Consider the following 72,089-nt stretch of genomic DNA (forward strand, 5'->3'; position numbering starts at 1 on the left):
TATTTCAAATGATTGCCTACGGGTGCTTAAATGACAAAAGAGAAGATCGACCGAAAGCAAACGAAGTCTTGGAACAACTTATGAAAGCAATGGAATTACAAGTAAGTTACCATAATATGAGTGTTCTGACTTTCTTTTTCCTTTTTACTCAAAAGCTATTTCATAATCTAGCTTTTTATTTGAAAGCTAAATTCCTTTTTATCAAATTACATTAGTTTATAATCTACCTCTTTAATGTGTCTGAGAAGTGTTCAATCAACTGATATATCTAATTTACTTGTAGATGTCGAGAGGTGATGGAGCTTCTTCTTCCACAACTGTTATATCTAATAATTTACTTGCAAGATTGAAAGTTAAATGGTATATTCGTGAGTGGAAAAAGTATTTCTACAAGGTTGTATGTGTTACCTTGTGTCTAAGCTTCATTATTTATATGTTGTGGATTTTATTGTCCAGTGAATGGATGGAGGTTATTGTGTCAAAATTCAACGTGAATCATGTGTTTACTTAAAAATAGTTGTGTTTTGTTAATTTTGAAATTATTAAGTTACACCATCAAGGTTATGTATGTTCTTTCCAATCTGAACTGGAATCAGCGTAGATATTCAGAGGTGGGATATGTAAATGTCAATTTCATTATTTTGTAATGTTATACGGTGAATGTACTACATTTTATGTAAATTTCATTATTTTAATGACATATTATATTGAAATGCTTCATATTGACCCCATGTCAGTTTATTAAGGTACTGCTAGATAGTCTTTAGTGGTTCTTTCTTGGTGGTTGAGTTTGAGTCTACTGATAATTCTTAGCGTCTTGCTAGTTTACAATTCATGCATTCAAAATTGGCCATCTTACTTAATTTGGACCTTTTTATATACTGAACCAGAGGTTAGAGGTACCCTCTGCAAAATACAACCTTCAACGTATAAGAAAAATGATACTAGTAAAATAAGCATTCATATTCAAAAAAACTACAACCATAAGATCAGCATGAAAACTAACAAACTATACATCATAGTAGAGACAAGATCCGTTGAACTTTCCGAACAATGCTCGGCCAACAAGTGAACTTCCCGTTAAAAATGAAATCGTTTCTAGCGATCCAAATGGTCCAACGTGTAGCCGGACCAATCAAACACCAAAACTTCTTGTCGTTAACCCCCATGCCAAAGTACCAATCATTCGAAAATTCGACAATCAAAGACAAAAACACCCATATAATATTCTACCAACGACAAAGAGCCGACTAAATTTTGAACGTCCAAGAACAATGCAATAATAAGAGCTCAATAGACTCAACCTTGCTATCGCACCAAACACATAAAGGCGAATGATCTTGAGGCAAGATATGACAATGAATTAAGATTTCTCTAACCGGAATGTTATCTTTGATCGCGAGCCAATGAAAAAACATAATTTTGGAGGGAACACAATTGTTCCATATTAATTGGTACCAAAGAGAAGGTTGTAAGTTCGAACATCGTCATCTACATTATAAACAACGCAATCCTTTGAAGGGATCCACTGAATTTGATCGGCTTCGTGATTTATCAACTTAAAATTGGCCAAAATAAATTGTGGTTCACTAGCTTTAATAGAATCAAACAATGACAGTGGAAGGTTCAAATGCAAATACCAACCTTACTAAGGGGGTGTTTGGATTTGCGTTTTGAAAATTGATTATGCGTTTTAGATAATTGATTTTAGATAATTGGCTGTAGCAAAACGTGGTTTTGATAAATGGTGTTTGGATTTGATTATGCTGTTTGATATCGTAATAATCAGATAATCAGTTTTTTGAGTGTTTGGGAAAGTCAGATTATCTGATAGCTTACGATGTAAAATTACCAAAAAGGACATTAGTTAAAAGTAATAAAAGTTGTACTAAATTATACCATGTAAAGTCAGATTATTTAATTATACCTTTTTAAAAGTTGAATTAAATTATGATCAAATATAAATATATATATACATATAGCGTGAGAACAATATTATTATTGCTAACTAATAAACTAAACGTAAATTCATTAGTTCTATGGAATTTCAAACATACAATCACAAAATGTCGGAAACAATAAGATAAGTCAAGAAAAAGAATAGGTGTAGCTTACCTAGAATATAACAGGTTGAAGATAGCCCCAGCGCTTTAAGAATAAAGTAGGATTTTTCTTGTAAAGAATTAAATTATTACGGAGTATTTATAAGGGTATAGCGGTAAAAAAGAATTAGCGGGAGATTTATAAAGAACCGCGTTTTCTCCACAGTGACCCCTGACCCACTTTTTGGAAAACGCATTTTTGAGCCAAGAAAACGTGAAAAATCAATTTTGCAAAATATTTGTCAAACACTAGAATATTGATTTTTTATGATTTGTAAACGTGATAATTAAAAAATCAAGCTTAAATCGCAAACACAAACACAAACACCAACCTTGCTACGTAACATCAGAAAAGTGGATATCTAAACATATTAAAATAGGCCTCTTGGACCCAGCCATTCGGCCTTTTGTTTTGTTTTCGAGGTTGTGGGTGTTTCATGAGGCTGACCTCATGGTTAAGATTTTTTTTTCGGGCAGCTCCTCGGCTGCCATGTCCACCATCAACGCATCGAAAACACGCGTTGAAAACGCATGTCGAAAACGCATGTCGAAAACGCATGTCGGAATCACGTGTTGAAAACGTGCGTCGAAATCGCGAGTTGAAAATGTTGGTCGATAAAGGACTTGACATGTTATACGAAGTTGACACTTAACTGAACTGAGAAAGTTAACAAAAGTTGTGATGACCCGGAAATTTCTGACCAAATTTAACTTAATCTTTGTATGATTAACATTTCCGACACGATAAGCAAAGTCTGTAAAACTGAATCTCAAAATTTTTGAACTACTTTTATATATTTAAATACCCTTCGGTTGTTTTCGACGGTTCGCGAACAATTATATGTAAATAGATACATATATACTATAACTTGAAAAGGTAACAATGTATTAATTGTTTGATACCGTACATTAAACTTATTGGTTTAAATATCTATTTGAATATATATGATAAGTTGAAATATTTATTATTAAAATTTATTTATAAATAACTTTCAATGTGTATTTAAAAACTGATCTATGTATATTAAAAAGATATATACATATATATAATTTCAAGTTATTTAGTAAACGATAGTAACATTCTGTCGTGGCCCGTCCTAATCCACCTGGACAAAGTCAACAACATCTGGTCCCAGTGCGAGGTACTGACGAACGACTCCAAGTAATATCTTTAAAATGAGCAAATGCACAGCGGAAGGTTTCTTTAATACCTGAGAATAAACATGCTTAAAAGTGTCAACCAAAAGGTTGGTGAGTTCATAGTTTTAATGTTTCACATTATCTGTATATAAAAGTAAACCACAAGGTTTCAGTTGTTTCATCCGAAACATTTATCAGGTTATAAAAGTGGACCACAAGATTTCAGTTGTTTCATCTGAAACGTTTATCAATCGGTTCTACATAACAGAGCACCCTGATAACTAAACTTAACGTATATATAGTAAGTACCCCTGTTTTAACATACATGCAACCAACATGTACAATACACGCAAAACAACGTATACTAAACTCAAATATCATACGTCCGCTTTTATAGTTCAGGCTAGGGTCTCTATACCTGAAATGGACGGGGATGTCAAGCCCTATGGATCCATATACAACTATTCGCGCCCACCAGTTCTTATAACCGGCAGTTACTAGTTACCAAAGCTAAGGGATTTTCGGTTCAAACTCAGTGTAGAATTTAGAATGTACTTGTGTCCATTGCGTTTAAAATAAAGTGCATGTATTCTCAGCCCAAAAATATAGAGAAAAAGGGATCTATGAAAACTCACCTTAGTACGAGTGATGAGAGTTAACGGGTAAATGAGATATCGATCCAAAATCAGTATGCCCTAAATTATTTTGATAGATTAATAACAAGACAATAAAATAAAAAAATTGGTTCACATATAATAATTTTTAAATTATAACCTTGATTTCTATGTACTAATTTTTGTTCTTTTATTTTAAAAAAAATTTTAACTAAGAGTTGGGACATGTTTTGAATAATTATGTATTTTATATCTGTTTAGTTAAAAATTGTGAAAATAATCATACTTCGAGAACTGAAAGGGTAAATCACAAAATCATATTATATTATACACAAAATATAAATATTCTGATTATGTGTTCGAATACAAAGATTGAATTAACTTAACGTTGTAGGTTACAAATTTTAATTATGACTATTTAACAAACAATTTTAAAATCTATTTTGAGTTGGATTGTAACAATATACATACTATAGGGGGTAAAAAGTATCAAATTTAGTTTTGCTTAACAAGTTTGTAGGTTTATTGAAAACTTAAGGACTGGAAGTGTAACTTGAAATGTGAATTCATGTCTCCAACTTCCCCATTTACGTAAACAAACGGAAGCAATTATTTACAGTGCTTAATTCTTTTTAATTATTAATTTGTCATTTGATTTGATTAAAGACATTACACAAAACTGATCATGACATAATATTGTGGTAGTGTATAGTATTATGTATTACTCCGTATTATTATTATTATTTAAAAAAAAAAAAAAAAAACTATCATATGCTTTGTTCTACGACTAAACTGAAAGTTGGTTATATTAAAATTGATGGAGTCATCTTCTTTATAGTAGTTACTCCATGAACAACCAAAATAGCGATTCAAAATTTCATATTATTAAACGAGTACACTAAGTTTTAAATCCCAAATTGTTAATAAGCTTTACATATTAGGATTCAAGTTAGGATAAGTTTTACCTTCAATGAAACCGAGTTAAAATTGAACAAATACGAAAGCTATCGTTCCCAATCTCCGGTGCATCTTCCAAAGGGATCCGTTCATCTTATTTTTGATCCTACTTGATTATTGAGATTGTGAAGTTTTTATATTTGTTAAAAATAAAATATGGTGAGAGACTATTTATAATCACACGATCGATCAATCCCACAAATCACGGTAAAATAAAGTTGGAAAGTCGCATAAATACAAAATGTGGGTCCGACCAACTCCATTTAGTAACGTCAATTCCTTTTTAATATTTGATGATGATGGTCTTGTTTATTATTTATTTATTTTGAACCAATAATTTACTCCGTATAATATTACTTTATTATTACCATTATTATTAGTTTATCTCATTGATAAAAGTTAACTATTAACTATAATAGTTATATATTGTAACCAAATACTGCATGTCAATAATTAATTAATCAACTTACATACTTAAAACATTATTAATTTGTACATAATTTTAATTTGGGTTATTATAACATATCATACTTAAAATGATTTCGTCCCCGAAATCAGGAAAAATAGTATTTACTATGTGTATATTTATTTTCGGTTATTACAATATATCCCTCTAAAATGGTTTCTTAAATTGAGGTGGTGACCAAAATTAAAATGCTGAGACTCGAACGATAAACGATCTCTATCCGATAAATAAGACATTACGCGATTTATAATACGGGAGAAAAATAATAATTCATGAATAAAATATAGGAATATTTTATTATTTCTAATGACATAGGAATGTCATATAAAAGAATTCGGATTTGAAAATCACGAATATATAATCGTTGGTTTGAAAACCGAGACAATTCATCGAATAAAAACGTTCTACTTAGGAACGTACTAACACATTTTGATCTAATAAATAATATAGGAATATTATTTAATTTATATAGAATATAATCTAGTCACATAAATCGACATGGCAAAGATACCAGTTAACGAAAGTTAAATACTTAACAGGAAACTAAAAAAAATAACGGAAAAAGTAGGGTCGTGACAGTACCTACCCGTTAAAGGAAATTTCGTCCCGAAATTTGGCTGATGGCCTTTATTTTTGAAAACAAGAATATTTTCGTGAAGAATACAAATGAAATAAACGTAGAGTTTCTCATCATTGAGTAATATGAATAATTTAATTTGGTTACGCGGAAAGTATGAGTGAAGCTGTCGCAAAAGAGTGAAATGGAGTCATAAATGTTCGCCTTAACTTGTCGACGTAGTCACGGTCGATTTCCGGATTTCAAGGGATTTAAAGGAAAATCTTTGAAATCTATATAAGATTTGATTCGCCGAGATTTAAGAAAATTAGGATCCTCTTTAATTAAAATGCGGTAACCTGCCCCGGTTACTTTGTCCGGTATTTCCATTATAAATTGTCTTCTTCCGTTTCATAATTTTCACCACCCCTAAAACTTTCTTCCTCATTTCTTATTCCAAAGTTTGTGAAATGCTCAATCCGGTTCTAGTTTTGAACATCATTCTGGTTATTACAACCATCATTTTCCTTTTTCAATTGCCACCAGAAGAATCTGTTTACTTCTATTATGCCCTAGGGGTTATTGTATTCATCATTCTCCCGTGTCTCTATATTGCTATTCGCATAGACATACATGGTTTATGATTTTTCTTGTTTGCTGCGATTTATACTCCTTTTTCTATTTTCGGGCTTCATGCGTTTGTTTTCTCTGCTTGCTATTAAGCACATCAAGTACAGGTCCAGAATTCGTAGGTTTGGATCTCAGGATGAACATAACTAATGTTCTAAGAAAGAAGTGGTAATAGCACAATCTGATTTGTCAAATTACCAGAAGTTACAGAAAAGACCGAATCATCAAAAAAAATTATTTTCTTGATATGTTTATAGATTAGATAGAATGTAAGAGTCGTGTAACATGACACATGATGATGGTATGGCCTGTGAATCATCACGTTCCATTAGAAACTCAGCATGACTTACTGTAATATAACCACGTTGATCAGGCGTCATTATATTATACTAACTCATGCATTAGTTTCCAACATTACTTCAAAATCATTCGTAATTCAAACTTGAATTTTCAAAAATATCGAGGATATTTATAATGAAAGATACGATGATATCTTAGAATTTCTAAAATACCTGAAATCAGAGGATGATGAAGAATATGTTCTGCAAGAATTTGAAATAAGTAAGGAGCAAGATATTTGCTAATTATTTCATCAGAAACAGAATCATCTAGATTCTTTATGTACAAGTTTAGTCCTTATGACTTGTTCACAGTCTCCTTCATGGTTTGCTCAATGTGTTTTTCAGTTCCAAATCTGAACTTTTTCATTATTATCATACTTTTGACTGTTAACGTTGTCTTCAGTTTTCGCTGCTTCATCAGCTTTTTCAAACTCGAAGAACAGATTCGTAGGTTAGGGTGCTTTTCAGAAGTTCCGGATTAATCTCATAAGTCCAGAAGATAGACGTTATATATATATAGATAATTGTTGGCGTAGAAACGCTGCGAAATTCGAGAATAATGATTGGTGCTTTCTGGTATGTGGTATAACAATTATCATTTCAAGACGATAATGAGTACATGATCAGATTTCAAGATATAAATGGTGATTTCCGGAGAGACTCAAATTGCAGAGTAACGGAGTTGCTGGTATATTTACTGTTAATCTGGTGGGATATAAAAGGTTCCCCGGTAACAACAATAGAATGGGCAATCGTATATGTCAAGGTTTAATTAAGGCTTATCCAAATGAAAAGTCGAAGTTGACTTACTGAAGTTAAAAACTGAATACTTGAAAAGGAATTGTAAGGTTATTTTCAGTAATAATAATGCCGAAGGATTTATCACAGATACGTGTTGAAGTTTTACTTAGGTTTAGAGAGCTTTCCATATGTAAGATTATAAGTATAAATCTTTCTTCTCGTAGATATCGTATAGTTGGTTCGTCTTCTCGTTTGTTCATTAGTTGAGGTGTTTTCAAGAATTTCAATGGGTTTGAATGCAAAGTGTAATCATATGATGTTATAGTATAGTTTTGAATTCAAAGCATGGTTTTCAAAGCATGGTTTTGAAAGATGTAAGAATCTAAGAGTAATGTTTTCTATTCAATCTTGACTTGGATTCTGATCTATCGAAATCAGAATATATAATCGAATTTGTATGGAAACGGTTGTTCTTGGGTGAATGGATACGTATATTTGTAGGTTTGAGCAGTATAGTTAATGATTGCTGAAGAGTGTACAGTGTAACACATTAATGTGACATTTATATATTTCTAGGGTATTACCTACCCGTTAAAATATTCTCGTCATTAATAGTTTGTACAAAAGGATTTTTAATTACAATCTTTATGAAAATATATGTATTTATATTTCCTTCAGATGTAATATAGATTTAATGAGTTATTAAACTCATTTGATTTTCGATTGAAACTTAGAAATGAATAATCTCTTCTATATTAGAGATTACATAATCGCCGCAGGATATTTCTTCAATGAAATGATGATTCGATACTTCATCGTTTATTGTTGTTGGTATTCCTTGGTATCTACGGTGCGTATGACGTCGATGCTTGTGGAACAGATTGTGAAGTTGATGTTTGCGGTGCGGATGTTGTTGTTGTTGTTGGTGGTATTGGTACTGTTGTTGGTTGTGCTGCTGGTACTGGTGGTGCCGGTGATGCCTGTAAATTTTGCATCATATTCTCCAGAGCCACTACTCGGGCGCGGAGCTCGTTAACTTCTTCTATTACTCCAGGATGATTGGCGGTTGGAACAAGAGGATGAATAAAGTTTAAAATTCTGGATATCATATAATCGTTGCGAGATATCCTGGAAATGAGGGTGAATATGGTGTTTCGGACCGGTTCACCGGTAAGTGCTTCAGGTTCTTCACCAAGAGGTGAATTCGGTTGGTGAAAAGGATCGCCTTCCTCTTGTCTCCACTGATTAAGTCGACTACGAACCCATCCCCAATTCATCCAGAATTGGTGATGACTGATTGGTTGATTCATTCCGGTTACACTCTTTCGAAACTCAGGTGGAAATCCATATCGGAATCCGAGGAACTCGAATTACTTGCGGAATTCATCTTACACGGTTAGATAAAGAATTTTCGATGTGAATTGATTTTTGGATATCGGATGATATTCTAATTACATAGAATACATATATATAGTACAAAGGTTCCGCAAATTACGGAGGGATTTTCGGAAACTGTCAAGTAAAGGTAACAGTAACAGATATGCTAAGATATGTATTTTGTCTATACACTAGTCATGCAATCCATGCAATAAGGTGTGTCTAGACCAAAAATGATAAGCATGTAATTTTCCACACAAGGAATGCTAAGCAGGTAATTTCTAACAAGAAATTATAAGCAACAACTTTTATCATGCAGACATGGTCGAAGTCCAGACTCACTAATGTATCCTAACAATAACCGGTTAGACACACTAATGCAAATTCTGGTTCGCTAAGACCAACGCTCTGATACCAACTGTCGTGGCCCGTCCTAATCCACCTGGACGAAGTCAACAACATCTGGTCCCAGTGCGAGGTACTGACGAACGACTCCAAGTAATATCTTTAAAATGAGCAAATGCACAGCGGAAGGTTTCTTTAATACCTGAGAATAAACATGCTTAAAAGTGTCAACCAAAAGGTTGGTGAGTTCATAGTTTTAATATTTCACATTATCTGTATATAAAAGTAAACCACAAGGTTTCAGTTGTTTCATCCGAAACATTTATCAGGTTATAAAAGTGGACCACAAGATTTCAGCTGTTTCATCTGAAACGTTTATCAATCGGTTCTACATAACAGAGCACCCTGATAACTAAACTTAACGTATATATAGTAAGTACCCCTGTTTTAACATACATGCAACCAACATGTACAATACACGCAAAACAACGTATACTAAACTCAAATATCATACGTCCGCTTTTATAGTTCAGGCTAGGGTCTCTATACCTGAAACGGACGGGGATGTCAAGCCCTATGGATCCATATACAACTATTCGCGCCCACCAGTTCTTATAACCGGCAGTTACTAGTTACCAAAGCTAAGGGATTTTCGGTTCAAACTCAGTGTAGAATTTAGAATGTACTTGTGTCCATTGCGTTTAAAATAAAGTGCATGTATTCTCAGCCCAAAAATATAGAGAAAAAGGGATCTATGAAAACTCACCTTAGTACGAGTGATGAGAGTTAACGGGTAAATGAGATATCGATCCAAAATCAGTATGCCCTAAATTATTTTGATAGATTAATAACAAGACAATAAAATAAAAAAATTGGTTCACATATAATAATTTTTAAATTATAACCTTGATTTCTATGTACTAATTTTTGTTCTTTTATTTTAAAAAAAATTTTAACTAAGAGTTGGGACATGTTTTGAATAATTATGTATTTTATATCTGTTTAGTTAAAAATTGTGAAAATAATCATACTTCGAGAACTGAAAGGGTAAATCACAAAATCATATTATATTATACACAAAATATAAATATTCTGATTATGTGTTCGAATACAAAGATTGAATTAACTTAACGTTGTAGGTTACAAATTTTAATTATGACTATTTAACAAACAATTTTAAAATCTATTTTGAGTTGGATTGTAACAATATACATACTATAGGGGGTAAAAAGTATCAAATTTAGTTTTGCTTAACAAGTTTGTAGGTTTATTGAAAACTTAAGGACTGGAAGTGTAACTTGAAATGTGAATTCATGTCTCCAACTTCCCCATTTACGTAAACAAACGGAAGCAATTATTTACAGTGCTTAATTCTTTTTAATTATTAATTTGTCATTTGATTTGATTAAAGACATTACACAAAACTGATCATGACATAATATTGTGGTAGTGTATAGTATTATGTATTACTCCGTATTATTATTATTATTTAAAAAAAAAAAAAAAAAACTATCATATGCTTTGTTCTACGACTAAACTGAAAGTTGGTTATATTAAAATTGATGGAGTCATCTTCTTTATAGTAGTTACTCCATGAACAACCAAAATAGCGATTCAAAATTTCATATTATTAAACGAGTACACTAAGTTTTAAATCCCAAATTGTTAATAAGCTTTACATATTAGGATTCAAGTTAGGATAAGTTTTACCTTCAATGAAACCGAGTTAAAATTGAACAAATACGAAAGCTATCGTTCCCAATCTCCGGTGCATCTTCCAAAGGGATCCGTTCATCTTATTTTTGATCCTACTTGATTATTGAGATTGTGAAGTTTTTATATTTGTTAAAAATAAAATATGGTGAGAGACTATTTATAATCACACGATCGATCAATCCCACAAATCACGGTAAAATAAAGTTGGAAAGTCGCATAAATACAAAATGTGGGTCCGACCAACTCCATTTAGTAACGTCAATTCCTTTTTAATATTTGATGATGATGGTCTTGTTTATTATTTATTTATTTTGAACCAATAATTTACTCCGTATAATATTACTTTATTATTACCATTATTATTAGTTTATCTCATTGATAAAAGTTAACTATTAACTATAATAGTTATATATTGTAACCAAATACTGCATGTCAATAATTAATTAATCAACTTACATACTTAAAACATTATTAATTTGTACATAATTTTAATTTGGGTTATTATAACATATCATACTTAAAATGATTTCGTCCCCGAAATCAGGAAAAATAGTATTTACTATGTGTATATTTATTTTCGGTTATTACAATATATCCCTCTAAAATGGTTTCTTAAATTGAGGTGGTGACCAAAATTGAAATGCTGAGACTCGAACGATAAACGATCTCTATCCGATAAATAAGACATTACGCGATTTATAATACGGGAGAAAAATAATAATTCATGAATAAAATATAGGAATATTTTATTATTTCTAATGACATAGGAATGTCATATAAAAGAATTCGGATTTGAAAATCACGAATATATAATCGTTGGTTTGAAAACCGAGACAATTCATCGAATAAAAACGTTCTACTTAGGAACGTACTAACACATTTTGATCTAATAAATAATATAGGAATATTATTTAATTTATATAGAATATAATCTAGTCACATAAATCGACATGGCAAAGATACCAGTTAACGAAAGTTAAATACTTAACAGGAAACTAAAAAAAATAACGGAAAAAGTAGGGTCGTGACACATTCGTTTATTGATTCGATTGATATTTAGATAAGTTAACTAAAGCGTTTAAGATGAACCAGTAAAACACTAATTTGCTACAGTATTTTCAAATTGCTACAGTACCCAAAATGCTACAGTGTTTTCGAAAATCACTATTTGCTACAGTGAAATTGACTTTGCTACATTAAAAATTGACTTTGCTACAGTGAATTGCTACAGTAAAATGTATGTATTATATATATATATATATATATATATATATATATATATATATATATATATATATATATATATATTAACAAATAGCGAGACGATGATTTATAGAAGTAAATGACCAAAACACTCAAATGTATAAGTTATACCTCGAGTGGTATAGTTTATGGATGATTTAAGACTATATTTTAACAAATGTACGATTCACGAAACGTAAAGTACAAGTTTTCTCAGTATACGATAGGACGTTCGAAAAACCGGAACCGGGACATAAGTCGAGTGACGACGTACGACTTATCGGAACGAAAATTACAAGTCAACTATGCATGTGAATTTAATATAATATATAATTAATTATATAAATTAAATATATTATATATATATTAAATAAATATGTCGACAAGCTAGATTACAAAAACAATATGAGCTGGAAACCCACCCCATGCGATCGCATGGAAAATGGGCTAGGAAGTCATGAGATCGCATGGCAGTCCTGGACAGGCCACACCTATAAAAGCTCGAGATATCTGCCTCTGTTTTGATTTAAATTACTCCGTAAGTAATTATTTATTTATTTAATTATTATTATTATTGTTATTATTATTATTATTATTATTATTATTATTATTATTATTATTATTATTATTATTATTATTAAGATTAATATTATTATTAATCTTAATATTATTAGTAGTAATATTATTAATTAGTATTATACATAAAATACTACGACGAGGTCATGAGCGTATCACTTTCAAAATGGTTTTATGAGCGGGATAAAATTAAGGAAATTATAGGTTATAACTATGGAAGTTATGGGTAATATTCATGGGTATTATTTGCAAGTCAAACCTAGTGTTATCATCTCCGTTACGTCTACGTACTTTTCTACAATATTGAATCTCAATATTGATATGTTGAGATCTACGGTTATTTGGTAATCCGAGTTTCGATCACATTTTGGTGAACGACTTTATATGCTGCTAAGGTGAGTTTCATTTGCTCCCTTTTTAATTGCTTTTGCAATCTATATTTTTGGGCTGAGAATACATGCACTTTATTTTAAACGCAATGGATACAAGTACATACTAAATTCTACACCGAGTTTGAACCGAAAATCCCTTAGCTTTGGTAACTAGTAACTGTCGGTTATAAGAACTGGTGGGCGCGAGTAGTTATATATGGATCCATAGGGCTTGATATCCCCGTCCGAGCTAGAGCACTAGCCTTTTAATGGACGTATGTTATTTGAGAAGCGTACACGTTGGTTTGCGTGTATTATTAAGATGATTATACAAAGGGTACAAATTATATATACGTTAAGTTTAGATACCAGGGTGCTCAATTTCGTAGAATATTTTGATAAACGTTTATGGATTGAACAACTGAAATCTTGTGATCCACCTTTATATACAGATTATGCGCAACATTAAAACTATGAACTCACCAACCTTTGTGTTGACACTTGTTATCATGTTTATTCTCAGGTTCCCTAGAAGTCTTCCGCTGTTTGCTTATATGTTAGACAAGCTATGTGCATGGAGTCATAGATGGCATATTTTTCAAGGAAACGTTGCATTCACCAAATCATCACCATGTATCTTATATTGACTGCATTGTCAACGGAAGTATTATTGTAAATTATTATATTACGGTGATTGTCTATATGTAGAAATCATCAGATGTCGAAAACCTTTGATTTAAATATTCATTTATGGTGTGCCTTTTCAAAAGAATGCAATGTTTACAAAACGTATCATATAGAGGTCAAATACCTCGCAATGAAATCGATGAATGACGTGTTCATCCAAGTGGATTTAGAGCGATCGTCACAAAAGTTAACGACACTCCTCTTTTTAATTAACTTTTGAAAAAAGACTTCTTTTATATATCTGAATAAAATAGATTACCTGGAACAGTGACGGAGCCACTTAGTTGTTTTTGGGTGTACATGCTCCCACTCAAATTAGTCTATGTAATGTAAATTGTTGGAGTTTTTAAATGAGTATATCATATAATTACGGTTGTGACACCAGCCATCATTTAAGCCTTGGTTAAATTTGTAAATAGGGACCCAACAACATACAAATAGAATAGCAATTTTATTTTGACTTAATCACAATCTACTATAGCTTTCGAGATACAATTTATATTAGGTGTTATGTGACTATTTTTTTTTCTATCAGTTTCGTTACAATTACAATTTCAATGTATAATCAACTGTTATTCACTCAAAGTAATTGTGGATCTTTATTTATAAAATTTTGTAGTCACCAATTTTAATTATCTAGTATCACAGTTTATAATAATGAATTTGAGGTATGATGCTTTATTTTTAAGTATTATACAACCACAACGATCGAGGGCAGTTTTTCGACGATAAAGCTTGTCAAATCATTTTGCATAATAAACGATTATCTTTTCGGTATCGTATAAATAGAAGAACTTACTATTGTTACGAATTAAGCAATTGTGGATTATTTCCAACGATAGAAAGATTATCATAGACATTTGTTTTAGAATGTTTACGCTTCTAGTGAATAATAACTTTCAAATTAAATTTGTGCTACTCGATATTTCGGTTTACTTTGTGCCACCAGTGATCTCAAAGTCTAGCTTCGCCCCTGACCTAGAAGACCTTCTCTAACCATGGCGTGTTGGCCTTGTGTGCTCGCAACACCCCTTCAGCACGCCTCTAACGCGGCGTGTTGAAGGCCTTCAAGCTAGGTGTGTGCTACCCCCATTGTTTCCCAGTTTACTAGTGAAATGTCCCGTTCATATTGATTATAAACGTTCCATATTAATTGATTTCGTTGCGAGGTTTTGACCTCTATATGAGACGTTTTTCAAAGACTGCATTCATTTTTAAAATAAACCATAACCTTTATTTCATAAATAAAGGTTTAAAAAGCTTTACGTAGATTATCAAATAATGATAATCTAAAATATCCTGTTTACACACGACCATTACATAATGGTTTACAATACAAATATGTTACATCGAAATCAGTTTCTTGAATGCAGTTTTTACACAATATCATACAAACATGGACTCCAAATCTTGTCCTTATTTTAGTATGCAACAACGGAAGCTCTTAGTATTCACCTGAGAATAAACATGCTTTAAACGTCAACAAAAATGTTGGTGAGTTATAGGTTTAACCTATATATATATATATATATATATATATATATATATATATATATATATATATATATATATATATATATATATATATATATATATATATCAAATCGTAACAATAGACCACAAGATTTCATATTTCAATACGCATCACATACATAGAGATAAAAATCATTCATATGGTGAACACCTGGTAACCGACATTAACAAGATGCATATATAAGAATATCCCCATCATTCCGGGACACCCTTCGGATATGATATAAATTTCGAAGTACTAAAGCATCCGGTACTTTAGATGGGGCTTGTTAGGCCCAATAGATCTATCTTTAGAATTCGCGTCAATTAGGGTGTCTGTTCCCTAATTCTTAGATTACCAGACTTAATAAAAAGGGGCATATTCGATTTCGATAATTCAACCATAGAATGTAGTTTCACGTACTTGTGTCTATTTTGTAAATCATTTATAAAACCTGCATGTATTCTCATCCCAAAAATATTAGATTTTAAAAGTGGGACTACAACTCACTTTCACAGATTTTTACTTCGTCGGAAAGTAAGACTTGGCCACTGGTCGATTCATGAACCTATAACAAATATGTACATATATATCAAAGTATATTCAGAATATATTTACAACACTTTTAATACATTTTGATGTTTTAAGTTTATTAAGTCAGCTGTCCTCGTTAGTAACCTACAACTAGTTGTCCAACGTTAGATGTACAGAAAAAAAAATTGATATATATTATCTTGAATCAATCCACGACCCAGTGTATACACGTCTCAGGCTAGATCACAACTCAAAGTATATATATTTTTGGAATCAACCTCAACCCTGTATAGCTAACTCCCTCATTACTGCATATAGAGTGTTTATGGTTGTTCCAAATAATATATACACATGGGTCGATATGATACGTCAAAACATTTGCATACGTGTCTATGGTATCTCAAGATTACATAATATATTAGAATACATGTATAATACAATATAAATTAGCTAGGATATGATTAATAAAGATTTGTTACCAATTTTCACGTTGCTACAACAAGAAAAATTATCCAATCTTGTTTTACCCATAACTTCTTCATTTTAAATCCGTTTTGAGTGAATCAAATTGCTATGGTTTCATATTGAACTCTATTTTATGAATCTAAACAGAAAAAGTATATGTTTATAGTCATAAATATAAGTTACAAGTTGTTTTTGTAAAGGTAGTCATTTCAGTCGAAAGAACGACGTCTAGATGACCATTTTAGAAAACATACTTCCACTTTGAGTTTAACCATGATTTTTGGATATAGTTTCATGTTCATAAGAAAAATCATTTTACCAGAAGAACAACTTTTAAATCAAAGTTTATCATAGTTTTTAATTAACTAATCCAAAACAGCCCGCGGTGTTACTACGACGGCGTTTGTTCGGTTTTACAGTGTTCTTCGTGTTTCCAGGTTTTAAATCATTAAGTTAGCATATCATATAGATATAGAACATGTGTTTAGTTGATTTTAAAAGTCAAGTTAGAAGGATTAACTTTTATTTGCGAACAAGTTTAGAATTAACTAAACTATGTTCTAGTGATTACAAGTTTAAACCTTCGAATAAGATAGCTTTATATGTATGAATCGAATGATGTTATGAACATCATTACTACCTCAAATTTTCTGGATAAAGCTACTGGAAATGACAAAAATGGATCTAGCTTCAAAGGATTCTTGGATGGCTTGAAAGTTCTTGAAGCAGAATCATGACACGAAAAACAAGTTCAAGTAAGATTTCCACTCGAAATAAGATTGTTATAGTTATAGAAATTGAATCAAAGTTTGAATATGAGTATTACCTTGTATTAGAAAGATATCTTACTGTAAATAAGAAAGATTTCTTGAGGTTGGATGATCACTCTACAAGATTGGAAGTAAGCTAGCAAACTTGAAAGTATTCTTGATTTTATGAAACTAGAACTTGTAGAATTTATGAAGAACACTTAGAACTTGAAGATAGAACTTGAGAGAGATCAATTAGATGAAGAAAATTGAAGAATGAAAGTGTTTGTAGGTGTTTTTGGTCGTTGGTGTATGGATTAGATATAAAGGATATGTAATTTTGTTTTCATGTAAATAAGTCATGAATGATTACTCATATTTTTGTAATTTTATGAGATATTTCATGCTAGTTGCCAAATGATGGTTCCCACATGTGTTAGGTGACTCACATGGGCTGCTAAGAGCTGATCATTGGAGTGTACATACCAATAGTACATACATCTAAAAGCTGTGTATTGTACGAGTACGAATACGGGTGCATACGAGTAGAATTGTTGATGAAACTGAACGAGGATGTAATTGTAAGCATTTTTGTTAAGTAGAAGTATTTTGATAAGTGTCTTGAAGTCTTTCAAAAGTGTATGAATACATATTAAAACACTACATGTATATACATTTTAACTGAGTCGTTAAGTCATCGTTAGTCGTTACATGTAAGTGTTGTTTTGAAATCTTTAGGTTAACGATCTTGTTAAATGTTGTTAACCCAATGTTTATAATATCAAATGAGATTTTAAATTATTATATTATCATGATAATATGATGTATGAATATCTCTTAATATGATATATATACATTAAATGTCGTTACAACGATAATCGTTACATATATGTCTCGTTTCAAAATCATTAAGTTAGTAGTCTTGCTTTTACCTATGTAGTTCATTGTTAATATACTTAATGATATGTTTACTTATCATAATATCATGTTAACTATATATATATATCCATATATATGTCATCATATAGTTTTTACAAGTTTTAACGTTCGTGAATCACCGGTCAACTTGGGTGGTCAATTGTCTATATGAAACCTATTTCAATTAATCAAGTCTTAACAAGTTTGATTGCTTAACATGTTGAAAACACTTAATCATGTAAATAACAATTTCATTTAATATAAATATAAACATGGAAAAGTTCGGGTCATTACAACTAGCACACCTCTCAAGCATCCCACCCATACCCATACCCATACGCTTTTAGGGTTAAAGATGGTCGAATAGTAAAATATGAAAATTTGCCTTGTAAAAACTATCCGGGTAAAAAAGCAGACACTCAACTTGCAAGTTACTAATACGGAGTACTACATTTTACTTTCACAAAGAACACAACCGGATAGGGCCTCAAAACAAAGAAGATAACACACACTCATCCACTCTGTTCACACACACAAACCCAACAACAATGGCGTCTTTCCTAAAATCCTCCTTCCTTTCATCCTCCATTTTCTCAAATCAATCCCCATCCACTTCCCTTTTCATCAAACCCCCAAACCCTACCCGTTTCCCAAAATCCACCGTCGCCGTAACCCGTTCCGAGCTGGCAACACTCCCAATTCTTTCATTCGACGGAACAAAAATCGGCGAAACAACTCTCAATCTCAAATCAGCCCACCCAGACACCGCACGTGCCGTTGTCCACCGTGGCATCACTACCGACTTAAACAACAAACGTAGAGGTACAGCTTCAACTCTCACTCGTGCTGAAGTTCGTGGTGGTGGTAAAAAACCATTCCCACAAAAGAAACTCGGCCGGGCCCGCCGCGGATCCCAACGGACCCCACTGAGGCCCGGCGGAGGAGTTGTGTTCGGACCAAAACCGCGGGATTGGTCCGTGAAAATTAATAAAAAGGAAAAAAGATTAGCTATTTCGACCGCGCTAGCCAGCGCGGCGGTTAATGGAATTGTGGTGGAGGAATTTGGGGAGAAATTTGAGAAACCGAAAACTAAGGAGTTTATTGAGGTGTTGAAAAGATGGGGGATTGATCCGAAGGAGAAATCGATGTTTTTTATGTTGGATGTTAATGATAATGTGGCACTTTCGAGTAGGAATATTGGTACTTTGAGAATGTTGACACCTAGGACTTTGAATTTGTTTGATATTTTGAATGCGGATAAGTTGGTGTTTACTCAAGATGGGTTGGATTATCTGAATGATGTTTATGGGGATGATGATGGCGAGGGCGAATTCGAAGATGGTGAAGAAGAAAATGAAGGTTAGTTAACTATAATTGAATGAAAGTATCTTTAGTTGATTGTTTGATTTGCATTGTATTTTAGTTGCAAATTTTGATATCTAAGTTGGAAAGTTTAAATTTTTAAGGGAATTTGTATTAAATATGATGGTATAATACACTAATAATTGGATAGTTGTTAAAAATGAGGCGATTGTGAAATGTTTTTAGTTATATAGATTGAAATTTTGGCATCTAGATTTTGAAATTAAGTTCACTAGGTGCTTGAGTAAGCTCATTTTCATGGTTTATGGTCTTTATTGGAATTTTGATAAGTCGATAATCTCAATTTTTAGGGCTTTTGCGCTGCGCTCACCATCTTGAGCTTATTGATTTTATATATGCCATAAGTTGAAGTTAGTAAGCCTTAAAAACTAAACTTTATTGATTTTCTAGTTAGTTAAGCCCATAAGCCATGAAAATAAGCTTATCCAATCACCCGAACCTAATGTGTGGCGGTTTATTGTCTAGGTTAGGGAAGCACATAAGAACATAAGGAATGACAAGCTTGCTTTGTGTATTATCGAGCTACATGTTATTTGTGTATAAATTTAAGAGATTGTGATACTGTTATTTCATTATACAAGTAATGAGGATAGATTGAGGTTTGTTGCAAATACTTTTCACCAGTCTTTATGCAAGCAAATTACATGTTGTTAATATATTATCTTTATGATGTCAGCGATTAATGTAGATTTGGACTTAAATTATTGATTTTATAAAACATGGATTCTAAATTGTTGATTGTAAATGGATGAATCATAAACTAGAAATTGGCTGAAAAGTAAGTACCGTTTTTATGTATCCTACCATTTATGAATGTTTTTTTTGGCAAAAAAATGCAAGAGAAAGGTTACATAATTGATTCTTGTTTGATCTCCATGTTTTATCATAAAACTATAAAGAATTAATCTTGTATGCACATTATTTCATTGCCGCGTGAGATCTGGCTTTAACACGACAAGTTAATGACTAATTGCTTCTTGTTTAAACGTGAAAAACAGGAACTGAGACAGAGGAGATTGTGTTGCCACCCAGTGATGCATGAAGCACATGACATTAGTCAACTTCTTTGAGTCGTTAAACATCGATCTGTTCCAATTTGAGTTCGACATCCTCCCCGTAGTTTCATCATATTTCAGTTCTGTAAATTTAATTTTTTGTAGCTACTATCAGATTGAAGTAGATCTTGATATGAGGCAATGAGGTGTTGTACTTGTGTTTTATTACCATCATTTGTACTAATAGTACAAACGTTCACTCCTTTAAGAATGCTTGCCAAAACAGCTTGTATCATTGAGTTGCAATGCTAACCCAAGAACTAATGAAACAAGCAGATCATGTGAGTAGAGAAACATTAAGTTCAGATATAAAATACTGGTTCTTTTGTACAGGTCAAATGGGTCGTGTTGGTTGGATTGATCAACTAACTACAGGGGGTTTGCAGACACTTAAGAGGAAGAACACACAACTTTTAATCTCAATTGCGCTTAATATGAGTTAGAAACTTTTGGACTCCTGAATTTTAAGAGTATCAAACAAACCTCACAACCGAAGAAAATTTTGCCCCACATTAACTATCACAGCATAAAATCTGACAGTTTACAATCAGACAATCCTTGCTCTCATGAGTCAATCCTAAGTAGATGTAGAAGTATCATACATTAATCCTTTGTTGTTTGTCTAGATCCCTTGAAGGGTTTGCTTCATTTTTTCAAATTCTTTAACTAATTTTATTCATTATAATGATTTTACTTAAAATCCGAATAAATAGACATGTAAGAATTCGTATGGTCGTTAATGAGACCTGAAATTTTGAGAGCAAATATGTGAAAATGTTGGGTCCAAATTCTCTATGTTAGAGAGAGAGGTGATAGATAAATTCACTTGCATTTTTTATTGGGAAAAGCATGTGGCGGTTAAGGATGAAAACCGCTCCCTACAATCGAAACTTCGGTTAATCAATATTTTAACCGTTCCGATTTCTGACCGAAAGCATGTGGGTTTCTCCCCCTTAGTGATTTCAAATACCCGTCTATCAAAAAAAAAAAATTTTAACTATTCAGTTAAGCTAGTAAACGAACTGGTAAATCGGTTAATTTGATTAATGTATAAATGTAAAGTTGTTAATTTGATTAACTTTTTGCGATAAAAAGAAGTTTTTTTCATTAATATGTCAATATGTTTTCAATACATTACATACTAATATTTAAATATATTTGAGTAGGTACTACATAAAAGTGTATCGTCGATAAAGTAGAATAAGTAATTATGTTAAAGTTTATGTTTATGTTTATGATTTTCTTCTATATTTATACATGTAATATTTGAAATTTAATATTTAAATGTATAAAGTATAATTCGATTAATCCTTGATTAATCATCGAATTTCCGATTCCTCCTTCCAAAGTCTCAGCCGATAAACCCCGAATAGCGAATTTCACAACGTTGCTTATAGTCTTGTACCGTCTATGGCAGAGTAAAACTAACATGACTCAGATAAACACTAAATTTAGTCAACTAGTCTTCCATATTTATTGAAACAAGAATATCTTTGGACACCTCACACATCAAAATATAAGATCCATAAACCTTAATGTTACAAAGTCCTAACCTTGTAAAAACTCTACCAAGTCCATAACTTCTCAGCATTTGATGAAATACCATCACCGTGACATACAAGATCACTTGAACCAGGCCTTGTATTTGCTTCTTCCAATTGGTTGACATCAAGAGCAAGTTGGCTTTTCGACGAATCGTCTTCAGGGTAATAGTTCAGGTACATATTCGAGTTCACATTATCATGATCATGATCAAGAAGACATGAAGAAAATAAAGAAAACCCCGAAGGATGTTTGATACTTGGAGATTTCGGCTCTATATGTGACTCATTTGAAATGGTTGTATTGTTGGTGGTTTTGAAGAAAGTTTCCATAAAATTTAACTCTTCGTCGCACGACTGAGTGATCTCTAGAGATGGATCAGAATCAGTGTTAAAATTTGCCAGCTCAGCGACAATATTGGCGGACTTTGAGGCTGTTGTTGTGGTTGAGGTTGTTTTTGTGGTGGTTGATGAGGAGGAAGATGAGGCAAGATTTTGGTGATCATTAGTTTTGCTTCTAATATAGTCTTGTAAAAGAGTACAAGATTGAGACTTTTTATTTTTGGTATCATTTTTCTTGTTCTTTCTACTAGAATTTTGCTTTCTTTTTGTAGCATTCCATTGATTTTTGACAGAATTTTCTGTTCTTCCGGGGATTAATTTCGCAATTTCAGCCCATTTGTTGCCTACTTTTTGATGAGCTTCAATTAGCATTCTCAATTCTTGTTCACTCCATGAATCTTTCTGAAAACAAATAACAAAAAATGTACTTTAAACACTTTTTGTCACATTATGATCATTTGATGCAAAAAACTTTCTAAAAATCACATGAAAATAACATTAAAGCATATTACACATATATAATCAAGCACATTTTATATGTGTCCGGTTCACAATATGAACATATATATTGTGTCGCCGAAAAAGGAACAACCGTTACATTACCTGCTACTTTCAAGCATACAAAGATCATGTATTGAGTGGCAAGGTTTAATTTGCCATAACGTATGTTGATGACGTGTTGATAAATGAAACTAAAAAACGCGACATGTAAACAGACATACAAATTATATCATGAAAATCGATCAAATCGAATTCATAAATTTATGAGTATCATTATTCAGGATCTATAGAATTTTTTGCTTTCACATGGAAAAAAATGTATAATATCATAGAAAGATTATGAATATAGTTCTTTCATTTGGATAAATTATCTTAAAAAGTTAAAATAGTTTGACTAAATGGACACAAAATTTATGTTACTAGATCTCATATTAATCAAAAAGTTACATCTTTAATCAGAAAAAAATGAGATCATTGTTGTGTATGTATTTTAGATAGAATTAAAGCATAATAACAGAAACAAAACCTTAATATCAGGCCTTAAATGATTGCGCCAACGTTCACGACACTGTTTCCCTGACCTTCGAATCATCTTCTCCGCAATCAAAGCCCATTTCTGCTCTCCATATTTGTTCACCAGCCTAATCAGCTTGCTAAAAATAAATAAAAGAATATATAAAAATTATTCATTGATATATAGTAACATTTATGATAACATATATGCGTGGAATTCAAGAACAATTAAATTACAAAAACATAAAAAAATATTATATTATATATTATATTATATATAATTATAATATATATATAAATCGAATAACAAAAAAAAAAAAAAAGTTATTAAAAGTTACCTGTCTTCTTCATCTGCCCATTGTCCCTTAATAAAAACCTTAGAGGTTTTATTACCACCTTTTGTTTTCCTCCCAAAACCACTTGAGATAACATTTTCGGGCTTATTTTCTTGAATTTGATCGTGTTTTGGGTAACTTTTTAGTTCATCCCAACTAACACATTCACCACTTTCATTACTAAACATATCTATAATATTATCAACACCCGTTGATAAATATGGCATTTGATTTTCATTATTAATCCCACTATTTAAAAAAGAAACATTTGGAGATATAAATGATTGATTAATCATCATGATCTCATGGTTTTGAGTTTGATATTCTGTTTGAGTTTTACCCCATAAGAATCTATTAATGGCTGTTAATGGTGGTGGTGCTGGCTTATACAAAGAAGGATGATTTTGATATTTATTTAAATAATTACTAAAAAATGAATAATTAGTAACACCGCCGTGGTTAGCACCATAACCATCATTGCCACCGGTATAACCACCGTGATCACCACCGTCCATTTGTTGAAGAAAAGTAGAGGATGATTAGTGAAATGGGGGTTACTCTTTTGGTGTATTTATTCTCTTTAACTAGTGAAATAAAAATTAGCAATGAGTTGAGCAACTAAATGTGATAACAGCCGTTGGATGATCAGGTTGATCTAACGGTAGTAGTAAATCTTGTTTAACAATGGCCTTTGGAATTCATTTCTTACACAAAAATATTTGGTAAAATTATTTGATAGCTATTAACCGATAGATAGTTACATGCTACAACATAATTGATAGTTGATAGTTATTAGCTTTTAGATTTAGTTATCAGCTTTTTAAATGAGTAAACTAACAAAAAAATATAAGTGCTTTTTAAAATGTTAATTCAGTAACTTTTAGCTTATCATTTATTCTCTTCGTCTAATTGAGTATGTTTAAACTTTTTTAATCAAACGAAGCTTTATATTAAATAAAAGTTCTTTCATAAAAAATAAATGTTAGAAGCTCCTAAAACCCAAAAAAAAAAAACTTTACCATAGATAGCAAAAGTATTACTTGTCGAGATACGCTTTCTTTTATATTCAATTACTCCGTACTAGGTTTCTGAGTCCATGCGATGCACGGGTATGTAAAAAAATCGTGCAAAAAATGTAATTTACAGTTCATATTAGTATGTAAATAACGATACTAAAAAATACGTAGTATGAAGAATTATATAAGAGCTCGTGGTGTTGACAATTGTTTTCTTAAGGGATTATAGCCAAAATGCCCATTCCCAGCAAGTTTCTTGCGCTGGAGCCCAATAAAAAAAAAATTTGTCAGGTTGCCCTCGCAAGACGCAAGGTGCCTTGCGAGTTGCCCTCGCAAGGCGCAAGCTTGCGTCCGCAAGCTTGCGTCCTTGCGTCTTGCGATCTTGCGACCTTATCTGATCAGATGTTGGATTTTCAGATAAGATTTAGTAAGATTTCTTAGATTTTTGTCGGATAAGATTTTACCCTATTTATAGGATGACCCTGGAACTTTGATTTCACAGTCTCATAAAAATTTCATTCTTGTGCAATTCATTGATTAAAGGTACTTTAAGGTACTAATTTAAGCATTTTTCTTCACTAATTATAGTATTTATTATTTGTTTGTATGATGATTATTTTTAATTAGTTTGTTATTTACAGTTAATCTCAGTTAATATCCATGGACAGAAGAGCTAGAGCTTCACACCGACCATCACAAGGAGAGTCATCACAACAAGTTGCTGAAAGACGACGACTATTAGCCGACCGTCCCATTCTTCCTGGTATTAAAGTTGTTGCTCAAGGTGGTTTTTCCGCGTACTGGCGGGGAATAGATGCTGGAGCTTTTCTATATCGTCAAGTTAATGAGTACTATCCCAGACTTGTTAGGAAATTCTATGCTAACTATGTCTTTGATCCACGTAAACTGAAATGTGTTCACGTGAACATGTTTGGTTATTCCTACGATTGGACGTTGGAGGAGTTTGGTGAGATTCTGGATATTCCAGATGGAGATTTCAAGTTTTTCAGTCTTAGCAAGGATGTGAAAAAGGCCCCGAGGAGGTCAGCTACAGGAAATTCATTCTCAGCTTCTGGGTTTGTTTCGGGACTATGTAAACCTAGTTTTTACATGCCAAACAATGGTCCTGTCATTATCAGGGAGGAAGATATTCAGGACCAGTATCAACAGATGATGAATGTCATCAAGAAGAATGTCATGTTTCGAGATGATGCTGATGTGGAGCTATCTGTAACTGAAGTTTTGATTTTGATGTGTTTGCTACAAATCCCAATTAATCTGGCATATGTGGTTGCTAATCGGATGGCAGGATTGCCTGCAACTGGTGGGAGTGGATTGCCGTATGGCATGTTGTTGAACAACTTCTTTGCTGATGAAGACGAGTTGGTGTATCCTTCTGATCGAGAGGTGTTGAATGCTCAGATTATGTATGCTGCTCCAATTTAATTAATCTTGGTTGATCATGTAATAAAGTAGGTCGTAGGGCCTTTTGTACTACTTAGTTTGTGTGTTTGTAGTATGTCATTCTGGTTAATGAAATGGTATTTTAATTTTAGCCTATCTGTTTTATTGGTCATTTTAATTTCAGTACAAGTTCAAGGATGACGGGAGTAATTTGGTCAATAACTTTTATAAACTTACATTTAAGCAGTAACAAATAAAAAAAACTCAAATTTAATTGAGTACCAAAAACTTTTATAGATGGACATATACATTAACAGAAGTTAAACAAATAAAAAAACTCAAACAGCAGCAACAAAAAAATATTAAGCATACCATACGCAAAGACGCAAATCAAACCTTGCGACTGGACGCAAGACGCAAATTTTATGGCTCTTGCGTTCTTGCGTCTTTGCGTCTTGCGTTTGTTATTATTAGGTTATAAACCTGATAATAACATTCACTTGACACACACACACTTACCCAGACGCAGAGAAGCAAATTACGTGAAACCTAGCCAAACGCAAATACGCAAACCTCCATCATCTCCTCTCTCGTTCGAACAGTAGATCGTAACCACCATCACCACCTGCACTACCACCAGTTCATCCATCGTATTCACCACAACCACCACGTACCAGCGCCTACATCACCAACTACGTCACCATCGTCTTCGTCTGCTTCATTTTAACTACGAAAGAAATCAAGAAATCAACCTAATAACAATGGCAAATCCTCAGGTTAGTTCTTCTTTCACTATATATGTTAGTTATATGGGAGTTGTATATCAATTTCATATGTTCATATATAAATGTGAAAATGTGCACACCAACTGTTCGATGAAATGTCTCTATGATAATCATCATTATTTAACCGTATTCTTGCTTTTTTTTTTTTTTAAATAATGGGGTATATTATCTCTTGTTTTGTATAGTTTTTTGGTGAAACAACAATTTGTTGCTGGTCAAAATAACTTGACTGTCCATGACGCAAGGGTAATTTTGCGTCCTTGCGTTCCGGTTTATATATGGTCGCAAGAACAAATTTGCGACCTTGCGTACCTGTAGTTTAGGACGCAAGACCAATCTTGCGTATTTGCGTATATTATGCTGATGTTGTTATTGTTAATTTTACAGGGGTGGGTTGAAGGTAAACTGACGATGAAGAATAAAATAAGTATTATAGGTGATGTGAAGAAAGTAATGACCGAAAATCAAATAAAAATATTTAAAGAAACGTGTTTTGGTGTATGGTTAGATCTTGAATACATGGAAAATGATCCCGGACTTGTACATGCAATGCTCCAACGTAAAACTGTACGGCCGGAAAGAATTGATGATGATAAGTACCCAGAGGAGCAAGATGACATATGGTTTAGATTCAAGCCTAATTTTTCTATTAGATTTGGTCGCCGTGAATTTTGTCTAGTAACGGGGTTTTTGTTTGGTACCCGTACGGATATGGCACATTACATCCCTAAAAATTATGAAAAGGAGACGGCTCCAATTAGACAACTTGTATTTCCGTCCATTAAAGAGAGCACAAACATTTTGATTGGTGATATTGAAAAGAAGCTACTAAAAAGTAGTCGGGTTGGTGTTTCGGACGATGATGTGGTTCGACTAGCAATCATATTAGTTGTAGAGAGAGCTTTTATGGGTAAACAATCTGCCCATGTGGTGAACAAGAAGTTCTTATATTTAGTTGAAGATTTTTCAAGTGTTAATAAGTACCCATGGGGGTCTCGTATATGGGAACCGACTTTCGAAGCGGTTAGTGAAGGGTTTGTTGTTCGGGAAAGCCAATTAGAGAGCGGCAAGGCGTACACTTTGGCGGGATTTATGTGGGCATTTAAGGTAACGACATGTTTGATTTCAAATAGTTTTATTATTTAAAGATAATATATATATTGATATTGTTTAAACAAAAATGATTTGTAGATTTGGATCCTCGAGGCTTACCGTCGTACCATTAAATCCTTTGCTACAAAAACGGACAAGAATGGAGTACCGAGGGCTCTTTTTTGGAAGCGTACAACAGCGGAGACTTTTGGAATATCTGATTACATTAAACTCTTAGATATTCAGGTCAGTGGGCTTTAATATTTGGAATTTGAAAGGACCCGTTCATATACATTATAAACGATTCACAATAGTTGATTACATTGCGAGGTATTTGACCTCTATATGATACATTTTACAAACATTGCATTCGTTTTTAAAAGACAAACTTTCTTTACATTGAAAATTGACAGGCATGCATACCATTTCATAATATCCACTATCCAACTATAAATTGATTTAATAATAATCTTTGATGAACTCAATGACTCGAATGCAACGTTCTTCGAAATATGATATGAAAGACTCCAAGTAATATCTTTAAAATGAGCAAATGCGCAGCGGAAGATTTCTTTAACACCTGAGAATAAACATGCTTTAAAGTGTCAACCAAAAGGTTGGTGAGTTCATTAGTTTATCATAATCATTTATTTTCATCATTTTAATAGACCACAAGAATTTCATTTCCAGTTCTCATAAATATACGTCCCATGCATAGAGACAAAAATAATCATTTATATGGTGAACACCTGGTAACCGACATTAACTAGATACAATTAAGAATATCCCCTATCATTCCGGGATCCTCCTTCGGACATGATATAAATTTCGAAGTACTAAAGCATCCGATACTTTGGATGGGGTTTGTTAGGCCCAATAGATCTATCTTTAGGATTCGCGTCAATTAGGGTGTCTGTTCCCAAATTCTTAGATTACCAGACTTTAATAATGTAACGACCCGACCAAAACCGTTATTGACGGCGTCGTTAACTTAGGTCCCGTTGCGTGGTCGTAGTCCCTATATGAGACTCGTTTGACCAAAATTATGTCGCGTTCATTTGAAAGGTACAAAGTTTAGTTTAACAAACGGATCGACAATAAGTTTAAGTTTACAAAGTTATAAAGTATGAATGAAATAACTTGCGACATAATTAGTTTGAAACCACAGTTGCTATAAATAGCGTAAGTAAGTAGATAAAAGTTTGAATCCAAAAATGCTATCCCTAGCGTATGCATGCATGGTAGACTCCAATCAAGTAATCAAAGAGTGCAGAAGCGTGTAACAAATAGCCATGTGAAAACCTGAGAAAACATAGAAGAATCTGTCAACGCAAAAACGTTGGTGAAATCATAGGTTTGAGTAAGTGAGTAAAAGTAAAGTAAGTCGAACCACAAGATTTGCAAAGTTGAAATAATAGTAGTACATTCTAAAAGTTAATATTCACGAGCACCCAATTATCAAAGCTTAACGTTCCGTCCGTTGAATACCCCATCAATTAGTGCTAGAACAACACTGTTTCCGAAAATATATTTCATTCGTAAACGGTAGCGAACCGTTTGAATGAGGGTTTGTCAAACCCATATGGCCATATAACATAAGTTCTCGCTTACACCATCTGATGTAACTAATGATAATCGGATTGAGGATTTTCGTTCTAAACTCGTATGTAGAATGTTTGTTTTCCCGTTCTTGTGTTCACTTAGTTCAAAAGAATCGTTTATGTTTTCTCATCCCAAAAGTAAGTTCAAAAGAGTAAAAAGTGGGACTATGATCTCACCTCGAGTGCACGAGTATAAAAGTACTTCACAAAGTAAACGTGTGCATGAAAGTTGCTTAGCCTTGACCTAAACAAGTAAGTTGTATCAATTAACCGGTTACGACACAAGGTCGGGCGAAATGTGTTCAATTAGTCCTATGGCTCGTTACGACTCGATTAAGTATAGCATGTGAATCACGTTGTCAAGTTTCATACAAGAAACAAGTATAAAAGCATGTTAGAATGATTGTATAAAAGTTTGGTTAAGTTTGACTAAAAGTCAAACTTGGTCAAAGTCAACGAAAAAGTCAACGCGTTCGGGTCGGGTCCCGAACTATTTTTCTATGCTAGTTATTCATATATAAGCATATTAGAACAAGTTTCATGTGAATCGGAGGTCGATAGCTAGTCAAACATTTCGCGTGAAAAGTGACAAAGTGAGCAGAATCTGGCCAGACCCATTTGCGCGCCGCGCGGGGTGAGGTGCGCGCCGCGCACCATGCTGTTCAGCTATTTTCTGCAGTTTTCAACTTATGCACGAATCCAACTTCAAATACCCATAAATCCTAAACCGTAAACATCCAAAACAAGTATCTTATATCGTTGGAAAGGTATTTTGACAAGGAATACAACTAACCACTTTTCATCAAGCAAAAACATCATTTACAATAACCGAAAACTCGTCAATTGATCAAGAAAGGTTTATTTTCAAAGTTTCGAGTTCGTAAAACGTATTTTATGATTCGGGAATCCAATTTACACATACGATATGCCGTTTCGAAGGTAATTAAGCATACATTGCATCTAAACACTTACTAACAACATTAACAAGCATTCAACGCATCAAAAGTTCATTTCAAAGTCTATCAAACCCTAGTCAACATCACAAAATCCTTAATCGGGTTTTTGAAGTTTTCTTAATCAACCTACACATCAAAATGTAGCTAATGATACTAGTAACACAATTAAAACATGAACTTTAACAATTAAACAACTTTTAATCATCCAAAATCAAAGATTAAGCTAACCCACTTCAAAAGTTCAAACTAGTTACTCAAATCAACAATCGAGCAAACAAAACATATATTCATGCTAGATACGAGCCATAGACACTAACTAACACAATTTCAAGTCAAAAACACGAATTTATAGAAATCTAGAGTTTTTAGAAAGTTACCCAAACTCGGTGTAGTTAGTATCAAATCGTAGAGAATGATGAGAGGATCAAGAATATGTAGTCGGATTTGTTGTGAGCTTCCAAGATTGAATTTAGATGATGAATGAATGGAATGGGTTTATGTGTGTGTTCTTGAGATGGAGAGAAAAGAGATGAGGGAGATGATGGAATGAATGAATGGTGGAAAAATGGGTTGACTAGTTGACCTAGTCAACTAGTTTGCCCATTTGGCAACTCCGGTCCCTCGAGTTTCAAAGCGGGTGCGGGAATTAACCAAACGAATATTTTTAAAACGCTCGAGTAAACGGGTGATGTCAAAATTACATAGCGGGAATATAATGAACGTTACTCACGGAAACTATTAATTTAAATACGAAAGATTATGTTTAAAAAAAAACAAAGACGGTGTTAAAATTAAATTTAACGGAAAAACGCGGGATGTTACATTATCCACGCCTCAAAAGAAATTTCGTCCCGAAATTTAGTTGGAAGTAGTAGTTGTTGAATCTTCCTCGAGATCTTGCGTTGCCAATTCTACGAGTGAGGGAGAAGTACGTCCTAGGGTATTTCAACGAATTTTGACGGTCGGGATCATATGTTGTTTTAAGGTTTGGCTTCACGATTTATGGTTTCAACCGATCCTCCTAGGAAGTGAGGGTTATCGTCGATAGTGAGTTCATCAAAGGAGATAACAAGTTCTCGTTTCGCAAAACACGTCTTTGAGTTGATACATCGAATGTAGAATAAACGGAGACCCAAAATGAGTCGGAAAAGTCTAAACGGCTAGCGACGGGTCCAAAACACCCCAAGAATTTAAAGGATCAAAATATCGCGGATTTAGCTTCCTACGTTTTCCCGAAACGGATTGCACCTTTACAAGGTGCGACTCTTAACGTGACGCGGTTTCCCACGTGGAATTTGAAATGTTTACGTCTAAATCGGCGTAGCTCATGGTGATTACGAGTCGCGTAGGGTTTTACCTGAATATGAATAAATTTTCTCGGTTGCTCATGAATAACCTCGGCCCCGGTGAATTGATCATCGTTTACTTGGTTCGACGAAGGAGAATGACGTTTCCGGTCACATGTGGTTTCAAAAGGAGTGACGTTAAAACTCGAATGAAAATCATTGTAGTACGAGGATTCGGTTAAAGGAAAATACTTTTCTCAAGTAAATTTGAAGTTGGTAATACAAACTTGTATTATGGTTTCCAAGGTTTAAATCGCATGTTTGTTCGGTCCGTCGGGTTGTGGATGGTACGCGGTACTCATGTCTAAACGCGGTCCCGAGGCTTTTTGTAAGGTACTCCAAAATCTAGAAGTGAAACGAGGATCTCGATCCGAAACGGGGTACATTTCCCTAAGGCATATTGAACAAGTTTGCTAGGAATTGAAAACGTTAGCTAGGACAAGTTTCTCAAGAAAATTCGTGTCGCGGAAGATTTATCGGTTTCCAAAAACGTTCGTCGGGGCAAGTTCTTATCGGGTTTTGAAAACGATTGTTAGGACTATCCACCCTCGCGGCGAATACTTGTATGACGTGAAGAGTCGCTCTTCATTGAGAATTTAGAATAAGGACCTCCTGAACCGGAAGTACGAGGGTGATGCAAGAGAAGTTTTCGCCCCGATGTGAGCATAACGAGTAAATTGTAGTTAGTCAACAAGACTGCGCGAGGACGAGCTAGTATACCCGTGTGACATACGGTTGAAGTCGAATGGAATCGGTAATTCATTCGGAAGCATAAATATAATTTGACAATAATTGAAGGTGTGTCCCCGGTATGGTTGTTATAAATATTCTCGGAGTTTTCGGATGTCCAAACCTGAAAAGATGAAGTCATGTACATGGCACATGGTGGTGTTTAGGTTGATCGAGTCTAACCACCATCACGTGTCACTAGAACTTTGGTATGTCTTACCGTAATATAACCACGTTGATCGAGTGTCGTTATATTACGCTAACTCATACCTCCATTCCCACATCACTCCATAGATTCAAGTTCGTGTCATCGTGAAGTTTAAAATAAACAAAGTGTAACGACGTCTCAAACGTGACTCGTATTAAATCGAAAGAATTGGTGCAACTCTGAAGATGCGTTCCCCGAGGGAAGTGTATAGTTGATTGTTCACGTCAATGTGGTTCGAGTCAGACAATATTGTATTCAGGTATGAAAAGAGTAACGAGTCATGATAACGAGTAGCACGCAACCGTAGTGATAAATGGTGATGACGATACTCATCTAGAGTAGTGATGGTAGTAACACTAAAAAGTAGATAGTAAGAAACACCAGTGGGAAACCGATAGTAAGTTGAAACGGTGGCAAATAACAATCCGGGAGACAGAGTTCCCGAACAAGTGTGACTAATGAAGTCGTCGTCATCCATACGTGTATGAATCATGAATTTACGTGTGTTACCAAAAAGTGGCGGAATACGAGTTCGTATGATGAAGGTTGGGTACCATTAAAAAGTTTGCCTAAGAATGATTCAAGTATAATGCACAAGTAGTCAAGTAAGTGCTATCTATAGCAAATGTATGTCAGAATGCAAATGCTAACTATCCGGTTGTAGTCTAGACTCACTAATGCGTCCTAATGACTCTGTTAGACACACTAATGCACGTCCTAGTTCCCTACAACCAACGCTCTGATACCACTTGTAACGACCCGACCAAAACCGTTATTGACGGCGTCGTTAACTTAGGTCCCGTTGCGTGGTCGTAGTCCCTATATGAGACTCGTTTGACCAAAATTATGTCGCGTTCATTTGAAAGGTACAAAGTTTAGTTTAACAAACGGATCGACAATAAGTTTAAGTTTACAAAGTTATAAAGTATGAATGAAATAACTTGCGACATAATTAGTTTGAAACCACAGTTGCTATAAATAGCGTAAGTAAGTAGATAAAAGTTTGAATCCAAAAATGCTATCCCTAGCGTATGCATGCATGGTAGACTCCAATCAAGTAATCAAAGAGTGCAGAAGCGTGTAACAAATAGCCATGTGAAAACCTGAGAAAACATAGAAGAATCTGTCAACGCAAAAACGTTGGTGAAATCATAGGTTTGAGTAAGTGAGTAAAAGTAAAGTAAGTCGAACCACAAGATTTGCAAAGTTGAAATAATAGTAGTACATTCTAAAAGTTAATATTCACGAGCACCCAATTATCAAAGCTTAACGTTCCGTCCGTTGAATACCATATCAATTAGTGCTAGAACAACACTGTTCCCGAAAATATATTTCATTCGTAAACGGTAGCGAACCGTTTGAATGAGGGTTTGTCAAACCCATATGGCCATATAACATAAGTTCTCGCTTACACCATCTGATGTAACTAATGATAATCGGATTGAGGATTTTCGTTCTAAACTCGTATGTAGAATGTTTGTTTTCCCGTTCTTGTGTTCACTTAGTTCAAAAGAATCGTTTATGTTTTCTCATCCCAAAAGTAAGTTCAAAAGAGTAAAAAGTGGGACTATGATCTCACCTCGAGTGCACGAGTATAAAAGTACTTCACAAAGTAAACGTGTGCATGAAAGTTGCTTAGCCTTGACCTAAACAAGTAAGTTGTATCAATTAATCGGTTACGACACAAGGTCGGGCGAAATGTGTTCAATTAGTCCTATGGCTCGTTACGACTCGATTAAGTATAGCATGTGAATCACGTTGTCAAGTTTCATACAAGAAACAAGTATAAAAGCATGTTAGAATGATTGTATAAAAGTTTGGTTAAGTTTGACTAAAAGTCAAACTTGGTCAAAGTCAACGAAAAAGTCAACGCGTTCGGGTCGGGTCCCGAACTATTTTTCTATGCTAGTTATTCATATATAAGCATATTAGAACAAGTTTCATGTGAATCGGAGGTCGATAGCTAGTCAAACATTTCGCGTGAAAAGTGACAAAGTGAGCAGAATCTGGCCAGACCCATTTGCGCGCCGCGCGGGGTGAGGTGCGCGCCGCGCACCATGCTGTTCAGCTATTTTCTGCAGTTTTCAACTTATGCACGAATCCAACTTCAAATACCCATAAATCCTAAACCGTAAACATCCAAAACAAGTATCTTATATCGTTGGAAAGGTATTTTGACAAGGAATACAACTAACCACTTTTCATCAAGCAAAAACATCATTTACAATAACCGAAAACTCGTCAATTGATCAAGAAAGGTTTATTTTCAAAGTTTCGAGTTCGTAAAACGTATTTTATGATTCGGGAATCCAATTTACACATACGATATGCCGTTTCGAAGGTAATTAAGCATACATTGCATCTAAACACTTACTAACAACATTAACAAGCATTCAACGCAACAAAAGTTCATTTCAAAGTCTATCAAACCCTAGTCAACATCACAAAATCCTTAATCGGGTTTTTGAAGTTTTCTTAATCAACCTACACATCAAAATGTAGCTAATGATACTAGTAACACAATTAAAACATGAACTTTAACAATTAAACAACTTTTAATCATCCAAAATCAAAGATTAAGCTAACCCACTTCAAAAGTTCAAACTAGTTACTCAAATCAACAATCGAGCAAACAAAACATATATTCATGCTAGACACGAGCCATAGACACTAACTAACACAATTTCAAGTCAAAAACACGAATTTATAGAAATCTAGAGTTTTTAGAAAGTTACCCAAACTCGGTGTAGTTAGTATCAAATCGTAGAGAATGATGAGAGGATCAAGAATATGTAGTCGGATTTGTTGTGAGCTTCCAAGATTGAATTTAGATGATGAATGAATGGAATGGGTTTATGTGTGTGTTCTTGAGATGGAGAGAAAAGAGATGAGGGAGATGATGGAATGAATGAATGGTGGAAAAATGGGTTGACTAGTTGACCTAGTCAACTAGTTTGCCCATTTGGCAACTCCGGTCCCTCGAGTTTCAAAGCGGGTGCGGGAATTAACCAAACGAATATTTTTAAAACGCTCGAGTAAACGGGTGATGTCAAAATTACATAGCGGGAATATAATGAACGTTACTCACGGAAACTATTAATTTAAATACGAAAGATTATGTTTAAAAAAAAACAAAGACGGTGTTAAAATTAAATTTAACGGAAAAACGCGGGATGTTACAAATAAAAAGGGGCATATTCGATTTTGATAATTCAACCATAGAATGTAGTTTCAATTACTTGTGTCTATTTCGTCAAACATTTATAAAAGCGCATGTATTCTCAGTCCCAAAAATATAAAGGGTAAAAAGGCAAATGAAACTCACCATACTGTATTTCGTAGTAAAAATACATATAACGTCATTGAACAAGTGCAAGGTTGGCCTCGGATTCACGAACCTAAATTAATTATATATAATTATGTGTTGGTCAATATTTGTCTAACAAATTAGGTCAAGTCATAGTGTACCACAATCCTAATGCTCGAGACTAATATGCAAAAGTCAACAAAAGTAAATTTGACTCAAAATAATTTCTAAAAATCTATACATGATTAATATATAGTTTAAATATCGTCGTTTTAAATTTTTAAATATTTTTAAAAGATTTATTAGAGTAATAATATAATTTATTTATCAATAAATAAAATTTTATATTAAATTTATGTAATAAAATATACTTTTATATATATTAAGTAATAAAATTTATAGGGTTCATTTAGTATCATAAAGATAATATGATAGGTATTATTAAAGTAAGTTATTACACGTAGTAAAATATGTTTGTATCACATATTTATTTGATAAAATAATATCTATAATGATAGTAAGTAAAAGTTGTATTATTTTGTAATAATAATTATTATTATAAAAAATATATTATTATAAAAATATCAATATTTATAATTAATAAGATGACATTATGATAAAACGATAATTCTAATTATGATAACTTTAATATTTACGATAATTTTTAATATTATCTTTAAAATAATAATTCTATTTAAAATAATAATAATAATAATGATATTTTATAGTAACAATGACATTTCTATTAAAATGATAATTTTTGTTAAAATGATAGTTTTAATACTAACGATACTTTTAATAATAATAGTAATGATAAAAATAATAAGAACGATAATTTTATCTAAATCAATATCTTATAATATTTTAATTTCATCATGATACTCTTACTCATTATTTCCTAATCGTTTCGTTTAATAGCTTTTAATCATCTTTTATATCGTGTTCATAATAATGATAATAATAGTAATCAAAATAATTAGGTGTTACCAATATTTGTTTTAATTACACTTATATTAATAATGATAGTTACTATAGCATTATTAACGATAATACTAATAATTATCTTAATGATAATATAGTAATAATAATAATAACAATAACAATAACCATTTTTAAATAATGATATATATATTAATAATGATAATAATAATAATAATAATACTAATAATAATAATAATAATAATAATAATAATAATAATAATAATAATAATAATAATAATTTGATAATAATAATAATAATACTAATTATAACTTTAACGATAATAACGATAGTAATAATAAAAAAAATAACAATTTTTAATGATAAATCCCTTTTATTGATAAAGATAATAATAATGATAATAATAAGATAAAACTAGAACGACGATAAAAAATGACGATAATAATAATCATTTTTAATAAAAATATCGAAAATTCAATTGATTATAACTTCTAATCCGTTCATCGAAACCATTCGATATCTAAAGGAAAAGTTCTTAATTTTTCACTAGCTTTCCAAGGTCATGCATATCTTATACCTTATCTCAACCGCAAGTGTAACTAATTCAATATTCAACCTAATCTGTCTAGGGGCAATATCAAAAGTACAAGCATGCATAATCCTAAATACTCGAGCACTAGTCAGGGATACACTATTAGTATGTAAAAGTTAAATTATGAGTACTCACGTATCAATATTGAGATTCAATATTGCAGGAAAGGTACGTAGACGCAACAGAAATGATAAACACTATATTGACCTCACGAGCATACCCATGAACCATACTCAATCACCTCCATAGCTATAACCCATAATTTCCTTAATCCTATCCTACTCGAAAAACAATTTCGAAATCACTCGGACAGCACTCCGTCGTAATATTTTATGTATACTAATAATATCTTGAAATAATACGGAGTAAATATATATGTACATCGATTGAGAGAGTTTAGAGAAAAATATTTTCAAGTTTCTATGAAATAATGAAACCTATTGAATTCTATTTATAATAGATTTTTGAATTATTAAAGTGAATTATTAAAGTATGAATTATTAAAGTGAATTATTAAAGTATGAATTATTAAAGTGAATTATTAAAGTATGAATTATTAAAGTGAATTATTAAAGTATGAATTATTAAAGTTAAAGTAAAGTAAAAATAAAGTAAAGGTAAAGTTTAAGTATAGTAAAAGTATAAAATTATGTACGTATAATACGCGTATAAATATATATAATATTAATTTAAATCGTTATATATATTTAATAAAATATAAATATCGTTATCTTTATCATACTAGTTAAGTAATGAGTTGTCAAAAGTGATTCTAGATATTTATAAAAGTTATATACGTTTTAATAATAAAGTTCTTTTTAAATTGAAAACGTTTTTGTACGTTTGAAACCAAATAGATCAATAGAGTCTTTATGAGATTCAATCTTCCACTATCCTTTTTCTAGTTCTCAATGATTGACAATTTATTCTTATTTATAAATCACTTTACCATTTTTCGAATATTGTTAAAATGGAAAGATTTCTCAAATCAACGTGGGCCTTTCAACAGAGACTTGTAATCATAATTCAATATATCTGATAATTCAATCATTTGATCTTATCTTCTAATTCCATTGATAAACATTTTGAAACAGATATAATCATATAAAGTATTTAATCTAATATTTTGTTTACGTTTCAAGTTATAATATATATACACATATACATATATAATCATATTCGTTTAATGGTTCGTGAATCGTTGGAACTTGGTCGAGGTTGAATGAATATATGAACATAGTTTAAAATTCTTGCAATTTAACTTAACAAATATTGCTTATCGTGTCGAAAACATATAAAGATTAAAGTTTAAATTTGGTTCGAAATTTCCGGGTTGTCACAGTACCTACCCGTTAAAGAAATTTTGTCCCGAAATTTTAGTGGAAAGGTCGTGAATGATAATAAGTATGTTTTCATGATGCACACGGGCTGAAAATTAGAGTTTTCTCATCAGCGAATAATTTGGATAAACAATCCATTTATATGAAGAGTACGAATGAAGCTAACATAGAAGAGTGAAATGAGTAAGTGTAGATTCATCTTATCATTTGACGTAGATATGATTGATTCCCAGATTTCAAGGGAGTTGAAGAAAATCTTCTTAATAAGATTTGACTCTCCGGTAATCAAGGAAATTAGGATCCGCTTTAAATGCGATCGTCCATTTTAATTGTTCTGTCGGAGATTTTCTTATAAATTCACCTCCTTCATTTTCTTACAACTCACACCTTCTGTTGATGCATTTTATGCAACTCCCTAGACATCTACCCACGTCCATTGCAGGTACAACAGTTTACAGGCCACCATGATTGCTCGTTATTATCCTATCCATGTTTGTATGTGGTTACAGGAACTGCAGGAACGAGATTTAGATGTTTGACTATATTAGACTTAGTCAGATGTACGAGTGAAGCCTCACTAGTACGGCTGACAGGCTCATACGCACGATTGATGCTGAGCTAAGTCACAATTACAACCTAAATGAGAAGACACGAGTGAGTGATCACCCGTACGGCCGATGAAGCCAACTCGTACGTGTGATGAATGAATCGTATGGGTGAGTCAACAGCAGGGGTATATAAAGTCTTATGTTCTTCATTTTAGGTTAAGCCTCTCATTTGTTACACACACTCAGATCTAGTGAGCTCCTCCGATTCTCTCTCAGTCCAAATCACCCAGGTGGTGAATAATAGCTCTAGGTGTTGATCTAATCACACTTGATTTAGTTGTGGTTTGACTAAATTAATCAAAAAAAAAAAACTTAACCTATTCACTAGAGGGTTTGATTCACTTATTCCGCCATTGTGTGAGTTAAATCTGTTGATTTCTAAGTTCCTAGTCATGTATCATCACCTTCTATTCTTTCCCCCTCAACTCATATTTTAAAGTATTCATCAATATGCTCCATCCAGTTCTGATTCTCGATATACTTCTAACTTTCATATCGGTCATTCTTCTTTTTCATCTACCGCCGGAAGAATCTATTTACTTCTACTATACTCTTGGGTTTATAGTGTTTCTAGTTCTCCCGTGTCTTTATATTGCTATATGCATCGATATATATGGTTTATAATTTCTGGTTTGTCGTTAGGATTTATATGTTCCCTTATATTTCAAAGTCTCTGCTTCTGTCTTCTATAATCATTATCATTCACAGTTAATGCTCTCTTTTATTTGTTGCAATTTATACCCCAATTTCTATTTCGAAGTTTTGTCATTTCGTTTCTTCTTCTTGCGATTAAGCACCGCTTGTAATGGTCCAGAATTCACAGATATGAATTTCGGAATGAACATTGTTAATGTTCTAGGAAGGAAATTGTGATGGCACGATCTTGACTTGTCAAATTACTAGAATACCTTGGAAAAGGCCGAATCATCAAGAAATATTTTCTTGATATTTTAGAGGTTAAATAGAATACAAGAGTCGTATAACATGGCACATGATGATGTTATGATCTTTGAATCATCACGTTCCATTTAGAAACTCAGCATGACTTACTGTAATATAATCACATTGATCAAGTGTCATTATATTATACTAATTCATGCTTCAGTTCCCAACATTACTTCAAAATATTCCTATTTTAAACTTGAATGTTTCAGAATTTAGAAACTAAAATAGTTTCTTTTATGATGTAATACAGATAGCGCGAAGAGGTAAATGATTTCAAATAAGAAAAATTAAGAAAATGTCTTCAGAAATATGGAGGATATTTATAATGAAAGATATGATGATATTTTAGAATTTCTAATATCAGAGGATGATGAAGAATATTGTCCGCAGGGGTTTAGAGTCAGGAGCAAGGTATTCGTTAATGACTTCAGCAGGTACTGAATCATTTGGATCCTTTCAAGTCAGGTCCAGTCTTTGTAATTTGTCCACAGCCTCCTTCCTACTTTGCTCAATCCGTTTTCCAGTTCCAAAACTTCTCTTTTTCTGCGCTTTTCCAGCACACTTCATCATTATAATCCAGCTTTTACCGTTTAAAGTCGTTTATAGTTTTCGCTGCTTCATCAGCATTTTTTTTTCTCCATTTTCGGAGAACCAATTCGTAGTTCGGAGTGTTTTTCAGAAACTTCACATTCAAATTAAGTCCAGAAGATAGACGTTATATATACACATATAACCGTTGGTATAGACATCCTGCGAGATTTCAAAATACTGATTGCTAATTCCCAATGATTCGTATGGCAATTCTCATTACAAGATGCGAATGAGTAAATGATGGGGTTTCAATGAATAATTATAATGACTTTTTGGAGAGGCTAAAGTCAAAGGGTAATGAAGTTGTTGGTACATCTGCTAATAATGTGGTGGAATGTAAAAGGTTCCCTGGTAACGATGGTGTATATCTCAAGGTTATAATAAGGTTAGTCTGACTGAAAAGTCGAAGTTGACTTGCTGGAGCTGTGACAAAACTGGCTACTTTGAATAGGAGTCGCAAAGTTATTTTTGCTAATAAATGCCAAAGAATCTGACGCGGATACGTTGTTTAAACTTTTACTTTGGTTTCAAGAGTTTTTCTGGTACATAACTGTGGGTAACATGTGGTTGGATCATCATCTCGATTGCTCATCATTCGAAGTGTCTTCAGAAATTTTCGAAGGGTTTGAACACAGATTGTAATCGTTAACATACATTTGATGTTCTAACACAGTTTTGAAGTCAAAATATAGCTTGTGAAAGATGTAAGGATCTAAGAGTGATGATTTTGGTCTTATCTTAAGTTGAATTTTGAGATTTCAAAATAATAATATGTAAATTAAATTTTGAATGAGTATGGTTGTTTTGATTTCTATAAAAGAATGTATATTGTTGTGAAAGTAGGGAGTATAATGGATGATTTGCTGAATCAGATTCGAAGAATGTAACATATTAATTGTGAATTTATATATCTCTCGGGTATTACCTATTTGTTAAAAAAAATTTCACAATTAATATTTTGTACAAAAGAATTTTATTACAGTCTTTATGAAAATATATATATGTATATTTTCTTCAGATGTAATATAGATTTAATGAGTTAATGTTAAATTAAACTCATTTGATTTACGGTTGAAACTAGAATTGAATAATCCCTAAAGGCTTTAAAAAGTACATAACTTTTACGCAGTATTTCTTTAATGACATTGAAATTATGAATCAATACTTCGTTATTTGTTGATGTATGATGTTCGGTTCGTGGAATTCTTGTGAATTTCGCAAAGTACGAATGATGTTATCTGAAAAGTTTCGAGTACATCGATGATGAAAGTGTAAAATCAAATATATACTTGATTTATTATGAATTGGAATTTGTTGAATTGCGACAGTGATTGTAGTTAACGCTGGTTAAGTTGCGGCCGAAGGACGTACATTATTGCATATTTGTAATATGAATTAACCGAGTAGTTAAGATTCACACACAATAGCTTAGCACGGAAAGATTTATTTCAAAATATATATATATATATATATATATATATATATATATATATATATATATATATATATATATATATATATAATATACATATAATTTCTTCAGAGGGAATGAGTTAATTCTTCATAACTCGTTGATACAATATACACGTTATTGATTCGTAATGATGTCCACAGTGATTCTTGAATTGACGGAGTTTGTGATGTTATCGGTGTTGTTGATTCGGATGTTGACTGTACTGACGATGCTGGTAACGCTGACGGTACTGTTGATGCTGTTGGTAAAGCAAGTTTAGCTTGTTAATCACACACCATTTTTGTCAGGGTTTCTACTCTTCCTTCTATCATTTTGATTCGTTTAACTGATTTATGGTTAGGGCTAGATTAGATAATCTCTAAGACTTTAGAGATTACATAATCGCCGCAGAATGTTTCTCCAATGAAGTTATGAATTAATACTTCGTCAGTTATTATTGTTGGTACTCCTTGGTATCTATGGTGCGTATGACGTTGATGCTCATGGGACAGATTGTGAAGTTGAGGTTTACGACGCGGTTGTGGTTGGAGGTGGTAATGGTACTGTTGGCGTTGATTATGGTGGTACTGGTTATGCTGCTGGTGCTGCTGCTGGTGTTTGTAATCTTTGCACCATATTCTCCAAAGCCACTACCCGAGCGCGAAGCTCGTTGACTTCTTCTATTATACCGGGGTGATTGTCGGTTCGGACGAGCGGATAAATATAATCTAGAATTTGATGTAGTATATAATCGTGATGAGATACTCTGGAAATGAGAGAGAAAATGGTGTTTCGGATTGGTTCGCCGGTAAGTGCTTCAGGTTCTTCGTTAAGAGGGCAATGGGGTGGATGGAAGGGATCACCTTCTTCTTGTCTCCAATGATTGAGGAGGCTACGAACCCATCCCCAATTCATCTAGAATAGATGATGGCTGATTGGTTGATCCATTCTGGTCACACTGCTTTCAGAGCTGGAGTGGGATTCCATTTCGGAATCCGAGGAACTTGAATTAATGATGAATTCTATTTCGTACGATGGAATAAGGATTTTTTTCGATATGAAATGATTTTCGGTTATCGGATGGTATTCTAATTACATAGAATATCCATAGATATAGAACAAAAGATTTCGTAGATTACGGAGGAATATACGGGATATGTCAGGTAAAGTTTAAAGTAACAGATACGATAAGATATGATTTAGCAGATATGCTAAGATATGAATTTTGTCTATACACTACTCATGCAATTAATGTAGCAAGACGTGTCTAAACTAGTAATGATAAGCAGGTAATTTCCTAAGAATGATAAGCAGATGATTTCCGACTAAAAATGATAAGCAAAACTTTTGACATGCAGACACGGTCGAAGTCCAGACTCACTAATGCATCCTAACGACTTATCAGTTAGACACACTAATGCAGACATGGTTTGCTAAGACCACCGCTCTGATACCAACTGAAAGGACCCGTTCATATACATTATAAACGATTCACAATAGTTGATTACATTGCGAGGTATTTGACCTCTATATGATACATTTTACAAACATTGCATTCGTTTTTAAAAGACAAACTTTCTTTACATTGAAAATTGACAGGCATGCATACCATTTCATAATATCCACTATCCAACTATAAATTGATTTAATAATAATCTTTGATGAACTCAATGACTCGAATGCAACGTTCTTCGAAATATGCTATGAAAGACTCTAAGTAATATCTTTAAAATGAGCAAATGCGCAGCGGAAGATTTCTTTAACACCTGAGAATAAACATGCTTTAAAGTGTCAACCAAAATGTTGGTGAGTTCATTAGTTTATCATAATCATTTATTTTCATCATTTTAATAGACCACAAGAATTTCATTTCCAGTTCTCATAAATATACGTCCCATGCATAGAGACAAAAATAATCATTCATATGGTGAACACCTGGTAACCGACATTAACTAGATACATATAAGAATATCCCCTATCATTCCGGGATCCTCCTTCGGACATGATATAAATTTCGAAGTACTAAAGCATCCGGTACTTTGGATGGGGTTTGTTAGGCCCAATAGATCTATCTTTAGGATTCGCGTCAATTAGGGTGTCTGTTCCCTAATTCTTAGATTACCAGACTTTAATAAAAAGGGGCATATTCGATTTTGATAATTCAACCATAGAATGTAGTTTCAATTACTTGTGTCTATTTCGTCAAACATTTATAAAAGCGCATGTATTCTCAGTCCCAAAAATATAAAGGGTAAAAAGGCAAATGAAACTCACCATACTGTATTTCGTAGTAAAAATACATATAACGTCATTGAACAAGTGCAAGGTTGGCCTCAGATTCACGAACGTAAATTAATTATATATAATTATGTGTTGGTCAATATTTGTCTAACAAATTAGGTCAAGTCATAGTGTACCACAATCCTAATGCTCGAGACTAATATGCAAAAGTCAACAAAAGTAAATTTGACTCAAAATAATTTCTAAAAATCTATACATGATTAATATATAGTTTAAATATCGTCGTTTTATATTTTTAAATATTTTTAAAAGATTTATTAGAGTAATAATATAATTTATTTATTAATAAATAAAATTTTATATTAAATTTATGTAATAAAATATACTTTTATATATATTAAGTAATAAAATTTATAGGGTTCATTTAGTATCATAAAGATAATATGATAGGTATTATTAAAGTAAGTTATTACACGTAGTAAAATATGTTTGTATCGCATATTTATTTGATAAAATAATATCTATAATGATAGTAAGTAAAAGTTGTATTATTTTGTAATAATAATTATTATTATAAAAAATATATTATTATAAAAATATCAATATTTATAATTACTAAGATGACATTATGATAAAACGATAATTCTAATTATGATAACTTTAATATTTACGATAATTTTTAATATTATCTTTAAAATAATAATTCTATTTAAAATAATAATAATAATAATAATGATATTTTATAGTAACAATGACATTTCTATTAAAATGATAATTTTTGTTAAAATGATAGTTTTAATACTAACGATACTTTTAATAATAATAGTAATGATAAAAATAATAAGAACGATAATTTTATCTAAATCAATATCTTATAATATTTTAATTTCATCATGATACTCTTACTCATTATTTCCTAATCGTTTCGTTTAATAGCTTTTAATCGTCTTTTATATCGTGTTCATAATAATGATAATAATAGTAATCAAAATAATTAGGTGTTACCAATATTTGTTTTAATTACACTTATATTAATAATGATAGTTACTATAACATTATTAACGATAATACTAATAATTATCTTAATGATAATATAGTAATAATAATAATAACAATAACAATAACTATTTTTAAATAATGATATATATATTAATAATGATAATAATAATAATAATACTAATAATAATAATAATAATAATAATAATAATAATAATAATTGGATAATAATAATAATAATACTAATTATAACTTTAACGATAATAACGATAGTAATAATAAAAAAAATAACAATTTTTAATGATAAATCCCTTTTATTGATAAAGATAATAATAATGATAATAATAAGATAAAACTAGAACGACGATAAAAAACGACGATAATAATAATCATTTTTAATAAAAATATCGAAAATTCAATTGATTATAACTTCTAATCCGTTCATCGAAACCATTCGATATCTAAAGGAAAAGTTCTTAATTTTTCGCTAGCTTTCCAAGGACATGCATATCTTATACCTTATCTCAACCGCAAGTGTAACTAATTCAATATTCAACCTAACCTGTCTAAGGGCAATATCAAAAGTACAAGCATGCATAATCCTAAATACTCGAGCACTAGTCAGGGATACACTATTAGTATGTAAAAGTTAAATTATGAGTACTCACGTATCAATATTGAGATTCAATATTGCAGGAAAGGTACGTAGACGCAACGGAAATGATAAACACTATATTGACCTCACGAGCATACCCATGAACCATACTCAATCACCTCCATAGCTATAAACCATAATTTCCTTAATCCTATCCTACTCGAAAAATAATTTCGAAATCACTCGGACAGCACTCCGTCGTAATATTTTATGTATACTAATAATATCTTGAAATAATACGGAGTAAATATATATGTACATCGATTGAGAGAGTTTAGAGAAAAATGTTTTCAAGTTTCTATGAAATAATGAAACCTATTGAATTCTATTTATAATAGATTTTTGAATTATTAAAGTGAATTATTAAAGTATGAATTATTAAAGTATGAATTATTAAAGTGAATTATTAAAGTATGAATTATTAAAGTGAATTATTAAAGTATGAATTATTAAAGTTAAAGTAAAGTAAAAATAAAGTAAAGGTAAAGTTTAAGTATAGTAAAAGTATAAAATTATGTACGTATAATACGCGTATAAATATATATAATATTAATTTAAATCGTTATATATATTTAATAAAATATAAATATCGTTATCTTTATCATACTAGTTAAGTAATGAGTTGTCAAAAGTGATTCTAGATATTTATAAAAGTTATATACGTTTTAATAATAAAGTTCTTTTTAAATTGAAAACGTTTTTGTACGTTTGAAACCAAATAGATCAATCGAGTCTTTATGAGATTCAATCTTCCACTATCCTTTGTCTAGTTCTCAATGATTGACAATTTATTCTTATTTATAAATCACTTTACCATTTTTCGAATATTGTTAAAATGGAAAGATTTCTCAAATCAACGTGGGCCTTTCAACAGAGACTTGTAATCATAATTCAATATATCTGATAATTCAATCATTTGATCTTATCTTCTAATTCCATTGATAAACATTTTGAAACAGATACAATCATATAAAGTATTTAATCTAATATTTTGTTTACGTTTCAAGTTATAATATATATACACATATACATATATAATCATATTCGTTTAATGGTTCGTGAATCGTTGGAACTTGGTCGAGGTTTAATGAATGTATGAACATAGTTTAAAATTCTTGCAATTTAACTTAACAAAGATTGCTTATCGTGTCGAAAACATATAAAGATTAAAGTTTAAATTTGGTTGGAAATTTCCGGGTTGTCACAGAATTACCATTGACTGGTAAATGACTGTTGAAACAGAGAGGAAATGGCAAGGACACAAGACCATTCCTGCGTCCTTGCGTCTTTGGTAAGTGTGGTCGCAAGGGAGTACTTGCGTCTTTGCGTACGTGCTACTATGGAGACGCAAAGAATTGTTTGCGTCCTTGCGTCTGTTTGACCAGAAAAGTTCCAAGTATTTTTTTGTTATCTTGTGTATAAAGTCGTGTTTGATTATGCAGGATGATTGTCCCAAGAACAAGAGACCTATACGTGGTCTCTTCCCCACTGATACAGAGAAGGAGTGTCAATGGTGGATTGATAATGACGCGTTATTTCTTGGAACTTTAGTTGAACAGGAGATCCAGCAAGAAGAAACCCCAATAATTCCAGAAACTGTAGAGGAGACACAGACACAGACACAGACACAGACACAGACACCAACACATCAAAATACCGAGGTACAAGAATTACATCGTGTGGTAGCGTTGTTGACCGAGCGGGTATCCAAAACTGAAAAAGAATTTAAAGAGCGGTTGGACAAAGTTGAAAATGAATTAAGTGAATGTAAAAGGAAATTGTCGGAATACGAAGAAAACCCTTTTCCAGAGCAAGAGTATCCGGTATATTAAAATTTATTAATTATTTTTATTTTTTGCATTTGAATATTTGTTCTCAATGAATTTATATAATTTTTGTTTTTTATTTGTTATTTGCTTAGGACGATACGTATTATGAGAAATCATTCTCTGACAATGAGATTGTCAACCCTTATCCGATGCAAATACGACGTGGAATAAGAGAAAGATGACCCACACGTGCATTAAGGTCCCCGTTTACTTCACCTGGATATAGAAAACCAATTGAGAAGATAAATTGCTGCATTATAATATTTTAATTGTGTTTTTTTTATAAAAAAATGCATAAATATTTGTTGTTCTTGATTCACTGATGTGGACGCAAGGTTATTCTTGTGTCCTTGTGCTTGGTGGATGCAAAGTTAGTATTGCGTCCTTGCGTCTGTTGTTTTTATTAACCATATTTCCTGTTTTGCACAGCTGTCCAGACATGTTATTGAGAAGGTGGAAAACATGAATGCGATCAACCTAGATACAGAAGAGCAATGTGTGGATGAGCAAATGGTTGATCAGAAAGCTGTTGATGGACAACCTGAGGCTATGGTAGTTGATAATGTTGCCCCTGGTGAAACAGAAGGACCAAAGAATGTAAGTGGTAAGGATATGAAGGTGACTTTTAAGAGAAAAAGGAAGGAAAAAGACAGGGCTAGTGAAGAAGAAATCTTTGCCATGATCGACAGACTTATCAATGATCAAGGTTGTCTTAAACCACCACCCACTGGAGCATGGAGAGAGCAGAGAAAGTATGCACCCCCTGCAAAAGATCCCACGACAATTATACAGAGCAAGCAAGAGACCCGTTGCATGTTCATCTTTCAAAGTGATCAGTTCATTTACCTTGGTCCGGAGTTTTGGATTCGCTTGCTGGGGTTAGGAGAGGCAGGATATTTAGAGAACTTGGTGAGTGATCTTCTTAATGTTTTGTTTATGACATGAATTATTGTGTTAATATCTTAACCTGTCTTCTTAATTTGTAGCACATTGATGGCTGGGCTACATTTCTTTTAAGATATCGTCAGAGATTTCTCCCCAGAGCAAGCCAGATGTTTAACACTCCTGAGTTTCCACATGAGGTGGTTAAAGCAAGTTCTCGATGGACAATTATGCCATCTGGATTCCTGGCTCAGCTTGCAAACTTTAAAGAATTTTGGGGATTAAGTCAGAAGGAGAAGGAGGAGAGGTTGAAGCAAAAGGAAGAGAAGTTGAAGCAGGCCAAGGCCAAAGATCCTAATTTCAAAGAGAATGAAGGAATCACTACCTTTAGGGTACCAAATTACACTTATATAATTGCTCTGGGGGATGGTAGTTGTAATAACCCGATTTTTTTTCGTCAACTTTTCGTTGAAAACTTAACAACCGGTACTTAAAATCTACAATTTTGTATGTTTTTTTTTAAATATACTATTATTAATATTGATTAGATTTTTTTTTTTAAAAACACTAAGGTTAGTGAAAACGAGAAAAATATATTTTAAGACAACAAAAAGTATGATTATTAATTTTAATAATTATTATGTTATATAATAATTGAGTTTTGAAAAATCAATTTTATTAATTAGGATATTCTTAAACTAAACTCGAGAAAATTAGTTTAAACATTCATGTTTTCAGTATCAAATTTAAAAATATAATAAATAAGTATTTTATGAAACACACAAACCAGGTATGACGTCAAGAGTTTAAAAGGTTTCAAATAATATAGATATATATATATATATATATAATTTTTTTATAAATATAAAATTAACCAGTCATTGAATCATATTAAGATAAAATACATTGGATCTTAGCTAAAGGATAAAAATTTAATTATAACATGTGACTATACAGTAATACCCGTGTTTACCTAATTATTATACCCGTGATATATCTATTTACCTGTGACTACACATTAATACCCGTGTATATTAATTATTACATCCGTGATATCTATTATTGAGATAGAAATATACCCGTGACATATCTATCTATTTATAACCCTAATTCATTTCATCAAACACACACATACGTACATATTCTTCCCCTCCTCAAGAACACCCACTACTATTCTTCATCATCATCAATCTTTCATCCTCAAGAACACCTTCAATAATCACTTGATCATAAAATAGTTTACATATTCGGACTCCTCTCGAAGAGCTCTACACATCTATACCAACAATTTCTTGATTAGGGTAAGTTTTAAAAACTCTAATTTTTGGGTTTTCATGTTTTTGTTACATTTTAGGTTAGATATAGTGTCTAGTGCTCAAGTCCTTGTATGTATGCATGATAGTATTCGTTAATTTGATCGTTTGATGACTTTTTGATGAATCACGAATTTGTTTTGTGAGAGGTCATAAACTTGAACTTGTTGAATATATAATATTATGAGATAATCAGAATCCTCTTAAAAAACTAATAAGTTTGGGCTTTGGAATTTCGAATTTTCGTTACCGTATGCTCATGTTATGCTTAATTGAAGTTTTAACTCGTTTTTATGAATGATCACGTTTTTCATTAATATGATACTGATATGAACATGATATTTTTAGTTTATGAAATGTTTATATATGAAATCCTTGTGAAAAATTAATAAGTTTGCTCGAAAGAATCATCGAATTTCGTTAAGAATTGCTCTCGTTATGTTTATTTGAAGTTTTAACTTGTTTATGTTTAAATCCGAATTTTCTGGGCAAAATCCTTTATGATTTGGAATTTTATTTATTTACCATCTGTTAGAAAATTAAAAATCACTCAAGTTAGGCTAGGATATCATGTGAAACGGATACGTATTGCTCATGTTATGATTTATTGATTTCGGTTTAAAAATTCGTAATTGAAACTGAGAATCTGGAAAAGTATACTATATATTTAGGTCTTGAGAGGTATATAATTGTATTCCTTGCGAAAAAATATTTGGTTTTCATTTAGATATTGTCAAATTCTGATAAACGAGTCAAAATCTATCGTCAAATCAAAGTTACAATTTTATATTATTTAAAACAGAACAGAGCAGTTGTCTCGGGATGCGTGCGACCTGATCTTAGATTTCTGGGTTCACGGTTGCGTGGGTATCGAAAAATTAATAAGTTTGGACTCCAGAAACGCGTCATTTGGATACCTTTTGGATTTGATATGATTTTTCAAAGTTTATACATGTTATGTAAAAGTGCTGAAACGTTTCAGCATTATAGTCTGGTACGTTTTCAGTCACTGCGATCTTTTTGTTTATAGTTAGAGGCTGTGCTTCGAATATATTATAGTGTACTAAATTGCGGAGATTTTGGCATGTATTTCAAGTCAAACGGAGTTGAACTTATTTTTATAAAAATTCCAGAAGTTGACTGCATTGTTTAAACTAAATATTACGTGCAGTTGACTTTGTTTGACCAAATGAGTTTAACGGGTCAAAATGGGTAACGATCAGTGTAGACAAGTCCCATACGTCGATTTAAGTAAGTTTGAAGGTTGTAGTGTTTTAAAAATAAGTTTTGGCACGTTTTGGTTAAATTGGGTTTTTATGACTCATTTGGGTCATAAGGACCTATTTTGACCCATACACATAATTTCGGGAATTCGAGTTTACAAACACGTCAATAATGTCATTTTAAACTTGTGTTATGATAATGAAACATTCAGGTCTCCCGGATTGAATTTTGAGTCGTCAACACAAAATATTATTAGTTTTTGTAAAGTGACAAAAATGACTCTTGGACATACTTTGCGGACTCGTAAGTTGAAATCGGTTAAGTTTGGATAAAAACTATTATTTGTTATTGAAAGTATTCACGACAGGCTTTAAAACAATATATTATCTGTATGATATTGTTGAGCCTAAACTAGTCTAAAACGAGTACGAAAACTGGGCGCCGCTGCTGATCCATGCTATTAACAGCACCAAATTTCAGCATTTTATGTTTTGAGGGGCTGTTTTCGCAAGGTCATAACTTTCAAACCGTAACTCCGTTTTTGTCAAATAAACTGGCTATAGAAAGATGGTATGATATACTTTCCAATGGTCACGACCAAAGGTACTACATCAAAATTGGTGGGACCAGAAATCAGCTGCAAAATACCAAAATATAGATATATGTAAATAATAATTTTTGCTAAGTAAAAATGTATTACTTAAGATTGACCTATGTTTGACTATTTGACCCAACTTGAGTAATATTATGAGATTGTTGACTTGTGTTAACCATGTTGACTGTGTTCGACTACGTTTGACTTACATTTGACTTACATTTGACTTACTTTGACTTGTGTTGACTTTTGTTGACGTTTGCTAAATTTTGCTAAATTTATGAGTCGGACTTGAGCAATAGGACTATACTTACCCTATGGACCGACCTAGCTTATTAGACACTTATTGACCAACATATATTCTCTAGGTTGAGGTCTACGGTTACTTGCATTCCGATTTTCGGTCACACCTCTGTGATTTATTTCTGAAGTTGTCAGGTGAGTTTCATTTGCTCCTTTTTATATATATTTTTGGGACTGAGAATACATGCGCTGTTTTTATAAATGTTTTACGAAATAGGCACAAGTACTAAAACTAATTCTACGTGGGTTTAAACCAGAAATATACCCTTAGCTTGGTAACATTAAACTACTTGTCTATGTACGGTAGGCGCGAATCCTAAAGATAGATCTATTGGGCCTGACAAACCCCATCCTGACTATGGGATGCTTTAGTACTTCGAGGTTATTTTAAACACACCTGATCTGGTGTACTTCAGAGGGTAAAACATGAACGTTAAGGCTTGTTATCGGGTGCCTACAACTTATAGAATACTTTTATACACTTGCGAGTGTACATATATTTATAGACGGAAATCTTGTGGTCTATTAAAATAATGAAAATGATTGTTTATGATAAACCTATGAACTCACCAACCTTTTGGTTGACACTTTTAGCATGTTTATTCTCAGGTTTTTCAAAAGTGCTTCCGCTGTCTGCTTGCAATTTGCTCAAGGTGCTGCATGGAGTCTTTTATGCCATATTTTCAAAAAGACATTGCATTCAAATATTATTGTTATAATCTGTTATTAAATAAATTGATGATTTAGTCATTTTGTATAAGTTGTCATATATATTTGGGATATGTCTATATTTTGGTAAACTTTCTATGTATAGAAAGTATTTAAAAAAAAAAAAAATGAAAGCAATATTTTATTAAAAACGTATCATATAGAGGTCGAAACCTCGCTGTGGGACCGTAGATAACGTACCGCGTCAATAGCGATTTTGGCGGGTCGTTACAGTAGTGATGAAATGTATCCAGCTTGGTCTTCATGTGATCAGGTAAGCATTTTAATTATCAATCTGGTGTTGATTAAAATTAGTGATCAGGTGATGTTTTTTGTAAACTGGAACAGGCGCAAGGTCTATCTTGTGACCTTGCGTCTCGTTATTTACTTGGACGCAATGATTGTCTTGCGACCTTGCGTCTTTTATTTTGCTAAGACGCAAGGTAAGTCTTGCGACCTTGCGTCTTCGTGTTATTTGGACGCAAGGTGAATTTTGCGTCCTTGCGTATGTATTTTTTTCTGACTAAACGTTCTTTTTGTTTCAGATCTTGATCCCAGTACACTTTAGAGTCCCAGAACATTTCTTGCTGCTATCATTAAAGTTAGAAGAAATGAAAGTTTATGTGTACGACAGTTTACCCGGTCTTGCAAGTGAACAGCTACAACATGTTGTCACAATGTTGTGTGAAAACTTGCCCGTCTACTTGCACGCGATTGACTACTATAACAAGACGCCAGAATCACAGCTTGAAGATTACTACCAAAACAATGAGAGTATGGAGTTGATGATTGAATCTGGGCGTAATGTGCCAGTGCAGGCAGGTGAAACCGGTGACTGTGGTGTTTGGGTGTGCATCCATATGGAGAGACTGGTGTTTGCACAGGAGGGGCTTGATGACATTGGAGATCCAAAAAAGGCTGTACAGGAATATAGGAACAGAATGGCAAGGACGTTCTTCCGTGCACATTTTGATACACTACCACCACCACCAGAGGAAAAAAATGCGACAAGGGATGCTAAAAAGGCTGCACAGGTTGTTTGATTGTACCCTTGTTGATATGTATATGTGTTGTTTGAACTTGTTGTTTGTAATTATATGATTACAAGTACTTACTAGTAGGTCTATATAAATGTGACTCTGATGGGAAAGAATAGACTGTAAGAGTAGCAGTATATAGAAAGATGGACTATCTTGTGATTTGACCAGGGTTTGGTAGAAAGATGGACTATATTGCGACCTTGCGTCTGTGTTAATGAGGTCGCAAGGTCTAACTTGCGACCTTGCGACCTTACGTATGTGCAAAAGGTCGCAAGGTCTATCTTGCGACCTTGCGTATGTGTACATGATTAGACTCAAGGTTTAATGATAGCATACATAAACCAAAATATAGATTATTATTACACATAACATAGATAAACTTCTAGCATTTATTACAACGATAAGATATGACATAAAAAACATACAATAGGAAAATAAACCGAAACTTGGTGATTGATTTACTAATTATCGCTCCCTAGATTGCACGTTGCATAAAACTGAGACTGATAAGCATGAAACGCTTCTTTATCAGTGAGTTTCTCCTTACCCTTCTTCGACTTTGAAGTTGAGGCCAATGTTTTTACTACCCTTTTCGTGGTTGGTTCACCAGTTCGATCAACTGAAGATTTGCACGTATCCCTACCATGACCTGGTTCTTTGCAACGAGTACATGTTCTTACTGTTTTTTCAGTGTCTTCACCCGTTGACGGATGACGTTTTGTTGATTTTGGGTGTCCGGGAGCTCTTTTCGGCTTAATGGGAAGGTTTACAATTGGTAGGATGTTGGGCCCCAGATCCGACCATTCAGACCGATGGGGCAAAGGAAGGATGTGTTCCATATACGTACTTATATAAGTTTCTGTCGTGAACCAATGAGATACAAATTGAGTAACATCAGCTACTCCAAACAGTCGTGCTGCTGTAATAACATGTCCGCAAGGTATGCCTGATCCCTGCCACTACCCACATGAACAAACTTTATCTGCTAGATTAACGAGGCCATTTTTTCGTCCATCGCGCACTTCTACTAGATGGTTTGTCGATGAAATTGCTTGCCATCTTCTTGACTTTTTCGTCCTCTTGGCTAGTTTATGTTCAGCATATGGAGTAACAGTTGAAGTAAGACTAACCGATTGGTTGCGATGTTTGAAATACCAATCTTATACCGAAGCGCGAAAAAATTCCAATAACATGCAAACAGGTAGTTTTCGAGCATGTACGGATAGTGCATTAACAGACTCTACACTGTTGCTAGTATGGTATGAATACCTAACATGTTCCGCTCTACTTCTAGACCATTTGTGGAACCCGACATCACTTAAAATTTTGTAAGACGCTTTCAATCTTCTTCGAAATACATCAAGATGATCCTCAAAATCTGACGCACGATAAGCTTTGACCATTTTCCAATAATGACATTCAAAATATTTGAATTTGTTCGATTTACTTTTAATGCTTGCAAACAAATGACGAGCGCAGAAATAGTGAAATGCTTCGGGGAACACGGTTGAAACACCATGTGCTATTGGCAAACCTCGATCCAAAAAAAAAGTAAGCTCTGACATACGATCACCCATTCCCCAAGTCATCAAATGGTCTCGTAGGTTGCCCAAAAACCAATCCAAAGACTCGTTTGTCTCGCCGCCAGCAATTCCATAAGCCAATGGCAAAATTCCATTATTGCCATCCATCGCAACAGCAACTAAATTTGTACCCAAATATCCTGCCTTCAAATGCGCTCCATCGACGATGATTATCGGGCGACAATGTTGAACAAATGATTGAATCTGCAGGAATGAACAATGTTAAAACAAATATGTTTTTAATTTATTAATCGATATGCAAGGAACGCAAAATTTAAAATATACATATTAAATGGTAATAGTGATACTTACAACTACGCCAAGGGAATAATAACACATCAGAAATCTATTTTCTTTGTCTGTGATCAAATTCGTTACGCTTCCGGGGTTGTGAATCTTAATGTTATGTAGGTAAATTGGAAGCATTTGGTACGACTCTTCACTACTCCCACGAAGCATCTGTAATGTATGACATTTGGCCCTCCATGCTTGATTGTAAGATATGCTGACACCAAATCGGCTGCCTATATCCGCACGTATATCGTTTGCTTTATATTCCTGGTTTGCAGATTTGAATGAATCCACAAGCATACTACCCAACACCTTTTTGGTTGCATGTTTATTGTTTCCCATAATTAGTGTGCGTGAGCATGTGTGTACGTCATGCAGTTTCTTTACCATAAAGTTTTCAGTGAATCGTATTCTGTAAGCACTACATTTCCACTCACAGTTTGGCAACACACATTTAGCGGTGTATCGAGATTTATCTGACTTTACAGGCTTTATTTGGAAGTTTTCTTCAAGACATTTTGTAAATAGGGTGTTTATAAACTCTTCTTTGTTCAAGAAAGTTTGACGGACTTTAATTAAATCTGACACCCTATACGTGGTTGGTATTTCAGTCGTCTGTTCGCGCTCTTTCTCATGCTGACTCAAAAGAGTTGGCATATTCCAGAACGGATCTTGCTTTTCTTCTTCATATTGGAATTCTGCGTCTCCGTCTTTTCCTCCATCTGAATCACTATCTTCGACAAGAGGTACCTCAAACGGGTGGTCTAATTCTTTAATTTTACATACGTTTTCAAGACCATAGTTATGCAAATCAAACTCTTCTGTATTAGAAAGTGGCAATTCAGGTTCTTCCGCTTCCAAATTGTTGCTTGCAAGGTTTTCTTCGGTATCATTTTGTAGTAATAATTGTTGTGGTTGGTGTTTTGGTGGTTTTGGTGATTTTGGTTTTTTTGGTGTGGGTGTTTCTTGATTTTGTTGTAGTAGTGGCTGGTTTGTCGAGAATTATGTTTCTGGAATCCGTTGTGGCTGATGCATTATTACTCTATCGACAATATAAATATCAATAGGAGCATTTACAATTGCATATTGTAAAAACTCTAGAAAGACTTCATCATCATCAGTAATATCAAAAACTTGATTATTAAAAACGTATCTCATTGAAACAGCTGCATTCGGTGGGAATTGAATCTTTTTAAGAACATTTTTTAACAATATTCTCCGATTCATTGGTTTTACGGGCGCAATTGGGAGTCTTAACCGAATTCTAAAACAATCTCGTGGCATATATATGGGTATGTTGTTAATGTACTCAAAAGAACCCCCACAACATATATTAACAACAAATTTATCATCATTAACACAATTCATAATGACAGAAACTAGTGAAAAAGTGGTTAAAATAGTACCTTAACGTGGGTATAAGCTCTGCATTGAAAAATTTTGAAATATTTATGAGACTGTGATTTCAAAGTCTCAGGGTCAATCTATATATAGGGACAAAATATTATCCGTAAAAATCTATGGTATCTGACGAAATCTTATCCACAAAATCGTATTTCTGATCAGATAAGGTCGCAAATTCGCAAGACGCAAGGACGCAAGCTTGCGCCTTGCGAGGGCAACTCGCAAGTCACCTTGCGTCTTGCGAGGGCAACCTGGCAATTGTTTTTTTTTTTTTTTGGCTCCAGCGCAAGAAACTACATGGGAATTGGCATTTTGGCTATAATCCCTTTTCTTAAAAAAAAAAATAAAAATTTGAGTTTAAGAGCCTGTGATGTTGACAATTTTTTTTGAAAAAAATTGAGTTTAAGAGCCCGTGGTGTTGACAAATTTTAAAAATTTCTTTTGAGTTTAAGAGCCCGTGATATTGACAAATTTTAAAAATTTCTTTTGAGTTTAAGAGCCTGTGATGTTGACGAATTTTAAAAGTTCTTTTGAGTTTAAGAGTCCATCGTGTTGACAAATTTTAAAGTGATTTTGAGTGATGTTAGTAACTTAATGTCTAAATTTTTTTTTTCTCACCATTAATCTCTTTTATATATATATATATATATATATATATATATATATATATATATATATATATATATATATATATATATATATATATATATATTATGGTCAAAGAAAAAGTTGATTTTAGATAATTTGATTGTATGAAAGAAATTGTTATCTAAATCGAGAGTTGGTAAGCACATACTTCTTCAGTAACTTTACTATATCAATTATTATCATCAACCATTACCTATTTACCTGTAATATAGAATTGGGGCTATAGGGAAGTCAGCAACGTACATATGTAGTTGTATACCTGTATTGATTAGAGGTAAGAAGAATAAAAAAAAAATACAAAAAAGAAACGGAAATTGACATTGGATTCACACGTAATCGGAGTACATATCATTTGGTACCTAGTTAATATATTAGGAATGGATTAAGGATAATCTTTGCTTGGAATAACACATAAATGATAGGTGAGTTGGCGTAAATTTTTTTTTATTAACAAACTAATAATATATATATAATTGTAAATAATATATATAATCTATACATATAACATATACATATAAAAATTCATAAATAACTTTTAACCACAATCAAGAATAACTTTTTCGTTTATATATATGTATAGATTACATATTATTATTATTATTATTATTATTATTATTATTATTATTATTATTATTATTATTATATATTTTTATTATATTATCTACTATTCCTTTTTATATTTGTCCCAAATTAACTGTCCTTAAATATATAAAATAATAAGATAAAGTTCTTTTATGTCCTTACTTTACTTTACCGTCACCTGTTAGCTCTGTCCGCCACGGTTTAGCGACATAAAGTACGAATAAAGGTTCATCGGGATATTTTCTTCAACAACTGAAGCCAAGCGATAAAGTAGATAAAAATTTGAGGGTAATACTAAAAATTTAACAAAATTACATGTTATAGTCACTTTTTCTTAAGCTGAATAATTTTCGTCTGATGACAATTAATTTTGGACGACATGAGTATTATATTATTAATCATTATTATTGATTACTATTACTATTATTATATATCTTAATTATATTATTATTACTCCAATCGTCTTATTATAATTGTTTATTAATGATTTTTCTAAATTTTCTTTCAACTTTGGTTTAAATATTTTATTTGTGTCATATATAATATTTAATGAAATTTTTTATAAATAAATTGAGTTTTAAATGTATTGTTATATATTATTATAGTTTTTATTAAGTATTATATTACGCAAAAAAATTATAGTCAAAATTAAAAAAAAAAAACTTTTTAAAACTTAATATAAAACAGTTGTAATAGGACATAGATAGTCTTATTTTAGCTTATATTAATAAATTGTGATTGTATTTATTGACGTAAGAGTATTCATGAGAATTGAGATCATCAAGCCATGAATGTTTTTCTTCTTAAATTTACTAAAAAGTAATTAGTAATAAACCATATTTAAAGTAAATACTACGTAATATTTTATTATATATAATAAGATACATACTATTATAAGTTTTGTATATTATGCATGACACTTTTTATGAGGTAGTTATATAATGTGGTGTGTATATATATATATATATATATATATATATATATATATATATATATATATATATATATATATATATATATATATATATATATATAGTCAAAAGTTCAAACGAGAACCACAAAAAACGCGAGAACTGCGAGAACTTTTGATTTATAAAGATTTTCACATGTAACTAGATTGAATCATCCATAGATATTGATGGAGAATAAGAATGAACATAAAATAGTTTGAAAAAACTTATATTTTACCTATATAATTAAATATAAAGTTTCGCGTTCACATGTGCATATTTGTTTCTGAACATATGAACAGTTTCATATAATTAACAATTTAACATGTAATTTGTGATAATGAACATATGTTTGTTAATGATATGAGCATTAATTAACATTTGCATGTAATTTGTTGCATTTAAATGCATAAAAACTATAAAATTAAACAGTTCTCGCAGTTCTCACCCTTTTTGTGGTTCTCGTTTGAACATGCCCCTATATATATATATATATATATATATATATATATATATATATATATATATATATATATATATATATATATATATATATATATAATTTATTATTATTTTGTTTAATGAGTATAAATGGTAAGTTCATTTCAATTTTCAGTCATGCATAGACGTTTTCGAGCACAGGTAAATAAAGTTGGATATCATAAATTTTTAATTGAACTCTTTTATGAAATGAGCTCTAAATTCAAATATGTATAAACTCGAATGTTCAAAATGAACTTTCAACAAGTCATGTAATCATGTTAGAGTTAGTCACTAGATTGACTCAATTACACCCTTTAATTAATCGTTAAACATAAAGTTTGTGTATGAACCAATAGTTTTGGGCTAAATCTTAGCCATCATGATTGGCACGACTATTTAAAGCCCAAAAACGGTCCAATTTGACTTGAATTTACATAAGAATGGTAAAGTGTTTTTTATACCTATACTTTATCAATAATTTTTTTATTTTTTTTAAAAGGCAAGACATGTAAGATGAGTAAAAAGTAAATAATAAAACTACAAATTGAAAAAAAAATATGTAGTAGTCATTCTTTCTTAAACTGTGTGTTATTTTATCTATTTACAATTAAATGAATGAAGTGTTATATTAAAGTTTATTGTTATATATATTATAAATTAAAATTTTAAAAATAGTTTAAAAACGTAAATTACACGAAGTAACTTTTTATTATAATGTACACAAAAACTTATATCATACTTTTGATAAATTCACTCATATTTTTTTTTTTTTTTTTTTTTTTTGAGTAAGCGAGGAAACCCTCCTATAAACGAGTACATTGGCGGTAATCAAGCCCCTCGAGCACGAGGTCTGATACCGGATGAATTGCGCATTATCCACACCCTCTAGTCACACTGCCTTTTTGAACAATTTGGCATAGCCATGAATTGAACCCGGGTGGTGTGCTTCATTAGGCAACTCGGTAAATTGATACAACAAAAAGTAACATAGAAAGGCTTGAGAAAACAACAAAAACTAGAGTAATATAAGGGTGCGTATAATAAAACTGAATGATTTAAAACTGAATGATTCATAATCTTAATAATTCAAAAGTTTTGAATGAAATTGCTTATAACTGGCAATAACCTGTTTGATTATCATTATTAACGAATAAAGTGAATGATGTCGAATTCACTTATTAACTTTTGACATGAATAAAACAACAATATATTTATTTAATAAGTGTTATTGATATAAATTAAAGAGAATATTCAATAAAAGTTATGTGTTTAATGGTTAAGAGAATTTCAGCTATAAACGATTTAATACTGAATGCTGAACCATTCAGCACAATATATTATTCAGAGGTTAAAAACAAACGCGATAGATATTACTACCTCCGTCCCATATTAATAGTCCAGTATTTTATTTTGGGATGTCCCAAAATAATAGTCCACTTCTATGAATAAATAGAAAAGAATAAGAAGCATAAGTTCTATTATGCTCTTAATGTATGTGAATAAGATTAAAGGAGAAAGAAAGATAAGACTAAACCAGAAAAGTACAGTACTTTTATGACATTTTTTTAAACTGTGTATTTTTATCTGTGAACTATTATTATCGGACAGAATGAGTAATGGTTATTCATTGCTGAACAAAATTTAAAGGTAAACAAAGGCACCTTAACTTTACCCGAACCTAATTAGGACCACAAAACCTAACCAAACGAAAGCATAAACACAACTAAACAAAACTCCCAACAAAAACATAACCTAGCACAAACAACCAAACTAACAAAACGTTAATAATACTAATAAACAAAAAAATCTAACAAACGTTAATAATACAAGGCGCCAATCTAACAGTCATATGTGTGTACCTAATCCTAACTCTCCTAAATATCAATATAAAACCAAAAGTTGCCGCCAAGGACTATATTCCGTCAGCTTCAATGGCAACCGGAAGCATACCGATCACCACCCTACCACCGCACCAGCACATCTCTCACCATCCACCACCAACTTCCATAACAATCAATAACAACGACCGATACTTTTCAAACCACCCAACCACGTTACTCATCAACCAATGCTCAAATTCAAACCAACTCAAACAGATTCATGCCCAAATGCTCCGCACCGGTCTTTTCTCCGACCCATTTTCAGCCAGCTCTCTCGTTTCCGCTTTTGCCCTGTCACCTTTACATGACATCGATTATGCACGCAAACTGTTCGACCAAATTCCCAAACCAAATGTGTACACTTGGAACGCGCTTATTCGCGCTTATTCGTCCAGCGAAGTACCCGTACAAAGCTTAATAATCTTTAAGCAAATGCTTTATACAGATAGTGAAGTACTACCGAATAAGTTTACTTACCCGTTTGTGATTAAAGCTGCAGCCGAGGTTTCTGATACAAGAGTTGGAGAGTGTGTTCATGGGATGGTTGTTAAGATGTCGTTTGGTCCGGATGTTTTCGTACTTAATTCTCTTGTGCATTTCTACGCATCGTGTTGGCGTTTAGATCTGGCGTACAAAGCGTTTGATAATATTCCTGAGAGAGATGTTGTTTCTTGGAATTCGATAATTACGGGGTTTGGGAACAGTGATCAACCTAACGAAGCGTTGAAGTTGTTTAATGAAATGTATAGTGAAGGTTTGAGACCGGATAAAGTGACAATGACGAGCGTTTTAACTGCGTGTACAAAGATGTTGGATTTAAAAAGTGGGAGATATGTGCATTCTTATATTGAAAGGAATGGGATTGGAGGAAGTTTAAATTTGAACAACGCGTTACTAGATATGTATACGAAATGTGGAAGCTTAGATGATGCACGGAAACTGTTTGATAAAATGTGTGAGAAAGATATTGTGTCGTGGACAACTTTGTTAGTCGCGTATGTGAAATCAGAAGAATATGTAATGGCTAAAAGGCATTTTGAGATGATGCCTAAGCAAGATATAGCTGCGTGGAACGCGTTGATTTCTGGTTATGAACAAAACGGTATGGCAAAAGAAGCTTTGGTTATTTTTAACGAACTGCGAAGGAGTAACAAAGCAGAACCCGATGAAGTTACACTTGTAAGTAGTTTATCCGCTTGTGCTCAAGTGGGTGCTTTGGATACGGGCAAATGGATCCATGTGTATATCAAGAAACATAAAGTTAAACTTAGTTGTCATTTAGTAACTTCTTTGATTGACATGTATTCAAAGTGTGGTGATCTTGATAAGGCGTTAGAGGTGTTCGATTCTTGTTTGAATAAAGATGTGTTTGTTTGGAGTGCGATGATTGCTGGTTTCGCGATGCATGGTCGTGGTGTAGATGCAATCGAATGTTTCGAGAAGATGAATGAAGATAACGTGAACCCTAACGGTGTTACTTTCACGAATTTGTTATGTGCGTGTAGCCATACGGGGTTAGTGGAAACGGGTCGTGATTTGTTTAAGAAAATGGAGCTGGTTTATGGGGTTTTGCCCGGAGTGAAGCATTATGCGTGCATGGTGGATATGCTTGGACGGGCGGGTTTTTTTGATGAAGCGATCGAGTTGATTAAAACGATGCCGATGGCACCGTTGGGTTCGATCTGGAGAGCGTTATTAGGTGCTTGCAAACTTCATGGTAATGTATCGGTTGCAGAATTAGCTAGCGCTCGTTTACTTGAACTAGAGCCATGGAACCATGGTGCATACGTAGTTTTATCTAATATATATGCAAACTTGGGAAAATGGGATAAAGTTGCGATGATAAGAAAACGAATGAAAGATGTTGGGTTAAAGAAAGAACGAGGTTGTAGCTCGATTGAAGTAGATGGCGTTTTTCACGAGTTTATTGTGGGAGATAACACGCACACGCAATCTAAATCGATATATCGAAAGTTGAATGAGGTTTTCGAGAGGCTAAAGCTAAACGGATATGAGCCGAATTGGTCTCAAGTGCTTCAATGTGTTGAAGAAAAAGATATGCAGGAACAAGCATTACATCTTCATAGTGAGAAGTTAGCCATTGTGTTTGGGCTTATTAGATTGAATAAAAGTCAACCGATTCGGGTTATGAAGAATCTGCGTGTTTGTGGGGACTGTCATAATGTTGCGAAGTTGATTTCGAAGGTTTATGATCGAGAAATATTGCTGAGAGATCGTTACAGGTTTCATCATTTTAAAGCAGGGGACTGCTCATGTAAAGATTACTGGTAACTGATAGTATAAGAGAATTGATTAATAGATTGTAATTAACTCAAGTCCATAGTGAATGTTGACTACAAACCATATTTGACCCTTTGACCCATTACCCTTCACTCAAAAAACCATTTTGAGATGAAATAAAACCCAAACTGACACATTCACAACCTTATGGGTTGCAATTCACAACCAAATTGGTCAACTCATTCTTGACAAGATCAAGATGTGGTCCATGTCACAGGTACAAATAAACCAGAATGAATCATAATCATAATTTCATTCAGCTAATTATATAGAGATGAAAACAGGGGAATTCAAGATAAAACCAGCAGCATTGATTGTTCTATATCAGCTGCATATATAATATTATATGTACACCTATAATACTAATTTTAGTCCCTCATCTCGAATAAGAATTACCCAGATTTGGAACAAGAGGTAATTTGTCTATGTACACGAGCAACCTTTTTAAGTTTTCTTTCGATATTATGGCAAGATCGATCGTGTCACTACCTTCGATACAGACCCAAAGATCAGTTAACTTCACATCTTTTAAGCTTTCCCTACAAAAAGGGCATGATCGTGATCTCCCGTGCCTGCAAACCAAAAACATAAGTCATACAATTGGCGTTATAACACTGAACTTATTCGAATCAGTTTAGCAGCTAATTTTTCTTGAAAATACCATTTTAAAGTATCTTAGGTTAAGCTGAAATTCAAAAGTTTAAGCTTGAAATAAAAGAAAAGGTATAGATACAAATTGATTAAGTGTTTTAGGGTCAAACCATAATCTTAAACTGACTGACATGGTCAATGTTTAACCAACATTATCTTGCAGGCTTGAATAACTTGAAACAAGACTATAATAGGGTGAAATGGGCCATGTCCGTAGGTAACAGGTTGGGTCAAAATGAGTGTTTTGAGCTTTGGCAGAGTTTTATGATAAACTTTAACCCGACTTATATGGTCAAAACTTTACCAACATCCATTTAAACTACTTCAACTAAAACTTATACAGGTGGCGAAATGGGCGGGTTGTTTGATTTTCATTATCATAGATGGTATTTAAAAGGGAACAAAAGATACCAATCACGATAGCACTTCAAGCATAACGAATGGTTGCAGTTAGGCAACACGACTCGACTATTCATCTCCAAGCAAATCCCGCATTCTGCTTCTCTTTCCACGTCAGCATCAGATAGTTTTCCCGCCAACTCATCCTTTCGGGAGTACCTCTTTAAACACGCATCTTTCTGTTTCCGCTCTTCCAAATCCGTAATCCCGCTTTGAAGTTGCATAATCGAGGGAAACACAACACCTATTCACATTATGTCTTACATTAAAACATTATCAACAACTTACAAATCATCTTCCAAAACCACAAATTTCAAACATCTCACCGTAAAATTGTCTGATACTTGCTTTTTTTTCATGAACATGCATAGTTGTTTTGCCATCACCATGTACCTATTTCAGTAAAAATTATGCAACTCAATTCAGCAAATAATAAACATAGCCTTTGTTTAATTGTACCCTTAACAGAATCGTAAAAATATACCGTATAAACGAAAACGCGAATCAAACCAAAAAACCCTGCAATTTTACAATCTGCCCATGGAAAAAGATATGAAAAAATGTCTGCAACTGGACTAAAATACAGCCTCATCTGGATACATGCTCCATTATCATCCTTAACAGAATTCAATGCCCTGAACATCATCATAAAATCATCATCATCATAATAGCATCATTGTAAAGAACTAAACACTTTTACTAACGAATTGTAAAACAGTGATCGGCACCAGTTATAACAAAGTAGCAACTTATTTGATGCCACGTCAGCAAAAATTACTGGTCATGTTGACACAAATAATTGGATACAAACAATAGCAATAGCAGAAAAATTGGTACATAGAATACAGATTTTATGAAACTATGAAAGATTACTTACAGAGTATTGGCATGTTGTATATCAGCTTCGAGGGCTTTAATTGAATCCTTATAATTCTTCCTCATTATCATAATTTCACCATAAAAAAAAATTTAAAAGTTTGGAATTAATTTAATATAGTTGAAATTGAGCAATCAAGAAAGAAACCCTTTTTAGCAGTATTCAAACACGGGTTTCTATAAATATTGAAAAACCCAAATTATTGATTTCAATGAATCGAACTTTTACTTGAAAAAAAGGAAAAAATAAAAAAAAAAGGATTAAATTTGCGCATACTAATGCCACTCCGAGTAACGAACTGTAAGCTTATTTTGTATTTTATTCAGTTTCTTCCGATGGAATTATTTTTTTGATTGTGTGATAATTGGTTTATTATGACGTCACGAGAATAAGGGTTGCTTCGAGCCAAATTTTACGTTTTTATCCTTTTAATTTTCGTAGTTTATTTTATGGAATATATTGAAAGAATTGCTTTCCACAAAATAAACAGTTGATTAATTAAAGGATTTTAGTAACAATAGTTTTTAGAGTTGTCATTAACATGCGTTATATGTTTGTACTTAACGGTTTTATTTTGACAGCGATTGAAATCACCCGAGGGGGACTAAACCACCCGTTGCGATCATCTCTCGTTTTGACGATGCCGATGCAACGATAATAACCCCGCCCCCATCGCTGCCCGGAAGGAAACCTTGAAATCGATCCTAGGGCACGGCCAAGTAAAACCCCTTCCCCTTTACCCCCAAACGATATGGGAAAGGCGTCATGAGTGGATACTTCATGGCAGAGATGAAATTGTGTTTTTAATATGTAGCTAACGGGGGTCGAACTCATGACCTCTCCTAAAGGAGGTAAACCACCAACCGCTGGACCACATCACAACTTCTTTGTACTTAACGGTTATTATCATTTTCTAACTAGCGGTTATTAAACTGTACAATAATATAATGCATGTTAATGATAACTCTAAACACTGTCGTTATCAAAATCTTTTAATTAATAGTTACGAAATTAGAAAATTTCTCATAACCTTCGTCTCCAAAGTTAACAATTATAAAATTGTTTTCTATAGGAGTTATTGTTATATAATTGTGTATACCTTTAAAGATTATGTTTAAAAAAATTCGAATAATAAGATGTAGTGATTTTAAAATAATTTGTAAGTTGTAATAAAATTATAATATAGTTAGTGCTAAAAGCATATTATGGTTACTTTTAAATTGGTGTTTTCTGTTTTGTTGTATATTTTTTATCATATGTGCGGTTACGCATACGTTTTTACACAAGATAAACATGTGTAGTAACGACACACATACTAAATGTGTGTGAGTGAGGTTATTTATCGTGTTAATACATCATGTGCATAGATTATCTTGAGCTTGTCTTGTGAGCTTCTTCATAACTTAATTACATCTCATATAAATAAAGGTGATAACTTTCATTAAATGGGTGATCGACTTTTACACAAAAAGAACTCTCTCTGATATGAGTTTTTCTCTACGATTTTTGTATAGCTTTATTACACTGTCGCTAATCGCTTTCGATCGATCGCCGACTAACCTTTAACCAGCTTATCAGCCTCACGTGATCTTCATCTCCATTGGTGTTTCACAAGGTAACCACATTGCAGAGTTAAAACCGTTGATTCTGTTAAAATACAATGCAAATTTGGTATTAGTAGATGTATATATGTAAATATCTAGATATTAAAATGTAAAAGAAATATCTAGATATTAATGAAGAAAAATCTAGATGTTCAAATGTAAAAATCTAGATATTTTTATGTGGTAAAAATATCTAGATATTTATCCATGGAAAAATCTAGTGTGTAGAAGTTTCCATGGAGTAGTATAAATAAGGGTGAGGATTTCATTTGTAGAGTGTGAAGTAAGTGTGAAGTTGTGAGAGTGAAATAAGAAGTGAGTTGTGAAGAAGAGAAGAAGAGTGTGAGTTAGCGAAAGTAGAGAAGATAAAGCTTGTAAGTAATATTGTAATTGTAATTTAATATAAGTGTTTTTGTTAAGTTTCCCGATCAAGCCTTAGTTTGTGTTTAAGTTCTTAGTGCACTTTTGTTGTTCTTATTATATGGTCGGCTCTGCCGCCTAAGTAATACATGGTCGGTTATACCGCCTAAAGATATATGGTCGACACTGTCGCCTAAGTACATTGTGCACTAAGGATTTATAAAATTAAAGGCTAACCAACGTCAAAGTGTTGGTGTAGTGAGTCTAGTATAGTCTAGATCCTCTATAGTGGGTGTGTTGGGCTCGTCGAAGCTTCCAACAAATTCATCCACAATCCTCGTGGATCTTGTACTCAGTCATTTATATGCTTGATCAATACTCATATAAATGTGTTTGTAGAAGTAAACTAAGTGTAGTGTATTCGATATAAATAAGTATACGATAATAATTAGAGGTAATATATGGATTAATATTCTTTATACACTGTTACAAAATTCTTAGACTGTAAAACTGTTATCTCCGAGGGCGAAGGTTGTAAGGTTATGATTGTTAGGTGATGAGGTATTGGAAAGGGTTGTTGTGAGAAATACTATGTAAGAGAGTTGTGAAAAGTTGTATAGATGTGTCAAGATATAAAAAAAAAAGTTGAAAATCGTAGTAAAAGATAATAATTTGGAGTAATAAATAAGGAAGTGATCCGTACATCTTTTTTATCATTCATCAATAATCATGCATTAAAATATTAAATAGTTGTGTAGTACAATACAGTCATGCATATTAGTAGTGTATGACTAGAAAGTGGTGATGACGGATCATCACCCGAATAAATACTCGTATAACTTGTGCCTGAGTGATACCCCAAGGTTCTTGGGTTTTGAGTGGTCTCGGGTTCGAGCCTCGTCGGGGTGATTACCATAATATTCCACATGATACATGCGCGTATTGATTGATACCTATGTGGGGGTTATTGAGAACCTCCTTGAAGCGTGTATGTGTGGAATATGATTGCGAATGTGGTTAATACCCGTCTGGATAGATTCCGAAACCACCGTTCTAAAAAAACATATATGGGTTCTAATTAAGCAAGGTTGTAAAGGTCGCGAGTCGGGGACGCATCGGTCGAGACCTAAAAAGGACGCGTCGTCCGAGTCGGGGGACGCGTCGGGGACGCATCGGTCGTTGACCAACGTTGACTTTATTAATAATTTCTTAAATATATATTTTGTTATAATTCAGTAGGCTTATAACTACCTTTAGTGGTTCTTGACTGTAGAAGGTATATAGAGATAGAGATACTGTAAAACGGAGAAAACAAAGGTTGAACAAAAGGTATGAGTAATTGGTTTTTTATTTATAGAAAAATGTACAATGAGAGTTTGGTGGCATTTGGAATCTAGAGAGAGAGTGTTTTTGTTAACCAAAAAATACATACAATAAACTCTAACTCAACACACCTATTTATACTCAAAAAAAATATACTATGCAATATCTATAATAATAATAAAATTATCATCCAATTATTACTTTTATAACACTCCCCCTTGGATGATAATTTTATTAGTGAATAACTAGTACTGCCTCGTTAAAAACCTTGCTAAAGAAAACTCTTTGGGATAAAACTTTAGCTAAGGGAAAAAGAGTGCAGCATAGAGTTGACTCCCCCTCAAGTAGGCAACGCCTGAGTTGTTACATCTTCTGAACATGCCTCATGCCAATATTATGAACGTGTGTTCTGAAAATAGCAGTTGGAAGTGCTTTGGTGAAAAGGTCAGCAGAGTTTTTGCTGGACTGAACATATCTCATTTCAATCTGGTTGTCCTTAATGAGATTTTGAGTGTATGAGAAGAATCTAGGGGGTATGTGTTTTGTTCGGTCACTTTTGATATACCCTTCTTTCATCTGTGTTATGCAAGCTACATTATCTTCATAGATAGTTGTTGAACTATTATTGCGTTCTAGTCCACAAGAATCGGTAATGAGTTGTGTCATTTGAAATGTCCCGTTCTTATTGATTAAAAACGTTCCATATTAATTGATTTCGTTGCGAGGTTTTGACCTCTATATGAGACGTTTTTCAAAGACTGCATTCATTTTTAAAACAAACCATAACCTTTATTTCATAAATAAAGGTTTAAAAAGCTTTACGTAGATTATCAAATAATGATAATCTAAAATATCCTGTTTACACACGACCATTACATAATGGTTTACAATACAAATATGTTACATCGAAATCAGTTTCTTGAATGCAGTTTTTACACAATATCATACAAACATGGACTCCAAATCTTGTCCTTATTTTAGTATGCAACAGCGGAAGCTCTTAATATTCACCTGAGAATAAACATGCTTTAAACGTCAACAAAAATGTTGGTGAGTTATAGGTTTAACCTATATATATCAAATCGTAACAATAGACCACAAGATTTCATATTTCAATACACATCCCATACATAGAGATAAAAATAATTCATATGGTGAACACCTGGTAATCGACATTAACAAGATGCATATATAAGAATATCCCCATCATTCCGGGACACCCTTCGGATATGATATAAATTTCGAAGTACTAAAGCATCTGGTACTTTGGATGGGGTTTGTTAGGCCCAATAGATCTATCTTTAGGATTCGCGTCAATTAGGGTGTCTGTTCCCTAATTCTTAGATTACCAGACTTAATAAAAATGGGCATATTCGATTTCGATAATTCAACCATAGAATGTAGTTTCATGTACTTGTGTCTATTCTGTAAATCATTTATAAAACCTGCATGTATTCTCATCCCAAAAATATTAAATTTTAAAAGTGGGACTATAACTCACTTTCACAGATTTTTACTTCGTCGGGAAGTAAGACTTGGCCACTGGTTGATTCACGAACCTATAACAATATATACATATATATCAAAGTATGTTCAATATATATTTACAACACTTTTAATATATTTTGATGTTTTAAGTTTATTAAGTCAGCTGTCCTCGTTAGTAACCTACAACTAGTTGTCCACAGTTAGATGAACAGAAATAAATCGATAAATATTATCTTGAATCAATCCACGACCCAGTGTATACGTATCTCAGTATTGATCACAACTCAAACTATATATATTTTGGAATCAACCTCAACCCTGTATAGCTAACTCCAACATTCACATATAGAGTGTCTATGGTTGTTCCGAAATATATATAGATGTGTCGACATGATAGGTCGAAACATTGTATACGTGTCTATGGTATCTCAAGATTACATAATATACAATACAAGTTGATTAAGTTATGGTTGGAATAGATTTGTTACCAATTTTCACGTAGCTAAAATGAGAAAAATTATCCAATCTTGTTTTACCCATAACTTCTTCATTTTAAATCCGTTTTGAGTGAATCAAATTGCTATGGTTTCATATTGAACTCTATTTTATGAATCTAAACAGAAAAGTATAGGTTTATAGTCGGAAAAATAAGTCACAAGTCGTTTTTGTAAAGGTAGTCATTTCAGTCGAAAGAACGACGTCTAGATGACCATTTTAGAAAACATACTTCCACTTTGAGTTTAATCATAATTTTTGGATATAGTTTCATGTTCATAATAAAAATCATTTTCTCAGAATAACAACTTTAAAATCAAAGTTTATCATAGTTTTTAATTAACTAACCCAAAACAGCTCG

General features: G+C 32.6%; 4 protein-coding genes across 4 annotated transcripts in view; 3 read left to right on the forward strand and 1 right to left on the reverse strand.

Moving 5' to 3' along the window:
• The window catches only part of LOC139876245 (uncharacterized), a 9,080-nt gene extending 8,380 nt beyond the window's left edge, over positions 1-700 (forward strand). Inside the window, exons 6-7 of the mRNA XM_071863539.1 lie at positions 1-101; positions 284-700. The exon at positions 1-101 is cut by the window's left edge and continues 793 nt beyond it. Of these exons, the coding sequence (XP_071719640.1) occupies positions 1-101; positions 284-511 (329 nt within the window). The 3' untranslated portion in view covers positions 512-700. The remainder of the gene's footprint in view (positions 102-283) is intronic.
• A 17,818-nt stretch (positions 701-18,518) lies between these two features.
• On the forward strand, positions 18,519-20,713 carry LOC139876693 (large ribosomal subunit protein uL4c). Its single transcript, XM_071864065.1, has 2 exons — positions 18,519-19,399; positions 20,422-20,713. Exons 1-2 carry the CDS (start codon positions 18,589-18,591, stop codon positions 20,463-20,465), a joined length of 855 nt encoding a protein of 284 aa, XP_071720166.1. The 5' UTR covers positions 18,519-18,588; the 3' UTR covers positions 20,466-20,713.
• Positions 20,714-62,194: 41,481 nt separating this feature from the next.
• Positions 62,195-64,586, forward strand: LOC139877285 (pentatricopeptide repeat-containing protein At2g29760, chloroplastic-like). Its single transcript, XM_071864691.1, has one exon. It carries the CDS (start codon positions 62,282-62,284, stop codon positions 64,520-64,522), a length of 2,241 nt encoding a protein of 746 aa, XP_071720792.1. The 5' UTR covers positions 62,195-62,281; the 3' UTR covers positions 64,523-64,586.
• Positions 64,587-64,753: 167 nt separating this feature from the next.
• LOC139877190 (E3 ubiquitin-protein ligase AIRP2-like) lies at positions 64,754-66,733 on the reverse strand. Its single transcript, XM_071864602.1, has 5 exons — positions 66,459-66,733; positions 66,066-66,216; positions 65,908-65,974; positions 65,594-65,825; positions 64,754-65,103 (listed from the first exon to the last, which is right to left on the reverse strand). Exons 1-5 carry the CDS (start codon positions 66,527-66,529, stop codon positions 64,908-64,910), a joined length of 717 nt encoding a protein of 238 aa, XP_071720703.1. The 5' UTR covers positions 66,530-66,733; the 3' UTR covers positions 64,754-64,907.
• Positions 66,734-72,089: the final 5,356 nt, after the last annotated feature.

Source organism: Rutidosis leptorrhynchoides, chromosome 11 (genome assembly GCF_046630445.1).
Source record: "Rutidosis leptorrhynchoides isolate AG116_Rl617_1_P2 chromosome 11, CSIRO_AGI_Rlap_v1, whole genome shotgun sequence".
Classification (NCBI taxonomy): Eukaryota; Viridiplantae; Streptophyta; class Magnoliopsida; order Asterales; family Asteraceae; genus Rutidosis; species Rutidosis leptorrhynchoides.

Excerpts from the sequence above, each read along its gene's own strand:
- LOC139876693 (XM_071864065.1), top strand. The coding sequence starts at position 18,589 with ATGGCGTCTTTCCTAAAATCCTCCTTCCTTTCATCCTCCATTTTCTCA. Across the intron at positions 19,400-20,421 it reads TGGTGAAGAAGAAAATGAAG|GAACTGAGACAGAGGAGATT; the intron begins GTTAGTTAACTA and ends CGTGAAAAACAG.
- LOC139877190 (XM_071864602.1), bottom strand. The coding sequence starts at position 66,529 with ATGATAATGAGGAAGAATTATAAGGATTCAATTAAAGCCCTCGAAGCT. Across the intron at positions 65,826-65,907 it reads AAGTATCAGACAATTTTACG|GTGTTGTGTTTCCCTCGATT; the intron begins GTGAGATGTTTG and ends TAATGTGAATAG. Across the intron at positions 65,104-65,593 it reads TTGAAGTGCTATCGTGATTG|GCACGGGAGATCACGATCAT; the intron begins GTATCTTTTGTT and ends TTTGGTTTGCAG.
- LOC139877285 (XM_071864691.1), top strand. The coding sequence starts at position 62,282 with ATGGCAACCGGAAGCATACCGATCACCACCCTACCACCGCACCAGCAC.